The sequence below is a fragment of the Dunckerocampus dactyliophorus genome, chromosome 3, assembly GCF_027744805.1.
Source record: "Dunckerocampus dactyliophorus isolate RoL2022-P2 chromosome 3, RoL_Ddac_1.1, whole genome shotgun sequence".
Classification (NCBI taxonomy): domain Eukaryota; kingdom Metazoa; phylum Chordata; class Actinopteri; order Syngnathiformes; family Syngnathidae; genus Dunckerocampus; species Dunckerocampus dactyliophorus.
The window spans coordinates 7,425,875-7,496,985 of NC_072821.1; the positions used below are offsets into that span (position 1 = coordinate 7,425,875).

The 71,111-nt window shown below is 41.2% G+C and overlaps 5 protein-coding genes and 2 long non-coding RNA genes across 11 annotated transcripts in view; 4 read left to right on the forward strand and 3 right to left on the reverse strand.

Moving 5' to 3' along the window:
- Nucleotides 1–14,482, reverse strand: part of esrp2 (epithelial splicing regulatory protein 2) — a 21,503-nt gene extending 7,021 nt beyond the window's left edge. For 2 of the 3 annotated variants that reach the window (XM_054771587.1, XM_054771590.1), the window contains exons 1-12: nt 14,039–14,336; nt 13,576–13,704; nt 5,416–5,529; nt 4,880–4,994; nt 4,676–4,768; nt 4,110–4,164; nt 3,590–3,700; nt 2,995–3,127; nt 2,066–2,108; nt 854–1,155; nt 499–726; nt 224–422 (exon numbers count right to left, since the gene is read on the reverse strand). In XM_054771587.1, the coding sequence (XP_054627562.1) occupies nt 224–422; nt 499–726; nt 854–1,155; nt 2,066–2,108; nt 2,995–3,127; nt 3,590–3,700; nt 4,110–4,164; nt 4,676–4,768; nt 4,880–4,994; nt 5,416–5,529; nt 13,576–13,704; nt 14,039–14,170 (1,654 nt within the window). In that variant the 5' untranslated portion in view covers nt 14,171–14,336. The other variant, XM_054771588.1, reaches the window with a different exon arrangement.
- On the forward strand, nt 1,551–3,261 carry LOC129178910 (uncharacterized). Its single transcript, XR_008569865.1, has 3 exons — nt 1,551–1,684; nt 2,249–2,344; nt 2,414–3,261. It is a non-coding gene; the product is annotated as an uncharacterized LOC129178910 (long non-coding RNA).
- A 148-nt stretch (nt 14,483–14,630) lies between the features above and the next one.
- On the forward strand, nt 14,631–18,227 carry LOC129179001 (uncharacterized). Its single transcript, XR_008569874.1, has 3 exons — nt 14,631–14,710; nt 14,838–14,926; nt 18,151–18,227. It is a non-coding gene; the product is annotated as an uncharacterized LOC129179001 (long non-coding RNA).
- A 519-nt stretch (nt 18,228–18,746) lies between these two features.
- On the reverse strand, nt 18,747–20,584 carry si:dkey-148a17.6 (uncharacterized protein LOC108190685 homolog). The gene has a single exon (XM_054771027.1). The coding sequence runs from the start codon at nt 20,561–20,563 to the stop codon at nt 19,526–19,528; it is 1,038 nt and encodes a 345-aa protein (XP_054627002.1). The 5' UTR covers nt 20,564–20,584; the 3' UTR covers nt 18,747–19,525.
- A 2,422-nt stretch (nt 20,585–23,006) lies between these two features.
- LOC129178630 (E3 ubiquitin-protein ligase AMFR-like) lies at nt 23,007–32,881 on the forward strand. The gene is made up of 14 exons (XM_054771020.1): nt 23,007–23,175; nt 23,542–23,856; nt 23,942–24,034; nt 24,114–24,278; nt 25,018–25,170; nt 25,288–25,328; nt 25,676–25,808; nt 25,900–26,033; nt 26,142–26,252; nt 27,244–27,434; nt 27,514–27,617; nt 30,804–30,938; nt 31,041–31,231; nt 31,890–32,881. The coding sequence occupies exons 2-14, from the start codon at nt 23,602–23,604 to the stop codon at nt 32,056–32,058; spliced, it is 1,875 nt and encodes a 624-aa protein (XP_054626995.1). The 5' UTR covers nt 23,007–23,175; nt 23,542–23,601; the 3' UTR covers nt 32,059–32,881.
- A 153-nt stretch (nt 32,882–33,034) lies between these two features.
- Nucleotides 33,035–45,147, forward strand: gnpnat1 (glucosamine-phosphate N-acetyltransferase 1). The gene is made up of 6 exons (XM_054771024.1): nt 33,035–34,379; nt 36,462–36,632; nt 37,702–37,764; nt 37,849–37,976; nt 38,076–38,137; nt 39,398–45,147. The coding sequence occupies exons 2-6, from the start codon at nt 36,479–36,481 to the stop codon at nt 39,543–39,545; spliced, it is 555 nt and encodes a 184-aa protein (XP_054626999.1). The 5' UTR covers nt 33,035–34,379; nt 36,462–36,478; the 3' UTR covers nt 39,546–45,147.
- Nucleotides 39,606–50,598, reverse strand: styx (serine/threonine/tyrosine interacting protein). 3 transcript variants are annotated; one of them, XM_054771022.1, is made up of 12 exons: nt 50,580–50,598; nt 46,426–46,700; nt 46,110–46,142; nt 45,618–45,671; nt 45,432–45,529; nt 45,283–45,343; nt 45,147–45,183; nt 45,016–45,055; nt 44,521–44,571; nt 44,230–44,302; nt 42,302–42,392; nt 39,637–42,211 (listed from the first exon to the last, which is right to left on the reverse strand). In XM_054771022.1, exons 2-12 carry the CDS (start codon nt 46,483–46,485, stop codon nt 42,138–42,140), a joined length of 672 nt encoding a protein of 223 aa, XP_054626997.1. In that variant the 5' UTR covers nt 46,486–46,700; nt 50,580–50,598; the 3' UTR covers nt 39,637–42,137. The 3 variants fall into 3 exon arrangements, with proteins under 3 accessions (XP_054626998.1, XP_054626996.1, XP_054626997.1); XM_054771021.1 differs by lacking the exon at nt 50,580–50,598 and having other exon boundaries at nt 39,612–42,211; nt 46,426–46,506; XM_054771023.1 differs by lacking the exons at nt 46,110–46,142; nt 50,580–50,598 and having other exon boundaries at nt 39,606–42,211; nt 46,426–47,759.
- Nucleotides 50,599–71,111: the final 20,513 nt, after the last annotated feature.

Below are 71,111 nucleotides of genomic sequence, written 5' to 3' on the forward strand. Positions count from 1 at the left end.
CTTAAAATTTACATTTGAATACAAAAACGGCCTTGCAGATGTGCTACATTAAAAGTGAGATCTTTGACATCAGCACTCTCATCATTCAAATAATTGTAATAAAAAGCCATCACAAACGGAAAGAATATTGCACAAAATTAGCATCAACATTTTGTTTAATTTACCAATAATAATAATAATTTAAAAAAAAAAAAAAGAGGTTGAGTGAAATGAACGCACTTACAGGGGAGTTTGCAGGGAGGTGGTGAGAGGCCACTGCGGTTCAAGGTTCCTCCCATCAGCACGATGCTCATCTCCTCTGTGGAGCACTGGAACACCTCCACATATCGGTCCTTCATAGTCTTCTTGTGGCACTTCTGTGCGACCATGAAGGCCTTATCTGGTGACTTCATCTGGATGAACGCGTCTCCTGAGGGCCTACCCTGCATACGAAAACGAGGATTCAGCATTCCTTTAAAAGCCTCGGACCTTCGACCCTGAGGTCCATTGCTGTCTCACCTGCTGGTTGAGGACCATGTGGACTCCGTGGGGTTTGATGTCAGCTGTGTGCTCACCCATGAACTCCAGGATGTCCTCGATGCCTGCTGTGTACGGCAGGCCACGGAGGCGGACGCAGTCACGAGTGTTGCTGGCCGTCGGGAGGTAGGGCGCCGTGGCAAGGACGGGGACAATGGGCGACGGGGGCAGCGTGGATATCAGAGGGGTGGACAAGTAGCGGTTTAGCACCTGGCAAGCACAATGACAAGGAACAGATGATCATAAGATACTCAAGCACATACCTGGCAAGTTAGACCCACAACAACTCCTATAAATTATCTGATGATGTGGTCATGTTGACACTTTTCCAATTCACCTGCTGGACCTCAGCCGCAGTGCTGCGAAAAAGTTCAATGTAGCGCTTGCCCAGGATCTGCCTGTGCTTCTTCATGGCGTTCTGGGCGTACTCATCACAGGAGAAGAGCACAAATGCGTCACCGGTGGGCCGTCCATCGGGGTACTTGACAAACAGAAGCCCCTCTGCGCCGTCTGTAACTGGGCTCTCTGGGCCGAGAAAGTCCAGAACTTCTTGCGGCGTGGCGGTAAACGGCAGCCCCCGCATTCGGATGATCACCTGGTTCTCTTTGGACAGGAACTGGGTCACCTCATTAGACGTACCTTGTGTCAGAGAGGAAAGAAAACGGCAGCTGGACTCAGTAACGAGACACTAGAAACAGTGTTCCACTCCTGTCCTGAAGGGGGCAGTAAAGCACATTACAAAGCAGGTGAAAACTGGATCAGCTCCAAAATGTAGTGGGTCTTCCTTGGCCCAAGAATTGGGGGAAAATAAACAACAATAAAAAAAAAAAATGTAAATGGGTGCCCTTTAGGTCTAACCTAACCTTTGGATAGTTTTAAATTAGCTGCTTTCATTTTCCTTTGTTAAACTGTTTTGTCCGGCCTGCTTGAACCATTTACTGAAAGTCCAATGTGATGTCAAACTGCATCGATTTGATCTCATTCTGATTAAAGTCCACAGTCACACTGTTTTTCGTTTTCTATCTCTGTTGTGTGTTGGACCAGAGGCCCTTGTCCCTGGCTTTGTCTCTTCACACCCACAGTGTATCAGCACCGCTCGCTACTTTGCAGCGGGCGTCAGGCTGGCCCCCCCTTAGGGAAGCGAGGACTTTGAGGCCCAACTGAACAGGTGAGGTGTGAGCCAAGAGGACAAATTCTCTACCTCCCGAGGGTTGAGCTAGAGAGACGGAAAAGGCAGGTGAGGCTAGTGTGGGGCGGGAGGGGGATTAGCTTCTCACAAAGCATCTTTTATGAGTCCAAGATAAGCTGCTGGAGATCACTGGGATGAGGCAGGCACACAGGTAACAGGAGAGAGAGCACAAGAAGAAACCTTCCATTACAGACACTAAAAGAGTTGCTCTTTTAGAGATGTGTGGAAGGGCCTTGTGTTTCCAAATAGAAGAAGAAAAAAAAAAAGTCATGAAACAGAAGTCCGTTGCACCGAAACAGAAAGCTTTTCACAATGACTTCTCATGCACAGAGCAAGAAGGAGGAAAAATTGAAATCTGACCTCCAGCAATCTTGAGGAATTCCTCTCCAGTGGCTTTGTAGACCTGGGAAGACGAGAATAAGTGGGTTTAGCCTTAAACTTTTAAGACAATCATATCTACAGCCATCAGTGAGCTTTGCTCATAAATATTAACACCAGCATCCCACAAAGCAAGTAAGTAACCATCTCTTTGTTGTCTCGCAGAATCGTTACTACACCTCAAGCCCTGACCGGCAGACAAACAGAACTTCTACTCTGTTGAGGAATATGCCGCTGCAAAAAAAATCCTGACAATACCAAGTAAGAGCTAATCAGAGTTAAAGAACCCAAGACAGAGAATGACAGATGAACCTTGTCTCTGTGTTGCAGCATCCCCAGCCAACATGAGACCATGAACATGTCTTTGTCACCAGAGGGCCAAGCTGACCTGTCAGCAGCCTGTCAGGATTCTATGAGAGGGGCCCTACGCTGGTGGGACCACCACCAATACATAATTGTCAGACAGCTCTAAATGCTTGAATACAACCCACAGTGGAACCTCATCTTTGCGTTACGCCTTTGTGTGTACATTGTTTTTAAAGGACAGCTACAGTTGAAACCCCAATAGAATGGGACATGCAAAGACAAACATCAAAGTGTCTTATAAAGTTGCTAGGCCATGACAGGCCGATGGAACACCATCTCTGTACAGCTACTAGATGGTCTTCAATTTTACCTCAAGGCAAAGCTTCAGCTAAATCAGGCGTGGAGGAATCTATAAAGAAAAGATGCTGAAGTTTCACTTTTCACAGTGATCCAGCCCTGCGGCAAATTTTAGGCTTGTTTAGTTAGGAGCAATTTCACAGCTTTAGCTTGTTAAAAGGAATGACACAAGATGAGTGGGCCTTAGCTAGGAAGTCCCCCCCCTCCCAAAGTAAACAAAAACCCACACATCAAAGTTGCAAGCTGACCTCAATGTAGCGGCTGCCCATGTGGTGCTTGTGGCGCTCCAGTGCAAGGTCTCTATGCTCAGAGTTGATGAAGCGAACCAAGGCCTCGCCATTCCTCCTGCCCTGAGCGTTGAGGCACAAGGCCACGCCCCCCCTGAAACAAATGACGGCATCATCCTTAAAATTGTCAAAATCGAATTACCTAGAAGCTTCCAACTAAGAGATACACTCCTCTTTTGAAAATGACACACACAAAAAAAAAAGAATACAGTCAAACCTCAGTTTTCTTGCGCCCCATTTTTTGTCAGAAAATTTTCAATAAAATCTTGCCTCAGTTTTCTGACACTTTGGGTTTTCACACAACACTGCATTTTAACCTAGTCTGCGTGACCTGTTTTGTTTTCTGCTTGTAAGACTATAATTATTCTCTATAAAAAAAAAATTGTGTTGATATTTTTGGGTGTCTGGAACAGATGAATGGGATTTGCAGTCTTTCCTACGGGAAAAAAAGATTTCATACGTTTTGGTTTTCATCTCGCCTCTTGGAACAAATTAATGATGAAAACCGAGGTTCCACTGCACCTTGCTTTAAAAATATATGTAAAGTGCAACATACTTGGCAATATTGAGGCCTTTAAAGAAGCGAGCGATGTCTTGGTCTGAAGACTGCCACGGAAGTCCTCGTGCTCTGATGACCGTCTCGCTATCCACTGGCTCAGTCTTACTGCTGCATGAAAACAATGTATGGAAACTCAATTAATGCAATGCTATGCAAACACACAATTTGTTTCATTAACAGTCTCTTAGACATCTTAACTTAACTAAAAGCATGATTAAACCAACATAAAGTTCAGTGTTCTTATATGACACTTTAGCACAGGACTGTATATGCTTATACGTTGTGCCTGATAAAAAAAGATTGTCTTTTTTAATTATCAAGGCTGTCAAGTGACTTTGTAGCTGTGGAAAAACAAGACAGATTATAAGGATTTAAGTGCTTTTTTAAATGCAGGTGTCCTAGCATTTCAGCAGTAATTAACACTATAAACCCCTCTGAGTTATGAATTATACTTAAGCGTGTTGGCAGACTCGCCGATAGGCGTGGCAGAAACAAGATGTTTGGGTCTCATACGTACCATGTGCCAGAATCAAACTTGTACTTTACAGTCTCCACGCACGAAAAAATGTGATCTAAAAAAGGGAAAAACAAGTTGAATTGCACCATCAAATGTATTACTGTACTTCAAAATAATCTATTCTCTGAAAAGGTATGTCTATTCACATGTTCAGTTTTTTTTTGTTTTTGTTTTTTATTCAAATACAGTCAGAGTCTGCTTTACACAATCAAACATGCACAGAAAATAAAGCTCTATAATCAATATATTGCAACAAAACTTTGACAAACAAGCACACATTCTTGGTAGATTTTTTTCTGTAGATGTCCAGGCTGAGCTATTTCCACCAAAACAGGCAAGACAGGTTGTTGGCCACATGTGACACTTTCAAACCCAAACAATCAGGCTGTTACAGTGGTTTAACGGCTATTTAATTATAAGAGTAGACATTTTGACAATGCGCTCATAGGGCCGGTGTCTTTCGGAACATGGTTGCTTGTGGATCCCCAGAGGTATGCACCCCCCCCCATCACAAAACAGCACCATCATTCGGTCATTGTGAGGTGCTAAGACAGGTGGTTACTTACTGTAAGGCTCAGCCAGGATGCAGAGGATCAGCTGCACCATGCTCCTCACCTCCCTCACCCCTATCAGCTCTGACACTGCAGGTAGACCCACATCTGCATGCCCAGTTAAAGACAGTCTACCGTTTTGTGGGTTTTTATTTTAACCATAGACCTTAAGAATGCGTAAAATGAGCTTTCATTCCATTCACTCAAAAAAAAGGATACGTTCTAACATTGCGGAAAGCTCCAGCTTGTTTGCAGGCCCGGCACTGGGGCAGCATTTCTCAAACTCCTTTGTCAGATCCACAAAGGAGAAGAAACACTCGGGAAGGACGAGATTCTGAGAAGGAAGAGGCAAAAGCATTTGACGTGGTATTGCATCAACAGTTGATCATAAAAGGGAATAGAAGGAAGTAAAAGTAAAGGAACACAAATTTGAATAATGCATCAGAATTATAACAATATAAATATTCTTGAGGGCACAATACATTTGTTAAGAGGGTGTAAGTCTGCAGTATAGAGTAATAATAATACCAAAAAGTCATACACAGTATACATTTCCATTTTCAAGATATTCTGCATAATGTTTTGCATAACAGTTTATTTCACACTACAAGGAAGTGCGTGGTAGACACTCTTGGGGCATTCAGCAGTCAAAAGCATTTTTTGTCAAACAATAATCTTAATGTCTCTATTTTAATTCGAGATTTTGCATTGTTAATGTTTATACAGTATGAAAGCCAGTGAGCAACGCCATTTACCTTTTTAGAAGCCTCGGGGTGCAGGGCCTGTCGGATGACAAGGGGGCTGTTGACACACAGAGTGTAAGAGCTCCTCTCAAGACACTTTAATTCCGATGCCACAGATTGCTGGAACTGCACAGCAAAGCACAGAAGAAAATGTGTATTGTTAGGACTTTCACACATTGTGGCGAGTCACTGTGTCAAAACTGATCGTTATCATTTAAAAAAAGGGAACATTTGCATACAGCGCTAAGACGATTGTGCAGGTGTAGTGGAAGTCAAGTGTATCCTAGTGGGAATCGACTGACCATTTTTTGTTACACGACTGCTAAAGGGTTTGAATAGGGACAAAGCGGAAAGCGAGAATTAAATAGACGTAAAATTGAAGGGCAGACAAGTGAAGGTAGTGCCATGTTTGATGTTCGGATTGTGTGTGTACTTGTCTGACAGGTTTTAGTGTTTGTCGACTGGGAGGGGAAATATCACACTTCAAGACGCCGTACAAGTCCAACCAGCCTTGTTTAAGTGATGCCAACACCCATCTAAATCCTGAACACCAGCATCCCCCATGTATGATTATTCAAGCACATGCAATGAGCACCGCCCAGTGTGTTGTGTTTGTGTGTCAAAGCCCATCACTGAAATACCAACAAACAGGTGTGTCAACTGCATTTTTCTTTCTTTTTTTTTTTAACATAATTAGTGTGATGATCGTCAGTGCTTTTGACTTTTCACAGAAGCAATACCCTCATGATCCTTCAATGAGGTCCAATACAAAAGGACTACATAAAACAAATGTGCCTTTATAAAGTGCTCGATTTTGTCTACTAACTATTAATTCAGTGGTGATGCAGTGTTACATAATTTATTACATTTTGGTTCGTTTATTTGAAGCTAATGTATATGAACCAAAATCACTGCAAAAAAAACAACAAAAAAAACACTATAATGAATATTGTTAAAAGGTACAATACTATGCTGTTTTTCAACCATTTTAAATATGTCTCAGTTGTCCACAAAAGGTGTATTGGGAGGGTCTCACCTCTATGCTGGATTTTAGACAGTGATCTAAAAGTGGCGTTAGTAACCCTACTGGGAACACGCCGTTTTGTGTTAATGGGTTTGTTGACACCTGTCTCAAGAAAGCGCTATTGTGCACTTTATCCACTTCTGACACGGGTCAGAGGAGGAATCATGTCCATGAGGAAGGAGTTTTTTTTCCTTCATGATGTCATAAAAACCCTGAACTTCAAAAGTGAACATTTGAGCACCTCTTCTCTCCTAAGTGGAGCAAACATGTGTGGGGGGATAACACATCATACTGAAACAGGCTGTAGTGATGTCATTAAAAAGTTAATTCCACTTAAAGAGGGGACCATTAAATGAGTACCTCTGATAGTGTCAATCTATACTGAGGATGTTCATCGTAAAGGCACATTTTTTGATACAGTTTGTTGAACAATCAAAGTGCAACACCATCTTGTACTCATCCCACGGGGGATTTTAAAAAGATATGCCCGCCCCCGCAAATACATAAATTAGACTGTTAAACTGTCTGACAGAGGTAGAAGTTTGACATGGCCACAGGCTGTATATGAGTGATAATCACACTCAGCAAGTATTACAGGTGCGTGTTTGGACCCGTTTCACAGTGGAGAAAATGCAGGGCCATGAGGCAACGGCCAACAGCTGCTGACAAATGAGAGGGTGTTCCTAAATTCAAATGCAAATGGTTTTGGACAGCATCGTGAGATAAACATGTGGGTGGTGTCACACTTCAGGTGACAACAGGACTTCCTCGTAGCAGTGCAAGCCTTGCCCATTTACTAAAGTGGGTTGCAAGTCAAAAGTAAAGGTTATGGAGAAGGCTGTGACACACCCAACTCTTATTTGTTCAAACTGAGCAAATGTGTTTAAGTCTTGAACCAACTGCAGCGTGGGAGAATAGACAAGGTCACAGAGCCCTGCCTCCTTGAGAAGACTTATGCTGAAATCAGGCATGTATAATTTACAGTGGGCACAACCCACCAATAAACCAGACAAAGATTTTACCCCAACACCCTTTCCCTCTACTTCTGACTTTACCTTACAAGGTGTTTTCACAGATGAGGGGAGGGAAGTAGCCTTTGAACGTGGTCCTATCTGAACACATTCTCCCACTGGAGTGTTTGCATGTAGAGGTGAGGAAGGGTGGTGCTGGTGGCCACCACAAACTCCGATAAGAGGGTCATCAGGGAGTGTCAAGTAAGGAGCTAAGTGTTAGCGGCATCTCAAGAATAGCGCATGTTACCACCGCAGCTGAACTTTTGAATTGTACCAAACACTTTAGTCATGCAATTAGGCAGGTCACGAGAACACATTTTGCTAGACGATAATTGTCCTATAAATGTTTTCATAAATTATATGGCAAAACAATGAGTACATTGTATCAAAAACAATAAACTTTAATTTCTCAAGAGTATTTAACATTGCAATTGGAATGTTAAGAGCTTTTAAATATTAAACATCATAAACAAAAAAACAAAACTCAATGGACTGTGTCTTTTAGCAAAAATTGCACTTAAAAATGTCAATAACCCCCACCCAAAAAATAAATAGACCCCACTCGATTATGTAGTGTATGTAGTGTATTGTTAAACTAATGTAGGGAGGCATATTTGAGCTGGACAACATATCTGTGTTGGCAGAATAAAATGCAATGTTTCTGATGTCCTTCAACAATTGCTGTTTGTGACTTGTACGTTCTCACAGGCAATTCGTACTCTGTCAAACATTTCCTGAAATGTTGGCTTTTCAACCGTATTGAAAGGTTGCATTTCTTTTGCAATGTGGCGAGCTGTCTGTGAGCGAACACCATTTTTTGCTGTTTCGTTTTACATATACTTTGCCGATCAAATGCCTCAGTAAGTGTTGACTATTGGGACAAAGGCTCTGCTGCACCTCCAGATGGGCTGTGGCATTTGGTTTAGAAACCATACAGTAGATTGTGCCTTCATTTATATACCGGTAAGCGTTTGCTTGTTAACTTCCTAAATGCTAGCACTCTGAGTATCCACTCACCTGTAGCCCCGCCGCCACAAAGAGGCTGAATGAGAGGAGGGTTCACTCTCTGTTCATTCCACTACAGAACCAGTGCGCCCAGACACATGCAGAGTGAACCCTCTTGTCATCCAGCCTGTGTGGTACATAGGGACGATGAAAAACATGCATACAGTATATGCACGTCAATTTATTGAGGCGGAATAATTATCGACTTCTGTTTTTTTTTTCGTTCGATTAATCGATTATCGTGGCAGACCTACATGCAATCTATACAGTAGTGCTCAGCATCCTCATAAAAGCTGACATAAAAGCTGACAAATATGAGGGTTATTGTAGTGCACAGAACACAATCTCGTCAATCCCCCTGCCTGATATTTGTATTCTTAGGTCTCACCACTATTGTACAAATATTGTTTGGTGTGTGTGCATTCATACAGTAATCCCCCTTTTGTCGCAATTAATTGGTTCCAAACCAACCGTGATAAGTGAATTTCCGCAAAGTATAATTCCTTATTTATAAATGGAATATTTTCGTAGTTAGAAGGTCAAACTGTTTTTTTATGCTCCTAAATACGTTTTTTTTACCATGAAATAACACCCTAGATTCACCTTTACACTCATAATACCCAGTACAGTAGACAAAATAAGAGTAAAAGAAGCCATTCAAGACATAAGACTTGTGCTCGTGTATGGTACCACAAATGTGTTCCTGAAAGAAAGGTGGACAGCAGGTGAAATTGGAGGTTCAGAGTTGAGATTCAGCTTTGCATGGATAACGACCTCAAAAGCAGTCAGTGTTTTTAGTAAGAATTTTTATGAGATTATTGTGCCTGTTGTGATTCAAGCCTGCATAAAAGCCTGTCGTTCCGGTGGTCAATCTGATGGTTGCGTCTCACCGAGCATTACAGTAACATTACTGACACCTAGTGTAGAATAGACTAGTGGAGAATACTACATTTCACCAACATATTTGAATCTGTCCTTTGAATGCCATATATACATTTGAGTTAATTTAGCCATTTTAATGCTTGAAAATGCTTAATTTATAGGGCTGTCCTGATCAGTAACATTGATATTGATGATTGACAACAGCAACAGCAGCGTGTACTAGCGTGTTTAGCAAGGAGTAGGAGTGACCTCAGCCGTGTGACCGTGTTTTTCGTTAAAGTCCAAAAAGCGTATAAAGAGTGTACAATTTGTCGTGCACCAGTTTCTCATAGTGGCACAGATCTGGGGCAAGTCAAACACGACCAACCTCATTGCGCATTTGAAGAAAGATTTTCGCAAAACACCACAGCTTCCTCAAACATCCACCGCTGTTTGACACATTTGCAAAGCGTGAGAAACTCCCACAAAACCGCAAAAAGCCATTGGAAAAGAGCCAGTCCCTGTCGGTGGTGAGTAATGTCAGGTTTAAACGCTTTGTTGAGCATGTCAAGCCTAGCCACACTATGCCTTGTGTCGATAAAACGATACACCAGATGCATCAAGAAGGAAATGGGTCAGTTTTTCCTCATACCTGCTGCTGATTATTGTTCTTTGTTTGCGTAATATCACGTGATCAAGCCTTTTATAAAATTCGACGCTACTAAACAAGTATCAAAAGCACGTACGGCCTGTGCTGATATTGGATTAAGATCGGTATCTGCCAATATTCAAGGCTGCAATATTGGAATTGGATCGGAAGTGAAAAAGTTTATGGTGACACCCCATTAAATTTAGGCAAAAAAAAAACAAAAACAAAAAAAAACACAATTTGCTTAAATATGCATATTTTGGACTAATAACAGGCCATATTCAACCACAAAACAGCATGATTTATTCATATATTTTTGAAAAACTGTGTTCGAGTGAAGCCGCAAAACTCATTGGAGAGGGACGACTGTATCAGAATCGCCGTCTTCATAAAACTTTAAAAAAATGTAATATGCATTCATTGAATGCTTTTAAAGCAATACTGTCAAAGGTATGCTGTGTAAAAAGCATTAACCTTCAATATAGTGAAGAGTAAATAGATTACTTGTGATATGAATGTTTACCTTATAGTACAAGCCTTTTGCCCATATTGTGGTCTGAGCACAAATTAAGTTGTCAGAGACCAAATTCAACATGCAAACACAATTAATGCTAGAACATTTTGCTTTTGGAGATTATAAGACACATCCACCAGAGATGAACTGTTTGACAGTTTGCCTGAGCATCCCCACATTAAAATGTCGTAACACAGCACGTCTCACCTTTACAAGAAAAATAATAATCGGTCAGGGACACATGCTACAATATTTGCATGTTGTGGTATGTACAGTATACACAACAATCTTAGTGTTTGTACTGATTGAAAGTGAACGGGGTGATTCAGTTTGGCAACAACAACAAGGGGAGTGTATGACACGCCACACGTATCAACACAGGTTGAAACACGCTGTAAAGGCACCATCATCCGCCCACGTCACTGCAGGCGTGTTCCCTACAAGGACGCGATTATAGCGCTATACCCTTCAAGTCATGTCGCACAAACACGCCGCAAACGCATTATTTAGCACTGTCACTGCTACATATCACCACCTTGACTCTCATGTACTACAATTGTAGGTGTGTGCAGTAGTCTACAATCTGTTGACATAATTGTTAACTATTGGTCAGTTAACAACAGCTTATCAACAAATACCTCTATTGGCTGTCAGGACTGTCCGTCAAGCACTTACTTCAGCTTCAGACCGCTCATCCCCAATTAACTTGGTTTTGAAAACAAGCAAAGACAAGCAGCACCGTTACGCGTCACCTTGGATAATGAAGTTAATGTTTTCAGCAGACGACTGACAAAAAATATGTTTCCACAAAAGTATCTGCTTGGTGCAAAATCAGGAGGCTAAATTAGAAATGATGACTGAATTTGGGGTTTTTGTGAAAACATGTTTGATTTTGCTAGCCATTGTCATCAGCGGAGAGGAACAAAAATTGATTTAAAAAAAAATTCAACGTCCACTAACGAATATAACTATAGCTATAAAAAGGCAGATTTACATTTTAAAATGTTGCAAAAGATGTCATTTGCGGTGGCCGTTCTGAAATACTTTGCTATAAAACATTTTTCATTTTACCTGTAAAACGCAGGAAACATCAAATACACTACTGTCATCAGCAGGCAACAATGCGGTATGTACATCAGGAGACTAAATCACTGATGAGATTGTCAGGAAATGCAACAAATGTCAAATGTCAAATTGTTGAACCATTTAATTTAACATTGTATTGCATTCATCTAATTCACATAACAACAGCTCCAGTGTGGGTGGTGGACACTTTTTAAAAAGGCAGCTACATAGTTTTCCACAATCACCTCATTAATAAAGTGAATTAGAAGCTGAATAGAATTGACAAATTAGTGTTTCCTTTGGAAAACAGGGTAAAAGTAAGCTGCGAAGGGAAAGATAGCAAGAGAGTAATGGGTGATACAAAGGAATGAAAAGAACCAACTGATTGCTTGGGTTAATATTTGAAGGTTCAGCACACAAACTAACCTATGCTGGAGGCCTTAACCAGGCCTGTTTGGAAGGCACAACTCTACAAGTGAGCCCAAACGTTCATGAAACTTTAACTGTTCCACAGCAAGAATGCAGAGCGGTGCTCATATAAAAGGCTAAGACACTGTGATCATGAGAGGCTTTCACACTCAGTGAAGAACGCTCAGTGGAGGGGTGGGGAAAAGTGCACTCAGTGCAAACAAACACTCTTGCAAGGTTGCTTGAAAAACATGTTTGACAACATAAGCACCATTGGCTAAACACACATAGTGACAGGGGAGAAACACCAGCAAGTCGGAATCAAAATAGCTCCCCCCTTTTTTTTTTCTCTTTTTTTATAAACCCCCACTCTCTCCCCTCTCTCTGTCCTCCAGTGTAAAACAGAGGTGTGGTCACAGGTAAACAACACACCTTCCAGATGTCTGCAGCATGCATCAAGACAAGACCGGACCTGCGACGAGTCTTAATCTCTTACAACCTTGGGGCGAAGCTAGCTGCTGAACTTCTATGCACTGTCAGAACAGTTGAACAGCCAATACACCCCTCCCTTAATGAAAGGTCACTGAGGAGATTCGCATTTCTTGCATTACAGCTCAAGATCTGTGCCCAAAACATGGCTGAACAAGCTTCCCAAATCCCACGAGTGTGGAACCTCAAAAATTCTTAAACGTCAGCATATCGCATGAGGCCCTAGAACGGCTATGGTACAGTTGGTTGAACGCTAACATTCGCCAATCATGCTAGTTGTTGGTCGGGATCAAACGGTAACATTTGAGACGGTCATCGTACTGTATCAAAATACAATTCATTCGTAATGATCACATTTACCATGCTTATCATCTGAGAGTCCGGTGCGAAAACTATCCTATAAACTACAGTATATAGTTAGCTATCCGCCTACTTGCTAGCTGCTCGTCAGGTTAAGTGTTTACTTTTATATAGCATTTAATACTGGTACCCAGTTTAAACATGTATGGTAACACTTGTTGACGAAGTTAAAGGTAGAGTGTTTTGTTCTTTTTGTTCATTTAATGTATTTTTGTACTTGTGCTCATTTAAGACGATTGCATCTTCGACAGGGTTTGGTTTTTTTTTAAGTCCCCTTAAAGTGTCTTTTATTGTTTTAATGTATTATTACTACTTACTGTATAATACATTTTCCCCCAGCTTGATGATAAAGTTACAAAAGTATGTGTAGCGTATTGTGGGTTAACTTATTTTTACACATGCGTCACTTAAGAGACATCTGTGGGCAGGACTTTTAACTTCATTAAAGTTATTTGACAGTGGTTCACTTCTTTTTACACTTGTGCGACATTCATCACCGTGCACTACGCCTGCATCATTTATCATAAAAGCTAATTGAGTGTTTTAATGATGGCGCTACTTAATATTCACAGGTTGATTTATTTTTACACTTGTAGAAGTGCTGATAATGCTAAAGCACCACTTAAAACACTGCCTGGGCAGTTAATGTGGTTTTCATGATGGCAACCGTTTGACCCTGGATTATGTTGAGCCTTTAAAGTTGAAATATATGAATGACTGTATGCTGTTATGCTGCCAGATGCTGGTGATTGCAACCAATCTGCACCTCATTAAATGGACTCACCTGTTGGAGAACTTTATCCAGGGGCTCTGCATTGATGATGTCCTCCGAAGTGAGGCCTGTCTCCTCTTTGCACTGGTCTGTCAGCTCCAACGTGTCTGGCTTGACAAGACATCTGTGAAGTTTGCCCACCTGTATGGGACAAGGAATTAGCATTGCATGGTGCACAAGCTAATTAATAACGATTAAGCTACCTCGCCCATATACGAAAAAAAAACAGACATTCCGTGTAAATAACAGCGATAACGTGGTCGTTGACATGTCAAACCAAAAAGGTGTGTTTATTACCCAAATGACGGCGAAGGAAAACACCTATTAGCCGCACACCTGGCGAGGGGGTGAGCTAACGAGCTAGCATTAGCACACACCGTGTTGATTTGAAAATGTCAACACAACAGCAGCTCAGACGTTAAACCAAATTAATAAAAAAGACACACAAGAAACGGTACGAACGAACAATCCATACCTTTTTCTCACGTAGGTCCACAATTTGCCACACCAAGAGAATTATTTCCCTCTCATCCGAACCCAGTTTACCCCCATTTGCACCAGCTGTTGCCCCAAAGAACACCACCAGAGTATCACTGTGCGAAGCCATCAGGGACCACAAGGGTAAAAACTACAATTAAAGCAAAGATTCAAATAAAAATAACACTAGGGTTCACCTTTTTCCAAGTGATAAGAGGAGCGAACAATTGAAGAGAGAGAGAAAAAATGAAGGGGAGATTATTTTCAAAGGGAGCCACGAAGGAGTTTGCGACCAGTCACTCTACCTGTTGCTGTACTTGACAGAGTTCTATCCAGAGATACTGGTTAGACTGGTAAAGAAGGGTGGAAATCCGTCTTTCTTTCACACCAACTCCATAACAAGTCCTGCTGGAATTTTTTTTTTTTTTAAGTTACCTGTGTGACTCGGCCCCCTTTGCAAGTCTAGTCTCCGAAGGCTTCTTCCTATTGGCTGTTTTGCAAAGGTAAGGGCAGGACTATGAAGCGTATGCTATAATCTGATTGGCCAGTGGTGTTTGATCAGGAAGTAGTCTGACAAAGCGCAGCGGTAACTTCCATGAGGCATACACAAGGAATTCTGGCAGTTTACAAAAGTACTGAGAGGAAAACTGACACCCTCTGTCAAAGAAAAGTAATTATATTTATCATTTTGTTATTTATATAATATAAAAATTTTATTTAAACTATTCTCTTATTTATGTTTTATATGAATTATTTTATTATTGATACTGTTTATAATCCCATCTATTTTCTTTGAGGGCACAGGAGTGCTGGAGCCTATCCCACCTTGCTTCCTGCAAGAGGTGGGTTACACCCTGGAATGGTCGCCAGCCAATCACAGCCACATGTAAATGCTTTTTTTATTTTAAATGGTCTTGATCATTGTTTCACAGTTTTTTCCCTTTTATTCCAAATAATATAATCAAGCTGCCACTAAAACATCCAAAAACCCTGCATATCCATCTACTGTATAGGTGTAGCATTTTACTGCATTGTCATCCCAGAATTCCATGTTTTGTCACCTCTGACAAGCCCCATCTATTCTAGTATATTGGTAAATGTAAGACTTCTCTTTCTCTTTATTCAATCGCACCTCCTCCCCTTCTTTTTTGTCCCTGATGAACCGGTCTGAGTAGTTAAGACACACTTGGGGATTTAGATGAAATCCAAGAAGCTGAAAGCATATTCAATCACAGCAAGAGCGGGTAATTTATTGGATAGCGCGTTCGAACCTGTCGGATTTCTGCTTTGTACTGGTGGCTCTGCAAGCATTTACATCAATGTAAAACCAACTCTTTATTTGCAGTAATTCCCCTGTTTTGTTAACCGTTTCTATACGTTGTTTACATTGTTTCATGTAGAACATAAATGTAGAATAATGAATTGCAAGAAAAAAAAAACCTTCCTGTTAAGAGACCAACCTACAATTTTGTAAACTGTATACAGTAGTTCGTTCTCCCAAACTCACATTTAAAACGTTTCCAACTATAAAAAAAATGTGCAACCTTAGTGTGAATACATAATATGGACACGCAATATTGCCACTGTCACAAGATTATTGATTGAATTAATTTATTATTGCAGATGTGTTTTGCAGTGGTGTAGAACTGCACTGCATCACACTAAGACAGGTTTCCAAAGTGCGGCCCAATGGGCCATTTTCAGCCAGTCTTTTACTGGCCTTCTGCATGTTGTAAAAATAAAATTCATTCATTATGTCACGGAAAATTTCCTTTAGCGCTAGTGGACTGTCACTGCACCAGCACTGTCATATTTATTCTTCACAGAATAATTATGACAATAGGCAAAATAGTTGTTGAGTACGTTCTTCTCTCCAGTGGAAATTTTCCACAGTTCGGTGTCAGAAGTGGGATCCTTCATGGGTCCATGGTTGTAATGTGGAGATGTTGTGGAGGACGCTCTGGAACTACAGTAGTTTCCACTTCTGCCTTGGTAAAAAAAAAAAAAGTGTCTGAGATGAGACATGCTGCGGGATGGGATTTGGGACTCGGCAGCGATGTACGAATAGAAACAATTTCCATTTAACGGAGGTTTGGATTCGAGTCACGCGACCTGGGCTCCAGTCAGACTCGAGTCACAATTTTGATGACTTTGGAGTCGACTTGACAATATCATCGAAGACTTGCAACTTGACTTAGACTTTGACATCGGTGACTTTGGATTTGACTCAGACTTACGTCAGGACATTCAATCGATCGCAACTGGACTGTTCAGGTTGTCTTAGAAGACGTTTCGCCTCTCATCCGATCAGGCTTCATCAGTTCGTACTCAAAGACTAGGTGGGACACACACCAGTCCGACTAGATAGGACAGCTCTAGTCTAGTTCATGCTCAAAAACTTGGTGGGACACACACCAGTCCGACTAGATAGAACAGCTCTAGTCTAGTTCATGCTCAAAAACTTGGTGGGACACACACCAGTCCGACTAGATAGGACAGCTCTAGTCTAGTTCATGCTCAAAGACTAGGTGGGACACACATCAGTCCGACTAGATAGGACAGCTCTAGTCTAGTTCATGCTCAAAGACTTGGTGGGACACACACCAGTCAGACTATATAGGACAGCTCTAGTCTACTTCATGCTCAAAGACTTGGTGGGACACACACCAGTCAGACTATATAGGACAGCTGTGGTCTGACAACCTGGTGTAAGATCCAATCTATTTATCCTCTAAAGGAGGAGGCAGGTCCAGACAGGAATGGTTGGCTAATAGACTGGATCTTGCACCAGGCTCTCAGACTAGAGCTGCCTTATGTAGTCTGGCTGGTGTGTGTCCCACTTAGTCTTTGAGCATGAACTGATGAAGCCTGCGCGGATAAGAGACGAAGCGTCTTGTAAGACAACTGAACAGTCCAGCTCCCTAAGGATGACTTGGAAAAAATTTGAGCTTTTCAGTGAATGTGTTGAGTTAGTATTCAACTAATGTGATCGTTATTAAGTCCAGCAAGACAGTACATTTTCTATTTGAATGTGCCTCATTGAATACATCTGTTAACGTCCAACAATGAGGTTATGGATTACATTTCTGTGCACTGACTAAATCCTAAATGCTATGTCATCTTTTTCTGTGACTAAGTCTTGTCACAGTATCATATCTGTTGTTAATGATGATCGTGATTCCCTAAATGTACTGATAAACTACCAGGCTTAACGTACATTTTAAAGGCAGGATTATTCTCTTGTATTGGGCCTATGAGGCAATCTAATATTATGGCCTTTGATGACACCATATTGAAGCAAACTACATAATGTCAAGAGAAAGTCATCGCTGGGAAAAGTAGTAGTGACGCTGCCATCTACTGGATGTGTAGCTACAATGACCTTTGTGTTGTGTTGAGTGACTCTTTAGACCAGAGGTGTCCAAACTTTTTCAACCTAGGGCCATATACTGAAAAACGAAAGGATGCAAGGGTCGCTTAGATATTTTGTAAAGCAACACATGTAGCTATGCTAAGAAGTTATGTATATATATTTCAAGAAAAAACTGTATCTCAGCTTTGTGATATAATTATATAAGCAATTTTGTATTTTAAACTTTACAAATATTTCAACATTATTCTTAAATAATCTTTGAACATTTTCTTCTTATAATATTATGATTTTATTCCCACAATATGTTCACTTTATTCCCATAATATTAGGACTTTTCCCTCCAACCTTCTAAAAAAAATGACAACTTTATTTTGTTTTCTTTGTTTCTCATTCTCAACTTGTAAAAATAACATGTTTTTCTATAATATTTCAGCTCTATGCTACTAAAATGCCATTATTTTTCCTCATTACGAGTTTATTCTTGTAAAATTACGCCTTTTTGCTCGTTAGAATATGGCTTTTTTTCTTAATATTTTAACTTTACTCTTGTAAAATTGAAGCTGTTTTTTTCCTCAAAACATTGTAACTTTTTCCACAACCTAATTTTCCAAAAATTACAACGTAATAACATTACAATGTTACTCTCCCCCAAAATTATGTATTTTTCTTTGATTTTATTCTTGTAAAAATTACTGCTGATTTTTAAATTTTTTGCTGTTGCTGGTTTTGTTTTCCAGTCAAGGGTGTACCCCGCCTGTCGCCCGAAGTCAGCTGGGATAGGCTCCAGCATGCCCCCGCGACCCTAATGAGGATGAAGCGGTATAGAAAATGGATGGATGGATGGTTTTGTTTTAGTTTCCTTGTTAAGTTATATTTTGACAATGTGCTGCGGGCCTATAAAATAACAGTTGCAAATGGCCCTGAGGCCGCACTTTGGACACCCCTGCTTTAGATAGAAAAGTCTCTTGTGTAACCTTATGAGAGCCCTGAGGCTTTAGATGGTTCTGCATTTTGCGCCTCAGCAAAAGGAACTTGCATCTTTTCATTTTGCAATCTTAGCATGGATGGGAAGTAGGTTTGACTTTTGTCTCCTGTGAGACTTAAAGAAGAAGTTGTGGCTGTCAAAGACATGTTTGTAACATTTGTATTTTGTTTCATATTTGGTGGAAAAAAATGTTTGGAACCCAAACTTCACCAGTAAATATTTACAAAAAATGTGATATTCGTGCGTGTGACCAACAAAGATGCAGCAGGAAATGTTGGCCATTAAAGTATGCAACAAACTCAATAGTATAAAAGCATAAATTAATTTCATCAACTAAAACACTCTCATATTGAACTGTATTTCACAATACGGCTATACTAAATAAACTAGTCTAAACAGTACGCATTTGGTATAGAATTTTATTGTCACTTAAATATGTTATGTAAGTCTTTTCCCTCTTAATTACTAATTACACACCTCACATTATGTAGATCACACATAACATTAAGTTCAACTGATTAGCATTGTGATAAAAAGTAGCTATATTTCAAACAAATAAACTTAAAAATATTGACGTATATTTGCTGTACATGACCACACATACACCGTCCTTAAACGTTTTGATTGACACTGTCGGAGAGATATTATTTGAACAATATTGTGGTTGTAGTTTGCAGTGGTGTACCACTACACTACATTATACTGAGAGCTGCTTCAAATATTTTGGTAAGAGTACTTCCATGTTCGGAGTTTCAGACACAATAAACAAATAGTTATATAAAGTACAGTCACATACAGGGCAATATCTTTACGTTAGTAAATGCTCTGCTGCTTTTAGGGAGCTGCTGCTAAAAAACTTGTGTCAGATCTTCAATATGGACCTAGACATTTTATGTTCTCTTAGGGGAGGCTCACTGTGCCACACTTTGCCACACTCCTGCTCTCCTGTATATAACAGGAGAGGTCTACTGCAAAGGATACTGGTAAAAAAAAGTCCTGCATATGATAAAAGTGCTCTGCTGTTCTTTAGCATAACAAAATCCCAAGGTCTGATGTCATTCAGGGGCTAAATTTGGCCCACTGGCTGCCAATTGAAAAACCCTGCTGTACACCATCCTTTGACTTCGCTAGGTTATGTTATTTTCACAAAGGTCCACATGCTCCTTTGACCCACAATGAGAGCTGCTGGTTTGATTGTTCTGTCTCTTGGACACAATGGAGAATTCCCTGTTGCCCTCCCCTGGAGAGGTGCTGGAGATGTGTCGGAAGAGTTTACGAATGCCGGTGTCCCGCAAGGAGCTGCGGAAGGACCGAGCGGCAAACATGTAGAGGACAGGGTTCACAGTGCTGCCGATGAAGACCATGGCGCCGCTGACGAAAGCCATGCCGGTGCGCACATCCTCCAGACGATCGCCAATATGCGGGAAGGACGTGTCCATGGCGAGGATAACGAGTGAAAGTATGTTTGCTATGTGATAAGGTGTCCAGCAAAAGGCAAACACAACCACGACACTGGCGATGAGGACTGTAGATTTGCGTTTGGACTTGAAGGTCATTTGAGTGATGCGGGTGCATAGGCAGCCATAGCACACCACCAGGACAGAAAATGGCAACACATAGCCCACCAGGGTTTCCAGGAGCAAACACACCATCTCCTGGGTGGCTGAGTCGTACTGGTTGTACAAACAGTGCTCTTCACCAGAGTCCTGTTCCTTATCAACAACACGGGTCAAAAGGGTGGGCACGCTGAACAAGAAGGCCGTAGTCCACAGGACAAGCAGTATTTTACTTAGTGCTTTCTTTCTCTTCCAGCCTACTGAGGCAAAGGGATAGCACACTGCCACAAAGCGCTCCACGCTCATCAGGGTGATGAGGAAAACACTGCTATACATGCAGCCGTTGATCACAAACCCCATGGCTTTGCAGGAGGCCTCCCCAAAAACCCAGGAGTGGGCCATGGAGTAGATCCACAAGGGCAAGGTGATGAGCACCAGCAGGTCGGCAGCAGCCAGATGCAGGATGAGCACCACTGTGTGCGAACGCTGCTTGACGTGGCGCAGGATGGTCCAGATCACCAGCAGGTTCCCCGGGGTCCCAATCAGAAAGGACAGGCCCAGGATTATGCATGCCGCCACCGCTCCGCCGTCAAATCCCTCAGCGGCCATGTCATCTGAAAAAAGCTGGTTGGAATGGTAGTGCTGACAGCAAAGTCTGGGTGAAAAAGAAAAACAAAGTGCAGCAAGGCCTCACTTCCCCTTTTTCCCATTAAAGAACGATGCCAGTTCCGTAAAGAAGTGACTCTTCCTTTCACAGAGTTCAACATTTGCTTTAGAAATGACAAGAAATGTATTTATTCTTTGCATACTTATTTTAAAGTATGCTTATTGTTTCACAAATGCATGAATTGTTCAGATTTCAAAGCAATTATTGTCATACAAAATAATGGTTGTACATAATCTGTTCCAGTGTCAAACTGTGCCTTTTTTACCTGTACAGGCAATGTTTCAAGCAAGTTAAGTACTTTAATAATCCTGCTCCAGCAGCCTTGCCCAAACTATTTCAACCGCGGGATGCACACAACATCCATCCATCCATTTTCTATACCTTCTTCTTCCTCATTAGGGTCGCGGAGGTATGCTGGAGCCTATCCCAGCTGTCTTCACCCTGGACTGGTCGCCAGCCAATCGCAGGGCACATATAGACAAACAACCATTCACACTCACATTTATACCTATGGGCAATTTAGAGTCATTCATTTAACCTCACCTGCATGTTTTTGGAATGTGGGAGGAAGCCGGAGTACCCGGAGAAAACCCGCGCACGCATGGGGAGAACATGCACACTCCACGCAGAAATGCCCAGGGGAGAATCGAACCCAGGTCTTCCCGATCTCCAAGCTGTTACTGTGTTGGCCAGCGTGCTAACCACTAGACCACCGTGCGGCTTTGTGCAAGGCCCCTGCCGCACATATGTATATATACAGTATATGTACATGTATACATACTGTGTACTGTATATTTCTATACAGTATATATATACTGTATAGAAATATACAATATACAGTGGTGTGAAAAAGTGTTTGCCCCCTTCCTGATTTATTTATTTTTTGCATGTTTGTCACACTTACATGTTGAACTTTTTGGAAGGCGTGTGTCCCATTACATCTGGCGTAAAAGTCACACCGCATTTCAGAAAAAGAACATCATACCAACAGTAAAATATGGTGGTGGTAGTGTGATGGTCTGGGGCTGTTTTTCTGGTTCAGGACTTGGAAGACTTGCTGTGATAAATGAAACAATTAATTCTGCCATCTACAAAAAAATCCTGAAGGAGAATGTTCGGCCATCTGTTCGTGACCTCAAGCTGAAACCAACCTTGGTTCTTCAGCAGGACAATGATCCAAAATACACCAGCAAATCCACCTCTGAATGGCTGAAGAAAAACAAAATGAAGACTTTGGAGTGGCCTAGTCAAAGTCCTGACCCGAATCCTATTGAGATGCTGTGGCATGACCTTAAAATATAATATATATATATATATATATATATATACAGTATATACAGTATATATATCTCCCTCTTCTATGCCGCTTATCCTCACTAGGGTCGCGGGGGTATGCTGGAGCCTATCCCAGCTGACTTTAAGCAGAAGGCGGTGTACACCCTGGACTAGTCGCCAGTCAATCGCAGGGCACATTTAGACAAACAACCAATCACTCTCACATTAATACTTTTTTAGAGTCGCCATTTAACCAAACATGTATGTTTTTGGAATGTGGGAGGAAGCCAGACTCTCCATGTTACAGCAGCATGATAGGACAGAAAAAGTAATGACCAGGTAACATGGACAATTCTATATTGGACTTTATCTGCATTATATTATAGATGTGGAAAAAAATGACCAAAAAATATACATACATTAACCAATATATCAAACAAAGATACATGTTTATGCGTTGTATGCATGTTTGTTGTGTGCTTAAAAAGGATGTTTTGAGTGTAATGCACATTCGTGTAATACAAACGTTGAGGGAATCAACCAACAGAAACGTTGCGCTGCGGGTGCAGCTGTTACCGCCGCACAACATTGGTTTGGTTTTGATTGGTTGTTTTATGGTTGTTGGGAGAACGATGACAGCGCCAATAATAAAGTTCATGTTTTTGTTAATGCCCATGGTTTGATGCATTGTTAATGTAATTTGTAAGGCATTAATAAAGTTGATTGGAAAAAAAATAAAGTTCATGTTTAGGCTATAAATCATATCAAAAATGTCTCAACTCTTCCCAGTTTTAAATAAAGACTAACTACTAAACTACACAATACCACAAAATGACTGAATCTGATGATTGGGTTGCCTTACTTAAAAGGTATTTAGGTATCAAAGAGGTGTTTTTTTCCGTCAATCAACTTTATGTAAATCATGAAAACGAAAGTAATAATAGTATAGCAGGAAGCGAGCCAATCAAACGAACAAAACAATCCAGCGAAAAAAAAACGACGCATCTAAGACTATCTAACATATATCCACAACAAATAATTAAAAATATCACGTTTGAAGCTGTTTTGTGGACGAAATGATAAAGAGAGACGTAGATCTCTTATGATGACGTAGTTACAACGCGCACGAGACAGGGAGCCTCCCCCAGGCTTGGCCGCTGCTCGGCGAAATAAACATGACGTTGTTGGCAATTACGACGTTTTTAATGCAGTAGCCCCAAAGCTACATCATTTGATACATCGCGGAGGTTGGACACGGTATTGGACATTCTGGGAAGCTGTAAGTGAAAGTCGAATACGTACGCCGATGCCTAACTAGCGGCGAAGAGTAGCTAATGTTAGCCAACTTGTAAGCTAGTGGTAGCTAACGTTAGCCGGGCGAATAGCTAATATTTTAACTCTAATTATTTAGCGTTGGTCGTACGCTATTCTGTCATTTATCTTATGCAAAGATAACTAAATAACTGAGTTAAGTATGGTTAGGTTGTGAGTAATAAGCTAGTAGATAGACATGTCAGGCTAAGTCGTCTTGCTAGCTACCAGGTAAACATCTCACCTGGCTAACGTCATTTCCTACATTCCTGGTACATGTTTGTCAGAATGAGCCGAACCTGTCCCTGTCTGTAACCTGTCTCCTCTTTAACAGGGTTGGCTTAAACAGCAACAGTTTCACAAGTGGAGAACAACAAGTGAAGTTGGAGCTGAAATGCCTCTGCTATTTCTGGAGAGGTTCCCATGGCCCAGTCTGCAGACTTACACGGCATTGACCGTGGCTCTGCTGGCCGGCAGCATCTTCAGCGCCTACACAACCGTGACTGATCCTGGCTTTGGGTCTTTGGACGCAGACGAGACTCCAACCCCAACTGAAGTGGATCTAGAACACTTAAATAATGATATTAGTAACACAGAATTGGCCAGCACTGTCTTGTGGTATCTGGTCACTGACAGCCTCTTTGTATGGGTGAGCTTTTGTCCCCAAAAGACATTTTGATTGCTAATTTTGTGACTTAACACTGATTGCATTGTGCCTCTTTCTTTTCCTATAGGTGTTAGTCAACACATTCTGCTGCTCTTTAATGTTAATTGCTAAAATGATCCAGTATGTGGTGTTTGGTCCACTCAGAGTCAGTGAGAAACAGGTTAGTTTGGCCCATCTCTATTTATTTTGCTAACATCCATATTGATTTTCTAATGTCTTCCTCATTGTAACTCTCCCAGCACCTGAAAGACAAGTTCTGGAACTTCATTTTCTACAAGTTTATATTCATCTTTGGCGTGCTGAACGTACAGACAGTGGATGAGGTGGTCATGTGGTGCCTGTGGTTCGCCGCGCTGGTCTTTCTTCACCTCATGGTGCTGCTCTGCAAAGACCGATTTGAATATGTAAGTTTTTATCATTCACACGGTTTTTAGTGCAGTTGTGGACCGCCAGCCTGTGCTTCTGTTGACAAACATTGTGGACAGTCTACAAAACGTCAGGCTACAAGCACTGTCACACGAGCAACACATGATACTTTGTTTTCCGCCCCGATACAGGAGTGTCGCACTGTTGCGAGGTGAAAATGTATCGGTGACCTAAGAGGCTGCTACATTCTGTTGCTATTAATAGAAGCCAAGGAGAGTTAAGAGTCTCAGGCCTCAGAGGGACAACTTTTAAATAAAGATCCTTGATTAAAATACATTCAAGTGATCTTAAACAGTAGTTTTTTTATGACTTACAGCTTATGTGGGCTTGGTGCTATCATGTTAAGTGTGAAAGCCTGTCTGGGGAAATCTGTGGGAAAGGTTACTAATTGGTCTTTCTGTTCGACCAATGAGTGTCCAGCTGTGGCTTCCGTCAACCATGCTATCTGCTCAGCACGCTTGGAACCCTGACTGGTTGTTTTCTAGAGATATTATCTGGTTTAGCATTGGAAAACCATCAGTAGTGAAGCAAGTTACGAGGTGGAAAAGTTGCGTATGGCGATGTTTTCAGAACAGTCTACCTTCAGACAGCCTTGAAAGTAAACGGAAATTTGTAAAGAAAGACTACGTACCTGCTTGGCGGAAATGCCGTAGGTAGGGGTTCTTTTGGTAAGGCCAACTTTTAACAGTTGTATCTTTTTTTTATTTGTTGTTTCAGCTGTCGTTCTCGCCCTCCACTCCCATGAACAGTCACGTGCGAGTGATGTGCCTCCTGGTCTCCCTTCTGCTGGACTGCTGCGGTCTGGCTGTGGTCTGTGGCCTGTTGGGAGCAACCCATGGTATGCACACCCTCTCCTTCATGGCTGCAGAGGTAAGAGCCATAAGACATGCTTGGTTTGCGAGAATGCGTTTTGATGATTTGATAACGATTGCTTTTAAAAATCACTTCAATTACATCACATTTACCTGTCTCATTTTGTCTTGTCAGTGTCTGCTGGTGACAGTTCGCACAGGACACGTCATCATGCGGTAAGTCCCCTTAAAGCCTCTTTAATGCATGCATGTGCACAGCGATGCAGCATGGTGATATGGCCTCTGTAGATTTAGATCCAAGATCCTTCTTGTTTTAATAAGAGCCTCTTTATTACACAGAGGGCGTTTAAGTTTACACACGTCAGAGGCACTCAGAGAAATAATAATCAAGCATTACAACGCATGACAGTCTTTTTATAGACCTTATGTAGTTTCCTACGTGCTCTGCTGAAGCCACTGTACTGCCTGTGTTTTTTGATCACGCATACTGTTTAATCATCTGTATTTCCTACCTGAATAGACAGATCAGAATGTTCAAACATCCTCGGTGCGTTCCTGTGCAGGTATTCCATCCACCTGTGGGACCTGAACCATCCAGGGACCTGGGAGAGTAAAGGAACGTACGTTTACTACACAGACTTCACCATGGAGCTGGCTATGCTCTTTCTAGACCTCATGCATCATATCCATATGCTGGTGAGACAATGAATTGGCATGTCAGCAAAGTCTGTTTATACCCCTTCCTCCTCTAACGTTCCACCTTCTCTGTCAATATTTGTCATATCAGCTCTTCAGTAACATCTGGTTGTCCATGGCGAGCTTGGTCATCTTCATGCAGCTGCGTTATCTCTTCCACGAGGTCCAGCGCCGCATCCGCAGGCACAAGAACTACCTTCGAGTCATCAACAACATGGAGGCTAGGTGAAAGCAACTAAATGTAGCTGTATGACACGTTGACAGAAGTCTAGTTGTAGTTGTTGTTTTATTGTTAACATGCTTAATATTTTGCTATACTTTGTTACTCTGTAGATTTGCTGTTGCTACTGCAGAGGAGCTGGCAGCTAATGATGATGATTGTGCCATCTGCTGGGATGCCATGTTGACAGCACGCAAACTTCCTTGTGGTCACCTCTTCCACAAGTAAGTCATTCTTTAAAATGATGAAGTAATTCAGATATTCACTCTTCAGTACAAGTGGATACCTATCAGGTAGCAAACTTCAATGCAAATCAATTGTTTGCTGAATGAATCGAATAATTTTTTTAGGATACCATCCCTTGATTATTTACAAAACATATATTTTTCTGGTCACACTTAATTTCTTTCCGAATAAAAATGTTTTGGAGGCCGTTGAAGCACTTGCCAAAGCAACAAGTGGCCCTATACCTCTTAAACTGAGGACAGTTTAGTCAATCAGAAGCTGGAAGAAATACTTAATAATTTATTTCACAATATAGCCATGGAGATATGTTGAAAAAGGACAACAATGGCATGGTGAGTACTTCCTAAATCACACTAGTACAGTGCCTCTCCAATACTGGGGCTGTGGTGAGGTGTCGGGGGCATGAGAGGTAGGGGAGGTAAGTGGGGCAGGGGCTCCTTACGCTTCAACAGGTCTGCTCATTGCTTTATTTATGCTTGAACAATGGCGGTGCCAGCAACTCATACAGTGGTTTGTACAGATAAATAAATAGATATTATCAGGTTGTCAGTAATATTGAAAATGTGTGGGTGGGTGTGGGGGTTTAGCGTCAAAATATGCCGTGGCCATTTTGACAGAAAATGTGTACTGCATTCTATTGGAGTTTTTTTTTTAATCTTTTTGTTGTGGTGGTTTGGGTTTGACAGAGGAGAGGTCTCACTTTATCTAATGACTTTTGCACCACAAAGTCTTGGGTGGGGCATTAGTGTGACACCCCTGAACTAAATGGTAAACAACAATAAACAAAACAATGGAGCAGATTGTACATGAATATGAAGAAAACCTTTGTAAATTTTTCCTGATATTCATTTTGCATGAGGACTGAAGGCCAAAACTTTATGTGTTTAAAAAAGAAAAAAGAGGCAGATAAGAAAAAAGAAAGCAGCCTTTGTGTGTACATAGCCTTATGCACTGGGTGTGTGTTTGCAGCTCTTGCTTGCGCTCTTGGCTAGAGCAGGACACCTCGTGCCCCACGTGTCGCACATCCCTGAACATTAGCGGTGACGGTGACCAGCCGAGAGGTCAGCAGCAGGGAGCGGAAGACAACGGGGGTCCCACTGCAGCCGCTGCGGATCCAAGACCTCATATCAGTCAACACAACCACTTCTTCCACTTTGATGGTCTGGTCTATGCGCAGAAACCTACAGTTTAGCTATATGGTTAGCCATTTGCAATGAAAAGGCACTCTCTCAATCACAGGATCCCGTATTGCTAGCTGGCTGCCGAGTTTCTCAGTAGAAGTGATGCACACCACCAACATCTTAGGGATTGCTCAGGCTAACAACTCTCAGCTGACTGCAATGGTGAGTTAATTTCTTTGAACAAGCATTTACAGTTTTGTTTTTTTTAATGCATGTTCTTCTCATCAAATTAGATTATGTAGAAATTCACTGGTCCTTTGAGAATGTGCCCTGAGGAATATTCTTATTTCACAGGGACAGTGTACATTAATTAGCATTGCTGCAAATGCACCAGATTAAGCCAAATGGCTATTTTTCATCTTATCCCTTGACAGATGTTAAAAATTGTCTCCCTAAAAATTAAGGTTCCAATAGCAGCAACAGTGTATGAAGTATACAGGTTTCATGGTGTTGCTGATAGTGACTTTGTTGGTATTGCTGGGTTGCACGTGACGTCACATCTGGTTGTTGTCTGCCTCGCCTCAAAGAGAAGGGGGGGTGGGGGCAAATAAGCATATTTGTAATGAGAAGTTACGTAAAATACAAAAATACTACATACGTACGGCATTCTCGCATGTGGAATTCGTTCAAATATGTATTTTGGAAAATGCTATTGCTAAGGTAGTCCATCATAACAGAGAAAAAAGTTTAGGAAACAACCAAGAAACGCAAAGATGCCACCTTTAAGTCGAGTGGAGCCGAGCAGCAAGAAGCATTACACTAAAATCAAAGTTCAAACGTTGGAACGTGAAATGTAGCCACATGGACACATGGATGGTCCAGTGATGCTCCACGCAGGGCTTGAAAGTGTGGCTTGCTAGCTAGCTTATATCAGCCCAGAAATAGTGCGTAAAATCCAGCTGAAGCTTGGCTACGGAGTTCAGACTTCGCCAGACAGTGCAGTGAAACGATGAATGACATATACAAGAATGTATTCATGCAGACTAATTTGGTGTAAGAACGCAAACAGACATGTTTATTTTCATTATGTCTGACGCTGAGATAAGCTTTCACTGCTTTTCGATCGTCTTGTTTTCAGCTATTTTATGTCTTCATTAGGGATGTTCCCATTGATCGGCCACCGATTCTGTAAAAAAATCGGTGTATGCCAATTAATACCTTTCAAAGCCGATCACAAAAAACGATCGGTGTGCAGTCACTCCCTCACCAAACATACTTCGCTCGACTATTCTTGCATCTTTGTTTATATGCTTTGCCTGGCTGTCACTGGCTGTCCTTTGCATTGGTGGCAGTTACTGTACAACACGAGATAGGAAGGCACAGACCTCACAGAACATTGTTGGGGCAGTCCTACCCTCACTGCAAGACATTTAGAAATCTCGAGTCCTGCGAAGAACAAACAACCTCATCAAGGACAGCACACATCCACAACACTCATTATTCACACTCCTACTGTCAGGCAGACGCTACAGGAGTTTGAAGTCCAGGACCACAAGGCTGGCAAACAGCTTTTACCCACAGGCCATCAGGCTGCTCAACGAAGCACTCACACACTCATAGCACTTTATTTATTGGTATTAATGTCTCTTCTGTTCTTGTTGCTTAATTTATTGGTATTAATGTTTCTTTTGTTCTTATTCATTTTCTTGTGTTTTCCTTTTTTTGGGAGAATGAACAGAACAAGAATTTCATTGCATAGTATAACTACCTGTTTTACTGTGCATATGACAATAAAGGCTAGTTGAGCTAGCTAGCTAGCTTTATCCGCCTAGCTTCTGGTCTTCAGACTCCAAATGTGACTTTACCACAAAGACATTTTTTTAAAACAAACAAGCAATGCGGTTAGTTCGGAGCTTGTTTTTGTCAAGTGTATATCACATTCATGGGGTACCTTCTAGGGGTGGGAATCTCTGGCCACATCACGATTCGATGCGATTATTTTTTTTATGCGGAATGTTTTCAAATAATTTATTTTTATTTACTGTTTACTACTAAAACAAAGCATATTTGTAATGATCCACAATTAAAATAAACATGAAACATTAATTTACTTCCATTGTCTTAATAATTGGAAGGTTACATCTCCAAACATATTTCCCATTGTACAGAACCAGCAGGAAAAGTAAATTGCGGCAGTATAAAATTAAGACAAACTCCAGGTGAAAACGTGCTATGTGTTTTTTTAAATATTTGTTGTGCTCCCAAAATATTTTAAGCTTGTACAGCAAAGCTTGCATATTGTCTGGTTCTTGTCCAGCTCATTTTACCTTCAACTACGTGAAAGCCAAAGTGCTTCCCGACACTGGCAGCCATTTTGGGAGTGTCTCAGGTGCACAACCATAAACTGTATGGGCGGCACTGTTGTGTTTTTTGTTTTGTTCCGTCAGCATCGATTATTGACTTTTAGGAATCGATTTAATAATCGTCAATGTCCGCCTTGCGATGCACCTAACAATCGATTATTTCCGCCACCCCTGAAGTGTCACTGAACAACTTTACTCCTGTTGCCATTACACTAATTGTGTCTTGTCCTCCAAACACTATTTGTGTGTGGTTGTTGTAATGAACATAAAGACATAGGTGTCCAGCCTGGTGATACTATAACAGGGGTCTCCTATGTCACAGGCTGATTTTGAGTAGCTCACAAAGGGTCATAGAATATTTGCTTCAACTGTTTTTTTTTTATTATAACTGTTGAATTCAGACTTTATGCCTTTTTATATAATGACAAATGTGCACAAAATAGCATAAAGACGATGTCCACACTGTTTGAGCGGAGAACTCTTTGTGTAAATAAAGTAGTCTACAATTTAAATGTTGCCAGTTATAAAGAAAACAGGAATAGTTGACAGCTCTAATAGTCATGAAAGTTGGAGACCCCTGCAACCTGAATTTCTGTTTTGTTGAGCAGGACAGATTTCTGTATACAAAAGATATGTATTTGTATTATTTTATTCTATTAATTTTGTTATCCTGAGGTAGAAAAATAATGATTGAACAGTTTTCCCATGTATTCGTATTACTCCAAAACATGCATCAAATTAAATTCAGGTTTTTGTCAAATAGTACAAAAATAGCTTCACACAAATAAAGCCCCAAAAAATTAAATCCGCCCAAATTTTTATTTTTTAAGATGTACCTATTTGCCAGGATCCCTTGGAATTATCTAACGGTGCCCCTGACGAATAGCACTCATAAATAAATTTTAAAATGTACAGTTGATCCCCGTCTGCTCAGCGGAAGTGATGTGAACTGCTTTTAGGTCACGTGGTTGAAACCCAGCAATTGCTGCCTTTCACCTTCACTGCTGTGCTGTGATTCTGTTGTATGTCTGCATGTCACCATCAGGCCCATCAGATCCAGGAGATGTTTCCTCAGGTGCCCTCCTACCTGGTCATGCAAGACCTTCAGCTGACCCGCTCTGTGGAAGTCACCACTGACAACATCTTGGAGGGTCGTATCCAGGTGCCTTTCCCTGCACAGGTCTGTCACAATCACTACGTTACTGAATATTGCGCTTGTTTAATCAAATACTTGAAATAACGGAGTAAGGACATAACCCATACATTTGTTGTACTTGAACAGGCCACAGAGCGCAACCCATTGCAGGTGAATCATTCACTGGAAGAGCAGGCGGGGCCCAGTGGGGCTGCTGAGGAGGGCCCCAGCGAGGCTGACAACATGGAAGCCAGAGGTGGTCGCTTCTCCAAGTCTGCTGAGGAGAGGCAGAAGATGTTAAAGCAACGGAAAGAGGAGATGATCCAGCAAGCGCGCAGGTTGGTGCTTTCTGTCAGAAGGTAGAAGTGCAAGCTCTTAAAGTTTATTTACAGGACACTGGTCAGCTGCTTGGTTGTTCTTTCAAAGCCATTCTCCCATAGGAAATAAGGGAAATAGAAATGCTCACTGTCAAGATCTGACAAACTTTATTAACAGTACAAGCAATGCTTTCAGTATCATTTTAACATTTTTAACTGTTGTAAAAGTGTAAAAGAAGTTAACCACTGTAAAAAGAATAAAATATGTCACCTTTTGATGGCTCATTGGTACATACAGTACATGGATAGGTACAGTAGGTAAGATGTCTTTGCCGTGTACATTCCGTTCTTCTCATTAACATTGACTTGTTGAGTTAGCCGTATTGTCCTGAGCTTTGAGTACTGAATGACCAACCATGTGGCAAATTTGCATAGCTTACTGTTGGCTGAGCCATATTGTACTGAGTAGCCAGTACATAGACACTAAGGGACAGACGTTTGCACCACTTTCTTCGCCACCCTGTCGAATTGAGTTCCATTTATGATTCTATGGTCTGGAGATGCTCACTCAGCTGAAGTCTCGCGAGATTTGATTTGAACTGTAGTACTGGACTTTTTAGACGTTCCACTGTCATTTTTATCAAATGTTGCATCCATTCCTTTATGACCTTACTTGTAGGAGATATCTGAACAAGAGTCCAGAAGATCAGGATGAGGATGTTCCTGGACTGGAGGAGGAGGACGAGGATGAGGAGCGCTCTTTCCCAACTCTAGACTCTACAGTGCTAAGACGCAGAGCCATGGCGGCCGCTGCAGAAAGACGCATGCAACAGGACGCTGCACCCTGAAAACACAGCTAGAAACCTCAGCATCCACCACAAGGCATGACAGTGTTTATAAATCCTCCTTCATTTGTTGTCGGCGGTCGTCACATATTCAAACAATAATTAAAGAGAATTGCAAACACGGCCTTTGGGCTTGTTCGCCTTGCCTGAATAAGGCCAGACTATCAAGATGGGCCTCTGCATCGGTATCGCTATTCCAGCTAAACTCGTCAGAGCATTGAGTATCCTGTATGAGTGAGCCACTGCTCTTTGTGTATGTGCCACACATGAGCACCAGCTTGAGCAGAGAGTAAGCTATCGTGTGCTGGCTGACATGTAAAAGAGCATGTTCTGCTTTCAGAAGAACCTTTTCAAGAGGTGTTTGGGTTCTTATTTTCGTTTTTTAGGATTTCTATATTGTTTGGGTTCTTATTTTTGTTTTTAGGATTCCTATATTTGTGTTTGCTCTCCTGCTGCACTTCGGTTGGAGAAAAACACACTGCTGTATTAGTGTGTTATTTTATGGATTTCAACTGTGAACTACATGTAGACATACATTTTTTTGTCCTCCTTACCCTTTTGTAAGAGAATGTCACTTTAGTATTAATCAGCCTTTTAGTCAAACATGAATGTTTTTAATGCTGCAAACAAAAGTATTCAAACCCAAACGGGTTGATGTGTATGCAGTGCATAATTGAACCAGCAGGGGAGTATAGGCGTGTACATTTTTTTTTTCTAATTTTCTTTTAGAAGCAACCAAGGGGAAGTACTACATTTTGTAAACTATGTGATGGGTGTCTTTCATTCAGTTACTCTCTCTATGAATAAGAAAATATTTTACAATGAGTATTTGGTGTCCCACGTCTGTTTCTGCTAATTTAAAAGGTTGAGTGTGTATGGAAACGTTTTGCAAGGTCTGAGGGTTTGTGGGTTTTATTTTTGCATCCTTTGCTACACTAGGGATACCCATACCAGCAAGATGATCATCGTTGGCTCACTTAAAATTATACGCTAATCATTAACATAAATATCCTTTTTGATAATCGTTCATTTTTATGGCTCCTAAAAGTTGAGGCGATGGGATCTTCTCTTTGCTCGCTATTTGTGGGTGTTAAAAGACTGACAAGCGAATCGATGAATTCACTTCATTTTTGCAACATTATACATTTGTGTTATAACTTCATCAATGCTGAAAAGCCTTTTTTGGACTTATTGTTACCATTGCCTAAAGATCACTATGGTTCCCACGTGATGGATAATATACGTACATCTAGTTTTTGTATACATATTCAATAAAAGAAGAGCAGTTACAGCTTTATAGCAGAATATAACAGACTATTCATTGTGAAGAATATACAGTATATAAAATAAACCAAAAGGAGGAAAAAAATATCGATTAATACAAATTCCCCCCCCCCCACACACACACACACACACACACATATAATTAAAATATTAAGTGGCCTTGGGTCCCTTATTAATATTTTGTAAATGCGCTATAACACTTTTTAATATTTGATCCCAATATAAGACTTATTTTTCGCTTTGGGGTGGGGGAAGGCTGAAAAAGATGTCGCTATATTTGAGGTCCACCAACAGGTGGTGCCAAATGACTTGTTTCCAAGCTGGTCAGAGCTTTTTTTCCTGTCACACACACACATACACACACCAGTGACCTGGAGCGAGAACTACAACACCGGTTGGAAAGAAAGTGATACGGTGCAAATTTTAAGATTGTTATTTCAATTATATTTTAAAAATATTTTATAAAATATTAATAAAACTCTTAAATGTGATATATTTGGGTCAGTAGGTAATTATCTCACTACTATACCTACTATGCTACAGTGTACCGTGTATGTATGCTGTTGACTACAGCCAGTAGTATGTTGCGATCGGGTAAACTCGTAATTAGACAAGTGAACAGTACATTTATTTTCGTACTTAAAACAGTCTGAGCCCTTCGGCTGTCTGTGTTAAAATAATGACGGATGCGTCAAAAACGTAACGAAAAATGTTTTAATTAACAAAAGGAGCCAGAGATAACCGATGTCGACATGAAACTTTTTTTTTGTAAATATGACACACCGGCCATTTAAAGACATTGAATGACGTCATCTGGGAGCGCCCACTACTACTACCAGGAAGTGCGCCACGTCACAGCACAGACGCAAACAACACCCATGGTGGTGTGGATCAGGCTATTCAAAAACCATGCTTCATTCCGAATGTGAATCATGTTGCCCGACCTACTGGGGAACTTGTAAAAGACTTTGACTGTGACAGTACTTTAGTTCAGCCCGGGAATTAAACCCTGTCGTCTGTTCTGTGTGGTGTTTTTATCGGTAAGTACTTTTAGCTAGCCGGCTACCCTGTTGTCATTGGTAATAGTTCGGATAAAATGTAAAAGTTTTTTCGTCTAGACATGTGACACTTTTGCTCTTGTGTGACTGTTGTTTCAGTTGAATTTGGATATCATTTCTAGTCATCATTTAATAAAAAGAAACATTGAACTTTGGACAAGAAACCGCCTCCTCCAATTGGAATTTTAATTGATATAGTCAGTAATAAAAACAAAACCCATCCCTCCGGACGATTGTATTGTTGAGTACAGGTTTATCCAACTAGATATGCGGTGGGTACTTTTTAATTTTTTTTTTTTACTTCACCGAGTGGCTAATATAGTCATAAATTAAAACAACATAAGCAATGTTTGTGCTGGTCGCAGATCCACTATACAACAAGACCTACTGCGAAAAGGTTAGTCAAAGAGCCTACACTGTATATGATGACCGCTATGCTGTTTAAGGGCCCTATCGTAACAACACTACTCAAAGATCCTCTATGAGAGGCTCTCTCGGCTGTTTTTTAAGACCTGCAACTAAGCTTGCTAGTTGAATAGCCCCGCTTTAGTGTGCATTGAATGTCTGACAGGTGTAGATTACATTCAGTAGCCTTCCTAATCACAATCTTGAAAGGATGATTTACTATAGGTCTGATCATGTTGTATTGCTTTAGTCTTATCAGGCTGTGTCTAATGACTGACTGCCTATTGAGTGTCCTCGCTAGTAACATGGGGACTTGGAGGCAGTGACAACAGAACAATAAGGTGTGACCAGTGTGTCCTGTTGCTATGGAAACTTGCCCAAGGTTAATGTTTGTGCTGAATGAGTCCTTGTGGGGTGGGGCCTTATCCTGTTCTGCGACTTGGACCAGATCCTGTAAGGACAAACAGGATTTTATGACTTTCAGTACATTGTCTGGCACACTGGCTTGTAAACGAACGTCATTACATTACAAGTAACACTTGAAATGCTTTCGTTCATTACATAAGTGCTTGCTGAATACGTGCAATTAGAGCATCTACTTAAACAGCTAAATAAAATAGTGGGACATTAAAAGTCGAATGCTGTTGAGATTGTGGAATTAGACCCCATTTTTTGGGGGGATAAATACGACGCTAAAGTTGCACATGACTTCGGAGTTTGGACTGTGGAACATCAGCTTACCTCATGAAATCTCGACTGGTATCGACAGTGATTTTTGTTTGGCATCTTTTTCCTTCACATATTCCATACCTCTACATGTCGTCATTTGTTACCAGTGCTAACGGTAACATTGTTACTAAAGTGATATTTTTCCTCATTTTACAAGTTTATTCTCATAAAATTGCAAGTTTTTTCTCATTAGAAAATTGTTCTCTTAATATTTGGACATAACTCTGGTCAAATTTCTGCTGTTGATTTTTTTTTTAATTTTATAATTTTCCAAATATTTCAACTTTCTTCTCCTAATATCTAGACTTTATTCCCATCTTATAAATTTCCCCCAACCTAAGTTTCCAAAAATTACAACTTTATTCATTTTTTTTACTTTAAAAACCAAAAATACAACTTTTTTTCTTTAATATTTCAACTTTGTGCTACTGAAATGACATTTTTCCTCATACTATTACTTTATTGTTGTGAAATGATGGCTTTCTTTCCTTGCTAGATTACACCTCTTCTCTTAATATTTGGACTTTTGATTGATTTTACCATTTTTGCTGCTGCTGTTGTTGTTTTCCGTGTTAAATTACATTTTTTGACTGTGCTGCGGGCCGATAAAATCCCAGCCGCGGGCCGCAAATGGCCCCCGGGCTGCACTTTGGACACCCCTGGTTTATAAGCCTGGAACAAGTCATAAAAATGTATCTGAAAAGGTGTGTGAACTCTGAGTCAGGAGTGACCAGAGTACAGTATTTGTGTTTGACAAGTCAAGGTTCTGCATGACGTAAAACAAACACACCTGACATCCAACTAGCATCATTTTAGCACACTGGGTTGATGTTAAATCCTCCTCTGTCACTGTAGTACATGCAGCACACGCACATGTTGCGCATGAGTGTACAGTACAGTATACTTAGAACACGTTTGTGTGTCTCCCAGGACTGAGGCCGTGTGACATGCTGCTGGACGAGACTCCGCTGTTTGAGCCCTCTCTGCTTCAGGAGTTAGACTGGAGTGACAACAGCGTCTCTTTCTGCCCCCTCATCTCCCCCTCCAACCCAGGGGAAGGCCTGGTGCTGAGGCCCCTCTGCACCGCTGACTTCAACAGGGGTGAGTTGGTTGCTTCATGGAGAACCGTCTCCAAAATCTAACATAAAGTAGTGGGGTTTTTTTTTCTTTTTTGTGGTTGTTTTCCACTTAAGCACAGATGTAGCACAATTGATTTTTGAAAATACTTCCAAGTAATATTTGAAATGGTGTTTGCATTTCATTGTCATTGAAGTGCAAAAACGAGCCAAGCGCGTTAAGAATGAAATGTATGGCAGCTTTGTTGATGAGGTTTCTTTTTACGATAAGTCCAGTGATGCGCAGGCAGAAAACTGATGTCAGGTAGGCAACCCATGGCCTTGTTGTGGCTCCTTTCTATCATGACAAAACAAAATAAAAAGATTATTTATTTGGAATGATTAACTATATATTATTTTATTTGTTTTATTATATCCTGGAGTTTGAAGTGAAACTTTAATATTGAATTTAAAAAAATGTTTCTAGTAATTAAAATATGTGTCACATCCACATCTATGGTGGCTGCCTTTACCTGCAGGCGACTTCTTGAGCGTGCAGTCCTCATGGTAAGCTAACCATGACTACATCACAATAGCCTACGGTGCTGTGTCAAACAGATGAACTTTAAACAGGTGAGAACACCAGCATTTAAAAGGCTGGTCTTTTTCAGAAAAAAAAACCCCATTTATTTCAGACCCATCAAGAAACGTTCCGAAATTGATAGAATACTTTTGATAGTATATCGGCCCAAATGCGACTTCTTTTCGCATTTCAGTCTCTTCCTACTGCTTAGCGATTGCGGGAGCGACTACAAATATCGGCTACATTTTCACCGATATTGATTAATCGGTGGTACGTCATAATCGGCCTGCCTGTGATTCATACACGCTGCCACCCATTATCACCATCTGCTACCACACAGCATTGCTGTGAGACTACTGACTTTGTGGATTACTTTGAGTTTTTCTGGTATTTCCCATTTTGTAAAGTCCTCCTTAATATTTGGTTGGAGGAACAATCATCCAGGTTGGGCGCTGCATGCCGGCACCAGTTGCCCAGTGTGAGTGCCTCTTAGAAGATGCTCCAAGATGAGTCTCCTGTGTTTATCTTTCAGGGTTCTTTAAGGTTTTATCTCAGCTAACTGAGACGGGCGACGTCACAGCAGAGCAGTTCACAAGTAAGCCAAGACTTAAGTCTCCTGGTGAGAGGAGCCCTCATACAAGATTCTAAAATGAATACAAATGTGTTTGTTGGCTTGCAGAAAAGTTTGAGCACATGAAGAAAACCGGTGACTACTATGTGGTGGTGGTGGAGGACACACATCTTGGGCAAATAGTGGCCACAGCCACTTTGATCACTGAGCACAAATTCATTCATTCTTGTGCGAAGGTAGGTTGCAGCCCCCCAAATCCTGTATTGGGATAAGTCAAGGTAAAGGTGTGCATACTTGAGTACTCAGTACTCTTTTCTATGTGGGCTTGTTTGTAGAGAGGCCGAGTGGAGGAGGTGGTGGTCAGTGACGTTTGCAGAGGAAAACAACTTGGAAAACTGTGAGTAGAACTCTTTCAGCCCCCCCACCCCACCCCACCCCACCCCACCCCACCCCAGCCCGGCCCCAAAACAAAGACACTTTCTATTACCTTCCAGCCGATAGTTGTTGTTGTAGATGTTATTTCCTCAAATAGCGGCCTCCGCTCGAGTGAATAAAATGCCTCAATAAATCTGGGTGTGCACTTTAACAAATAAATGCCCCCGCGGCCCCCTCTAGGTGGCATTTTCTATGACTGACACCCCCATGTGTCACCATAGTAGATGTTCGTACCACAACACACACTGCGTACATGGCATCTGTAAAGCTGACATCTACGGTGTACTAAAGAACATGACAAAAACACACTAAACAAAAGAACATGTTGTGTTATTTCTTTATTGGTAGATGTTTGGTCCCCGTGGCTGGACGAGTTGGATTTATGTTATTTTACAGAAAGAAAATAAGGTTTAGCGCCTGGCAATAAATACCAACAAGTCAATCGAACCGAAGCCGAGCCTGGGTCCATTAAATAAGCAAGCTGGGCGCTCAGATTGGTTCAGCCGATGAATGGGCAGAGGAGCGAGAGACGTCACCTGCGCTGTTTTATCGTCAGGTTCCGCCCTGGCTGGGCAATCCGGACCTGCAAACAACTAAAAGGAGTCAGGTTGCAAACGAGAGGGCACAGCGTTTAACAGTAGAAAAGTCGTATAGTTTCGGTTTCTCGGGGCTCGCCACGTCAGTTTGGCTCAGTTTTTACGCCGGATGCCCTTCCTGATGCAGCCTTCCATTTTATCCGGGCTTGGGACCGACACGGCAGAGCTACATCGGATAGGTGTTGATGTAATGGCCAGGGATCGATCCCGTGCTGGCAGGTATGGAAATTGATACATTTCCAGGTCAGGAAAAGTGTGGAAACTAGAAACTCAAGTATGGAAAAATATTCATGTTTCCAAGAGTGTTAGCACTGTTGTGTTTCCTAAAAGATAAAATTATGAAAAACTAAAAAAAAAAGAAGAAATGGATCACTTTGTTTTTCTAAGGCACTTGCTGGGGCAGCTAAGATGTTTGTGTGAGAGCACACAGTAGGCGACAAATCCCGGAAAGCATTTGGGATGATGGCCAACCCTTTGCTCTTACCTTCCTCCAACTTTGTATGAGCTACATTACCTAGCTGTAATCTCTTATATGGTGACGTAATGGCGTTCTTATTAAGAATAATGAATAAGACAGAATAAACACATGATACTAGCGCTCTCCCCCCCCATCTCTCTCCTCTCAGGTTAGTCTCCACACTTACTCTGCTCAGCAAAAAACTCAACTGCTACAAAATCACACTGGAATGTGCATCCAAAAACGTGGCCTTCTACCAAAAATTTGGCTACGCGTCTTCAGACGAGACGTACATGCAGTGTCGCTTCTCCAACTGAGGACCTCAGCCGGTGTCAATCCCACTTGGATTTGGGTACCTGGTACCTGGACCGCGTCTACGCCGGCCAAGGAATCACTTTGTGGTTTGGATTGTGCATTGTCGAGTCGTTTGAGGAGCGTCGTCCTGACTTCAGAGCAGGCGTGAACTAAAAACACATGTCGAAGCCCCGACGCAGCCATTGTGGTAACCATGGCTACCTCCTGAATGCAAAGCTCTGAAGAAAAGGATAATCAGTTACTGTAAATGTTTTATTTTGTTACAGTGATGGCTGGCATGTGGTGACATAAAATATGAATTGAATTAGCCAGGCATCTGCAGTTAGCGTTGAATGTTCATGCTGATGTTCTTAAAGACAATAATTACAAATAATTTACCATCCAAAGCAAGGAACCAAAGAGGCTTTGAAGTATGATTACAACACTAACCAGTACTTCATTTTTTTTTTTTTTTGGGGGGGGGCTAAAAAAAAGAAATCAACAATGACACAAATAATCTTGCATATTTGTGATATTGGTATAAATCCTACATATGTTCAGTAAGTAAACACAAAGGTTCAGATGCTGTGTGACAGACTGGAAGGGTGTATGGAAGTGAACATTTTCTACTTGGACCGCTGCAATGATCGCTTCTTGTGATGGGACATGAGTGCAAAAATGATATTTGTAAATTCATATTTAATTTTTTTCCCCCCCTATCTGGGCAACACAGGGACATAGCCTATTTAATGTAATTTATTGCCACATATACTGTATACAATGCAGCAGTACAATAAAATATCTCATATCAGTCTGTTTATGTCACATTAGTGAGGGACTGTAGTAGACATTGTATCACACCTGACATATTCTACACTTTTAATGCATCCCAATATACAACTTCTAGTGTAAAATTGGTACGCTAAACACCGGGCCTGTCACGACAACAAATTTTGTCCTATAAATTGTCAATCCATTAACATTTTTTGAGACCATTTTTATTCATTAATTATATGGCAAAATAATGAGTACATCGTATCAAGAACAATCAACTTTTAATTTCTCAAGAGTATTTAACATTGTAATTGGAATGTCAAGAGCCTTTAAATAAATGAAACAAAAAAAGACCCCCCAAAAAAACTCGATGAAAATAAAATGGAGTCTTGTCTTTTCTAGCAAAAACTGCACTTAAATAAAAATCACAATAAGAAAAAAAACACTAAAAAACCACACACGCAGTTATGTAGTGTATTGTTAAACTAATGTAGGGAGTCATACCGTATTTGAGCTGGACCACATCTCTCTGGTGGCGGAGTAAAATGCGATCTTTGTGATGTTCTTCATCACGTCTTCTTTCACTGGGTTATACAGTTCAGGAATTGCTGTTTGCGACATGTACATGAATACGTTATCCCTGGCAATTCGTACTGTTAAACATTTCCCGAAATGTTGGCTTTTCAACCATATCGAAAGGTTGCATTTCTTTTGCAATGTATGTAGCGAGCGACACTGTCTGTGAGCATGCGCTATTTTGCGCTGTTTCGTTTTATATTTACTTTGCCGATCAAATGCCCCAGTAAGCGTTGACTGTCGGGACGAAGACTCTGCTGCACCGCTACACTGGAGCTGTGGCATTCGGCTTAGAAACCATGGCTTTTGAGCCTTCATTCATGTTAGCGTTTGCTTGCTAACTGCCAGCACTCTGTGCATCCACTCACTAGTAGCCCCGTCTCCACGTATTGGGGGACAAAGAGGCTGAATGATATGAGAGGAGGGCTCGCGATCTCTGTTCATTCCACTATAGAACCAATGCGCGCAGACATGCAGAGTGAACCCTCTTGTCATCCAGCCAGTGTAGAACAGAGAGGCACCGAAAACAAACAGGCATATATGCACATGTCAATTTAACGAGGCGGCAAAATTAGACTTAGTTCTTTTTTTAATCGTTTGATTAATCGATTATCCTGACAGGTCTACCAAACACTTAAGTGTTCCCAGCCTATTCCAGCTGACTTTTGGCAAGAGGCTGGGTACACCCTGGCCTGGTCACAAATGTCAACATGTTCCAAATGTCACTTGTGGATGAACAATTCCATCTAATATGTAACTATTTAAATATGAGGGATGTACAGCTTGAACAAACGACACCAACAGGAGTCAGTCCAACTTTTTATTATGCAATAACTTGTTAACTCTCCATTCTGTACGATCCAACATTAAGCCGGAAGTTAGTTTGTCCTAACACACCAAAATAAAGGCATTAACTATCCCTCACTCTCAGATCCTAAAGTTCATGCCACTTTCCCTTTTGCCCCCCCCCCCCCACTAATTCAAGTATCGAAAGTGCATTATTGCAATACTGTCCCGCTGCATATGCAAAATGCTTTAAATACTATAAAACTTGCAAAAGTCTCCCATCAGTGCATACACCTCAAGAAACAAAAAAGGTTATCAAATATGCTTGTCCCGGTCAGACCTCTATGTCTCAGACATGAGTGGTCCCTCCCCCCCTTTCCCCATTAGAAAAAAGATTCAAATATCTACATTTTTAATCCTATTAAAAATGTCAAAACAAAAGGAGTGCAATGCGCCACGTGGCTAAATGTAAGCAAGGCTCATCCATTGTGTGCTGTTGCGACCTGCATTGCTCCAAAGTCCTCGTCGTCTTCCAGGCTGCGCTTAAGGCTTCCTGTTCCAAGACATTTGGACAAGTGCATGTCATGAACACTGTTTTGTCAAATAAATCCACGTTACAGTGAATGGGGGATTGTGTACAAACCTGGCATGCCTGCTTGTAGGAAGGAGCGGCCCAGCTGCACGGGTGACATCATCTTAATGGTGAGTTTGGCGAGGTAGATCGCTTCATACTCCTACAAAACAAACAGATGACCACTGGCCTTGCCACACTTGCTAATTCCACCGTCAGGATACGTTACTTTTGTAGTCATTTAAGGTTTTTGGAAAGTGTTGACAGTTTGTGTGATTAACAGTACTTCAAATCTCACCATGGGCCAAAACCGGCAACAAAAACAGTGGAATCGGCTGAAGTCAGTCCTGCTTATGTCGCCAACGTGTTTGTCTAACAACTCAAGTCCTTGTCCACAGTGTTATTATTGTCAACATACAGGGTTGACTGCTTTCGACATTAAAAACTGGATGATTTTTATGAAAATGTTTCCATATGTGCCGACGTGAAGTATTGTCACTATCCCAGAATTGTCAAATCCCTGAATCACAGCTCAGAACCATACACAATACATTTGTCCCTCCTTTATCGTGGTTAATTGGTTCCAGACCTGACCGCGTTAAGTGAGTTCCCGCCAATAGAATTTAATATATATATATTTTAATAAAACACAGAAAACCTGTTTATGACTTTCTAAATACAATGTTTACCATTATTGGAGCCCTGTAGACAGGAAATAAAACCCCTACAGTCACCTTTACATTCCTATTATTCTTTGTTTACAAGTCATTGCTTAACAGTAATGCGCAGGCTACGGGATCACTGCAGGGACATAAGAGATGGCCGCCGCTTTACACATAGCATGCTGCCGAGCTAACTAGTTAGCCTCCAATTTCTTTAGAATAACTTATGAAAGGGTTTCAAACGGAGTGAGGAAGAAGGACAAAGTAGTAAGAAGCCAAAAACCTACCACTTCCACACGGAATGGGAGGAGAACACGCTGACTCCATGCAGTGTTAGGGTAATGTTATGTCATGTCTCATCAATGTAACATTCCTGATGCCAAATGACCAGAATACTACGTATAACTTGTCTTTCAATATGTTTGTATGTATGACAAACAATAGGCCATAGTCAACCATGAAACAGTGATCGTTTATTAATACATTTTTGAAAAAACGCAATAGAGTCAGGGAGCGATGTTCGAACCGTGACTGCTTTCTCTACATAAAATATGAGACCCAAAACGATCATTTTTCTGAAAATTGTTCCAAATGTGTTGACGTGTTAAGTATTGTCAATATCCCAGAATTGCCCAATCCCTGAATCACTGATCAGAACCATTAACGATAATCCTGTCGTGGCAGTATTATCTGAAAATAGAAGGTTTTATCAAAATTAAAATATGCACAAATAGAGAAAAACTATGTCAACAAACTGCTGTAGGCTCAAAAATCCTTTATCGCCAATTTTCCTCATGTCTCTGGCCAAAGTGAATGTAAATGTGCAAGCAATGGTGAGTTTCAGTTTCAGCTATGTTAACAACCGCCGATGCTGATGTCACTAAATGAGTCCAAGGGGTGTTGATAAGCAGATTCCTCTGTATAAGACATGTTTTGTCAAATGGTGAATGAAACTGCAATTTACCACTCAGTACAGCAACCACACCAATTGTCCTTTTGTTCACTTATGTATGAGAATGCATAAGAGAAATTTAGAAGACATCCAGCGGATACAATGTGGTTGTATGCTATTATTTCTATGCGCAAAGTACTCTGTGCAGCACTAATATCGCCAAGCCTCGGTAGGTTTATCCTTATAGCACACATAGAAACTTGAAAATGAATACATGGTATTTTAGGGACGAACGTAGCATCCGCATCTTTTGCCCTTGCTGCTCAGTACAATGTGTCCAGTGTCCACAATCATCACGTGAGTGCACACATTGTTTCAACACAGTGGCTACCACTCTTGCCAATTCATTCAATTCAAAGCCAACTTCTCAAAAGTTTTCAGCTCACCTGAAGCTGATGCACAAATCCCACATTGGGGTTAATGCAGAACCTCCTCTCCTGGATGTGGCTGAACGCATCCCTGGAGGGAACACAGATGTCAACAACTAACATATTTCACAGCTGTGCTACTTCCTTTTGGCAAAATTTGACATTTACATTAGTTCTAAAATTTCTAAGTCTGGTCTGAAATTGTGATTTGTCTCCACTCACCATGATGAGTATACGTTGGGGTGTGTGCCTTTAAGTAAGTACTGCATTTAAATAGCACTTGCATAAAAAATAAGCTTAAAAACTCACCTGTATTTCATTCCAAATGTCTCCATTAGGTATGCAATCACTAAGGCAGCACTGAAAGTGGAAAAGTACATTTTGTAGTAATTTTACCGATTATACTTATTATCAGAATTATATTACCAATTTTTAAAATTACCTAACTTGTGTTAGCAGAACACCCCCAGAATATTTAGTACAGTGGAACCTTTAGGGTTGAATCAATCAGTTTCGTGGATGCTAGCTGGATTTTAATCCAATTGTTCCCCTAGGAATCTATAGGAATTTACCACAGCTGACAAAGCTGCAATGGAGTAAGTGTTGTTTAAAGAAAAAAACAATGAAGAAAAAGCAAAAAAAATAAAAAGTTCATCCTTTGAAGTTGTACGAGTCATGCAGACCGTGTTTCGAGGCATGTTTTTCCACAAAATGATTGGTACCACTGCATACGAATTCAAACAATACATCACTTCATGCAGGTGAACTGTGTCAACAAAGTGAAGCAATACTGAAACAAAGTACCTTCTTGAGATCCCTGCATTACCATGAACCAGTACCTTCCCTAAAGGACAACATGTGTTATAAGATTAAAAAAAACAAAAAAACAACGGAAACACACTTTTGGTGCTGTGATATGAGTATGTTGACCTTACCTCCTGTTGCTAAACAGCCATCAATAAATTCTTTAGTCTGTTAGATGAAACGCAGAAGTGTAGGTTAATAATACGAGACAAATGCCGCCGCCTTTACATAGTGGAAAGACAGGAAATAAATAACTTTAGAACTCACTGTGGGGAAAAATCTGATGATATTTTCCACTGGATTGTCTGCAATATCTAACACAAGGTATCTGCAAAATGACAAAAGTCCAAAATGTCAGACAGGTGAGCAGTGACAAAACATGCACAATCTTTGTTTGCGCTTATAAATAATGTTACCTAAATGTATGAGGGAAATTAGGTTTGATAAAATTGGCTTCGATGTCTTGTCGGACACACACAATGTGCGTTATGCCTTGTCTCTCCAGAACCTGCAGCTGTGGCAACATAACACAAATTGTGTATATACTGTAGCTTATCCCACACACAAATTAACGTAAATATTATTATTATTATAATAAATACCTTGCTTTTCATTGCAGCAGAGTAAGGACCTAAAAACAGTCCTGGTAATATTTCCTATGAAACACACACACACAGTCACATACATATATCCTCACTGGACACTTCATTAGGTACACTAGTGCTGTATAAAAGTCTTCCATTACTGGCAAAACAACATAAATAACTTCAAGTATGTGTTCTTTACCACTTGCATCTACAAACACAATAACACACATACTGAAAATGACTGGCATCTCGTATTGGATGTCATAACATTGCGCAAATCTACCTTATACGTTATCGTGTGGGTATATTAAGCGCAATTTTAAAATCTACACTTATGTTTTAATGTTTATGCAGTGAATCCTATTGTTATAGCAATTTATTAATTACATTTATTAGTTACTATTTGTCAGTTGACTGCTATCTAATGTAAGAAAACGTAAACATGTCATTCGTTCCGAGCTAGCACACAACCACGTTGAACGCCTAAAGGGTTGCGATTTAACATACCTGCATTTCTCTTCTCATTGGATAAGCCCAGTCCTGTCAAGTAGAGATTTACATTGATAAAACTGAGGTTAATTATCAAGAACGTGCATCAATAACAGAGCTTTACTTCATGACGTGGCTAAAGATAGCTGGCTAATGGTGTTAGGCTAGGCTAGTTAGCGGCGTTAGCTCCGCCGACAAATACTGTTAATTTGACAGTACAGTCACTTTGACGTAAACAATAAGTGACACGATTTAGACATTGCTACAAAGTGTAACAGTACTTAGCGGCGGTTAGCCCCCAGGTACAGTGGAGCTGAGGCGTTCAAGAACCCACCAGAAGGTCCTCCTTAGCGGCAGGCAGAGACGGAAACTCAAGTTTAATCTCGTCGTCCATTCCGCTCAGGGTTCGGTCACTCGCCGGTCCCCCTCGTTGTGGCGACGAACTCTGCTATTATCTCTCGGCTGACTGGGTTAGCTCCTCAATCTATGTAGTAATTTGTTGCCAGCGTCTACATGCATGTCCGCCATGCTGTCTCCCAGTGACACAAGTGTCACGTGACCACACAGCCAACACCACCCGGCCTCTTTTTGGGGGGGGGTAGGGAGGGCCTAAATAGAAAGCAAAAGCAAGGCCGACATCTGGTGGGCAAAGTAGGAAATGCACAAATAAATCGCCATCACCATTTTTATGTTCCAGACCCGAGCGTAATTAGTACATTTCCGCGAAGTATGATTCAACATTAATAAATTCAATATTGTCATGGTTAGACTGAGCATACCTGTTTATGACGGTTAAATACGGTTTATACCCTTATTAGAGTCCTTAGACATGAAAAATAACACCCTAGAGTCATCTTTGCGCTCGTATTATTCTTAGTTCATGCCATGTCGGACTTTGCATCCACGACTGACTATGCAGTGCAAGTTAAGGCAATGTAAAGTATGGTGCTGTCTAATCAATGTAACATTACTGACGCCTAGTAACCAGTGAAATGCAAAATCACAGAACAACAGCCTCAAGAAGCGCTTCCCTGAGATCCATGATGAGGTCATACACCTTAAGGAGGAAAATAGAGCACTGTGTAATGATACCAAGGCACTGCAAAATGATATTACGGTACTAGAAGATGACAATGCTGGCTTGCACGCTGCTCTTAAGGAGGTTAAAAACCCTTTGGAGGAAAATATATCACTACGCAATGACATCAAGGTACAACAGGATGATATCAAGGTACTACTGGATGATAATGCTGCATTGCGCCGCACTCTTGAGGAAGAGAACGACGCAAAGGAAAAAAACTGAACAAATGAAAAATACAATTGATGAGATGCACCAGAATGCACGAATAAACGATGCGATCCTCACGGGGCTCCGAATTATACACAGGTCAAATGACACGGCAGTCCAGGACAGAGGACAACCAGATGAAATGGATGTTGCTTCAACGAAGCAACAAATTGCCAGCTTTCTACAATGAAAGGAGGTGGATGTAGATATCGACAGCATCGATACTTCCACCCCGCTGTATGGCAGAAACAACGCCACGCCCGTCATCATCGTTCACCGACAGGGAATTCAAAACTGCACTGCTGAAAAAGTGCTGTTGTTCCAACGTCAAGGACAAAGCAGACAGTGAGACTTCAATAGCCACTACATTTTTACATCGACGTTATTCTGATACTCTATATTTCTTATAGAGAAGCTTTAAAAATAACATTGTAGATTGCTAAGGTGCCTCGGAAGTAAGCTTTTCAGCACATTTGCGATCGGAACATAAAGGGGACAGATTGACGTAATTTAGTCGTCACTTTATCTGATCATCTTCAAGCGCAGTGACAACGTCCATTAACTTCCCATCATGACAACGAGGAAATTGCTTCTGAATGGCCTCAAATATTGCTTTTAGACTGAGCATGAATCATGTATCAGGGGATCCATGCTAGTTTGTCTGTAGAGCTGCAGTAGCCTGCAAAGCGCACTAGATAGGAGCAAGAGACCACCTTTGAATCACACATCAGCGTCCTGTGGAGCACAGCCTGCCACGTGGTGTCTGTGGGAGCAGCCATGTTGGATACTGATTGTTTACACCACTTTATTTACATGTTGGTGCTTGACAGGGTTTTTTTTGTAGCACCGCGAGCCTCCCCTCAGAGAACATAACATTTTTGAGCCACCCCTACTCCATGAAAAAATGATTTTTTGTTCACCCCAAATGTAGGAACCAAAAATCAATCCATTTGGCCTTTGAAATAACTGAAGTTAGCTTAGCAGGATTGAAAAAGTGTTTCCTCCCCTGAAATCTTCTTTGAATACTGCTGTCTTATGACTTCTACAAAGGAGTAGTGGCGCTACACTGAAAAAACCCCAACAACAATAGTATGACAACAGAGTCCAAATATGAAAAGGTGTCATATTACAAAACTGTTGTTGAACAATTCCTAGAATAAATCACATTTTTTCAAGAAAAAGCCATTCAAAAAAGTTATTAGACGACAAGAAAAAAATAGTAATTTACAAGAAAAAAGTCCTAATTTTACAGGAAAGGTAGAAAATCTACCAAAAAAGGTTGGAATTTTACAAGAATTAAGTTGTAATATTACACTGAAAAGTCCTGCAATACAGTTTATGCCAATTGCTAACACACATTCTGCAAAATTTGGCTCGCTGTGTCAAAACAGTACACACAAGCAAGATGAGACACAACACCTCACAGCTCCGTCAAAATGAAACTCTACAATCAAAACCTAACGATATCTTCTAAAAATGTCACTATAGCGACAAGATGATACACACGTGCACCATTTTAAAACACTTTCAAATAAACAGCGATGTGTTTTACACAAAACACTGAAGTCTAAATATTTGCATTCCTGTTATGTATGTTAGGTAGCGTGGCCAGAGCAGACTTGTCTACTTGCTGTACTTTTCCACTTGCTTGGCCTTGCGTCTTTATCTCATCGCACCCGTTGCTTTGCCGAGTTAAGTCTCTAATGTAGCAAACTGCGTGTAATGTTGTACAGCAACCTGTGTGTGTGTGTGTGAGTGAAGGAAGAAAAGCTCCGTGTGTCATGATTAAATCAGCGGGGCAGAGGTGCAAAGATTAGCATGTCGTATCACCTGAAGAAAAGCTGTGGGTTTGAACTTAGCGGCTCACTGTGAGGCGTTTGAGTGATCTCTCCACGCCTGCTTCGGTTTTGGGCTGCAGGTGGAGGGATCAAACACACACAGACACTTTGCAGTCAGAAATTGCAGCATTTTCCACCACAAGTCAAGATGTCTATCCATCTATATCTGTCTATCTGTTTATGCAAGCGATGCTCAATGTCAGTGTTAATGGACAGACATCGCATTGCATTTGTGTGCAAGTGAAAGGGCGCGTTAGAGGAAAATTGTATAAGACTCAAGCGTTCATTCCTTCTGATTAATACCTTAACCAAGCCGTCGGTGACTCAACCAGGCTATTCAGGACGCTTTTTTTTCTTCCTTCTGACAAGACCTGACTCATCGTAGGTCCTTAATGAGGCAGGATTGATGGCGTGCCTCATCACAACCAGCCAGGGGACAAACGCCCTCCAATAAACAGAGCGGTAAACACACAATTAAGGCCCACATATCATCATCACTCCATTATTACATCCTTCCAATTAAACATCAAGGACACCCTCCTCGTTTGTGTCGTTTTACGCCGGTAATTAGGACTTTAGAAATGATGGCCTTGTCCGGAGACTTAATAGAAATCGCCTTGATACGTCCGTTAGCCTGTTGCAATATAATTACTTGAACATTTGTGTTTGATGCTTTCTTTACGTAACACTTTCCCGATATGAGCGTTATAGAGGACAGTTTGCAAAACAGAGCACGCCATTTACATTACAGTGTCATGCTAACTACAAAAGCAACACCAATATCATCAGCCCACAATGTATTGAATAAGGTCTAAAGTATCGCGTGTAAGATGGTAGAAATGTCTGAAAAGAAGCATCCAGGTGGCACCAAACGACTTCCCCCCCAAGCGAGTTACAGCTTTTCTTCCTGTCACTTACACACACACACACACGCACACGCACACGCACGACCTGAAAACAGTCTCAAAGGTTGCTAACCAGTTAGCAAACAACACAGGAAAAGATATGATGCCAATTTTACGATAATGGGGTGAAGCAGAGTCATCAAACAATCTAGATATTTTTAACATTGGAAACTACCAGTTGTTATTTCACTAGTATTGATTAGAAAATGTAAATAAAAATCTTTGATTTTGTCTTAAAAAACATTTGTCCAAAAATAGGTCTTAAATTTATTTAATTGATTACGTAAATTTTTTGTGTATAATTAACGCATGCGCACCAGAGCAAGCACACCTCTGTTATGACGGCAGACGGATTCGTCATCAAAAGCACGGTTGAACACGTAGCACAATGAAGCACAGTGGAGCGTCCCCACACAGTCACACAGAGTCTGACGCGCTTTTCTAACATCATTCTGACCTGAACACATCAATAGCAGTACAATTCCAACACCATATGCTGTACGTGTCTCCAACTCACACACGTCTCTAGCCGGTTTATCTTGGGAACTACACTTCCTCAATATCGTTACAAGAACGCGAGATGCATTCAGGGACACTCCGAACATCACAAAAACACCTTAAAATGCGCGTGTGTGTTTGTAAATAATCAGGAAGATAAAGGAAAAACATTAAATATATATTCTTATCATTCACTTCGTAACTCTTAACGCTTATTTTGCTAGATTTAAGTGTGCTGGAAAGTACACTGAAAACAACTACATTTACTTTACGTGATGTCTTTGATAGGAACCCCTCATTGCTCATAATAGCACAGTTTAAAGTGTGATTCAAATGTTCTGCTACTATGAAAGAGACTAGTGTGAGACAAATAGATTTTTTTTAGACTTGTGTGGTATCTTTTAGCTTAATTGACATATTCAGTTCATTTGCAGCTGTTCATACATACAGAAGGACATTTATCATTTATCCTTCTGGTCATTAAATACAGTAAAAATTGGGATATTTCAGACATAGTTGATAATGGTGATTAATCATCATTAATTCATTTAAAAACTGTGATTAATCTGATTAACATTTTTAATCATTTCACACCCCTAGTTTATATTTATGTATATTTCCAAGTCAAATTCATCCTTTATCCTTGTTATCTTTAAACTTTTTTCTTTGTTTATAAACTTATGACTTTTCTGGTAAAAATATGTCTCCCCCCCATAAATTACACTTAAATTATTGTAAAATTCTATTTTTTCTTTTGTAAATCTTTTACTTTGCTTGTAAAAATGACTTTATTAATTCAATAATTTATGTTATAATGAATGTGATTGTGATGGTTTTCTTGTAATTTTGATAATACATCGCAATATTTTGATAGATTTGATAAATATTGGCAATGTTAAAGACAATTTTTGTAAAAATAGGAAGATTATATTGTAGGTTTACACAAAACTAGTGTGCCGGCTGCAAAAATAATTTATTTAATTGCTTACGGGTATAATGGCATCATTTTTGATAGATAGATAAATAGATAGATAGACAGACAGACAGAAAGATGTGACCACAGAACACAGAATTCCCTAAACGATGCCGTGAAACTGGAGTCATCCCCATTTTCATCCCCTTGGGGAGGTCAGAAATGAAAACGTGTAGAGCAGCTGCACTTGATGGGACCGCAGCTCTCCCCAATTTATTTAGATTGGCCTTGCTTTATGCACGCCTTGGGTGGAATTCCCACGGGCGAGCTATGCATTCCAGATAAGACTGGGGAATTAAAAAAAAAGTGAGATGCCTGCGAGCAAAAACTCGAAAATGAAAGTGTCACCAGGCCGCTGAGGTTTTCTTCCGTGCTGTGTTCTCTTGAAGGTTAACACTGATCATTTTGTGCTGATTGTATTCATCTCCTAAATGAGCTTCACATACTCCAGTGAAGCCTTTCCATAGCTAAGCAGGAATCTCCATGGAAACCAGATAAAAGGATCCAACAAGAGCGTCAATTAAGGCTTCCCTCAACAGCCGATTAGGTTTAATTGCTTGTTTTAAAACAGAGGCAATTAGCTGGGTGTTTAATTGAACATCCTGAACATTCTTACAGAGTAGCTACATCTGATTCATTATTGACGCCATGCCTGTGCAAAGGTGTCCACCTCATTATGATGCTCATCTGCAGCCTCACCATCACCCCGCTGTCAAGGCGGGGCATCGCACTGAGCCTCGCTGGATGGAGTTCAGACTGTCTGACTAATTATTATGAGGCCGCCATGGTTTCTCAGCAGGGTTTCTCATCAAGCATCACATTGTGGAAATGCAGTCAGATGAGCCACGAATGCTGAATGTTTACCAAAATAACATGTAAACAGGTCATCGTAAACACACTACTGGTTGCAATTCCAAACAAATACTTCCCTGAAATTTTAAAAGGGCCCTATCCTGCTCATTTCAGGTGCTTTTAAAATGATACTGGACCCCAGTGGGACACTATAGTAAGTTTCTTTTCATAAAATACTCCATACATCTTCAAGGAAAACTGCACTTGTTTTGGAGTTTTGCCCAATAACCACAATCCTTATGTGAGCCATGAACACACGTCTTCCCCTTTTCCGTGCGTTCTCAAGACAGCCAGCACGAGGCGGCTAACAATGCATGTAATGGGATTCACCTATTTTGACTATAAAGCCTTCTAAAAAAACCCCTCCAAAAAACGGCAACAATGTTCCATTTACATAAAGTGACCTGCATATTAACCAAGCTACAGTGTCCCTGTTATTGTAGGAGTTAACACTGAAGGACTCCTTTTCTAGCGCAGTGACATAGCGCCTCACTCACAACGCCGCTGGCCATTACTGAGAGGTAACGTTAGCTGCTGGAGCTGCTGCTGCTGCATCGCCTGTGAGTTTAGAAAAGTTAGTGGTAGGTTATAAATCATGCCTCCCACGTGTACAGTAGAAGGCTGTGTGCCACTAAGCTGAGAAGTTGGTCAACTTTGAGATTCCACACGCGACCAACTAAACATCCGGACAGTCTGAAGCAGTGAATACTGCCTCTCAACTTAGACCTGACGACATCGCTAGGAAAACTCAGCTGCTGTAGATGCTCGTTTGCTCTCAGCATTTTTTTCCCCGAGGACTATGCTGAATTTACCAGCTCAATGGGGAACACAAGTCTTGTGCTGCCCGGTCGGCATCCCAGTGAGAGCGGACATTGTAAGCGACTGTTTTATTATGGTCTTATTTTGTCCATAAGACATTTAGCACTAGTTGGATCAGCAATGTTATTCTCTGCCTGGGGGGGGAGTAAAAGTAAAAAGTATTTGTCAGCAGCGGCTCTCACAAAGTCTGCCATGATGAGTGATAGCACACGCTCTCTCTATTGTTGTTGACAAAAGTAGCGGCCGTTGCTGTGGACTCTGAAATCAATGTGCCCAGGAAGAAAGGTCCGGTAATGCTTAAAAGGACCGAAATATTGCAAATACTGTAAATTATCGTACATGATCACAGCATGTATATAAAACCATTAAACCTTGTTGGACTTTTCTGAGGTGTTTTAATACAGTAGAAGGCTTTAAAGGTGGAATAAGTTATTAGCTGCCTCGTTCTATCAGTTTTTCAATATTTAGAATGCACAGAAAAGAGAAAGACACGTGTTCATGTCTCACATAAGGATTGTGGATGATGGGCCAAATTCCCCAAAAAGTGCAGTTTTCCCTTGAGTTGCTTGCATCCCCACCACGCCTACTCCTGGTCAGGGGTCGCTCCATCCCCACACTTCCTGCCACAGATGCATACTGTAGAGACACGCCCCCTTAAACCGGTTACGCGCTAATGGTAATCAGCCGGTGTTGAAGTGTGTTTTTTTTCTATTAGATTTTGTGTATTCCTTTAACATCATTTTGCCTTGTTTTCTTTTTTTTTAATTAAAAGTGTATTGTTGTGATACAGTATTTGGTATTCCAATGTTTTCTCTGATAATTACAACTACTGTATATTCACATATTATTTTGACTTTTTCCTCCTAATATTCCAACTTTTTTGTCATTATACTACAACTCTATTCTTATACTCTTTTTACTTTTTTTTGGTCACAAATTATGATTATGTTCTTGTAATATTTTGAATTTTTTTCCCCATAATATTCCAACTTATTTATTGTAAAATTACACCGATTTGCTCCTATTTTTTATTTATTTCTTGGAATAATCCAACTTTTTTTCTTAAAATTACACCTATACTGTTGTCTTTTTTTTCTTAATATTACAACTTTTCTTGTAACATTTTGTTTTTATTCTTGTGATTTTGTGACTTTTTCGTCCGAGTTGGATTATTTTTCCTCTTCAGTGTCGCCGTTGTACTCCTTGTAAGAGGACAAACGCTCCAGTTAAGATGATATCACAGCATAATACTGTATGTTTTTACTATGTGTGTTGTCCACTGTATTGTCCTTGTCCCCTCCTCACCTGTACACTTGTGACCAGGCAGACACTTTATTATTGGATGCTAGCATCACAGGCCTTGAATACCCTCCCTTACCTCGCCCCTCTTCAATCCTCTGGAGGTCTTATTAACAGACACACACATACACACACACACACACACACACACACACACACACACACACACACACACACACACACACACACACATCGTCATGTTTTATTGCCGTATGATAAAACCTGGCCTTTGATCTCTCATTACAGGCCGGCTCTTTGGAAATGAGCCCTGCAACCTCAGGTTAATATCGCCTGTAATGGGGCAAAAAAGCTAAACGCGCACTCTGAATGCGTCAGGAGTCGGGTCCCTTTGCATGAATAAGCCATTAGCTCAATCTGAGTTTAGGCACAGTCTTTGTAGATTTAACATGGGAATGTGTGCTGTGGTTATCAAGCATTACAAGGCTTCCATGTGCTGATATGTTAATGCGCATGAATATGCACCGTCAGTAAGCGAGACCATGGCAGCATTATTCAAGTTATTCAAGTCACAGCCTCTTCTTTGTTTGTCCAAATGTCTTACATGAAAGATTTCAGTGTCAGTCTGTCTTTTAACTTCTCTAGGGGGAAACAAGAACCCTCTTCTAGCGCATACTCAGTCCCTGCAGGACACACGATGACAAGGGACCACTGGCTTGATAAAATACTGTTAGCTGTCTTCCATTTTTTCCCCCATCCTGTATGGATTTGGGACTTATATTTTTCTGGGTCATGTGTTAGTTCAATTCAACTGCAAATAATGTCGCGTTTCCACTGCACTTTACCGGCTTTACTCTGCTTGGCTCAGCCTGATTTCAAAATGCCACACCAGGAAAGTGCAAAATAACAAACAATGCAGGAGAATGAGTCTGCTCTACTTCTTTGTCTTACGTCTAGGCAAGGAGACTACTTTCGTCTTGGACAGCAATGAAATGAGGCACTGTATAATACTGCAATGTCCAAAAATAGTAACCGGTACTGCTTGTCAATGAAAAAGTGTCAATAGCAAGTAGAGCAGAGTAGGTACCATGTGGTGGTACCTGTTGATCGCCCTTTTTCTCGTAATATTACAATCTTTTTCTGGTAATATCACAAATACATTAACTTGGAACTTTTTATTGAAATATTCCAACTATTTTCTTGTAAATATTACAACTGCATTCTTGTAAAGCTTTCTTTCTCATAATGTAGGAATATTTTGTAATAGTTGGACTATTTTTTTTGTAAAATGACAATTATATTCCAGTAATAACTTTCATCATTTACTAAAAACAGTCGTCCCTCGCCATATCGTGGTTCGAATTTCGCGGCTTCACTCATTCAAAAATATATTAATCAATGAATGGGAAATACACTGAAAACAAGTACATTTACCTTAAATTACATGGTCTTTGAATGCAACCCCTCATTGTAACACGGTTTAAAGGGTGATTCAAATGTTCTGCTACTATGAAAGAGACTAGTGTTACCTATAGGCAAATAGATTTTTAGTCTTGTCTGGTATCTTTTAGCTCGATCGACATTCAGTTCATTTGGAGATGTTCATACATACAAATATATATCATCCTCTCCTGCCGTTTATCTTTCTGTTCATTAAATACAATAAAAATGGGCATATTTCAGACATAGTTGATAATGGTGATTAATCATGATTAATTCATGTAAAAACTGTGATTAAACAGATTATTTTTTTTAATCATTTGACACTCCTCAAAATAACAATTAATAATAATCCTAATAATAATAACTATAATAATACCACAGGCTGCTGTTGCGTACGTAATCCACTCCAGCTAAAACGCAACTCTGAACCCCCGACGTCACTTCCTGTCCTCCACACGTCTGTGGAACACATTTACTGCAACACACACAAGCCTTAATATGTCTTTAATGGCTTATTTCTTATTTCTGATTATGTCTAATATATTGGGTAACACAAGTGTAAAGTTGACTATGGGGGTGTTATTTCATGTCTAAAGGTCTCTAATAATGTTAAAAAACGTATTTAGAAGGTCGTAAACAGACTTTCTATACTCTAAAAATACACGATTTATAAGTAAGAAATCCAATCCTATGCGGAAATTCACTTATCACGGTTGGTTCTGGAACCAATAAACCGCGACAAGCGAGGCATTGCGAGGCTTCGTTTTGGCCCAGTCGGGTTTTCTACAACAAAATAGTACAACGTGAAATTACAAACTCACAACGGAGGAGAATGAGGGTCTCCTGTATTTACTTCTCAGAATGGAGACAAGTTTTAGCCAAGGGGAGACTGAAGGCAGCAAAACACAGGGCACTGCAGCAAAGTGGAGAACATGGAGTATAAGACAGCACCATCCACAGCCAACGGCAATAATAGTACCTGTTTGTGCCTGCTTGTCAATGAAAACACGAGAGTAGCGAGTAGAGCCGAGTCTGTACCAAGCGGTGGCACCCATTGTTCGCCCTTGTTGATGCACTCGTCGTCTGCCCTCGTTATCATCCACTTGCCTGCACAGCTGCTCCTCGTTTGCTAATTAGCTTTGCGGTGTAAAGGGGCCACCTTGGCTAACAGGCTCTAAGAGCTGAGAGCGCATCAAAGTCAACCTGTTGCAAGTGGCTGCAAATGTGTATTGCTAATAACAGCACACTGGTGAATTTAAATATGTTATCGTTACAGGAGCCTGACAAAGTTGTTCACTTTTAATTAATAACACTGACCAGCTTCGGTGACACAGAGACGTTTTCATTGAAGTTCACTGAACTCCTTTTGTTTGTTTTCTATTTAATACAAAGCGAATTGAATGTGCATTCATATCACAAACACCCCTTTGCCTTTCAAACAGCCAAGCAGGTGTGGCTGCATGTGGCAGTTCTTTTGAATTGGACGAACTTTTGGTTGGGAGCACGGTGGCCTCGTGGTTAGCACGTTGGCCTCACAGTCAAGAGATCATGGGTTCATACATCCTCGTTTGAACATCTCCGTGTGCAGTTCGCGTGTTCTCCCACATTCCAAAAAATATGGATGTTAGGTTAATTGGAGATGGGAGACTCTAAATTGTCCGTAGGTGTGATTGTGTGTGTGAGTGTGGTTGTTTGTCTGTGTGTGCCCTGCAATTGGCTGGCGGCCAGGCCAGAGTGTACCCCGCCTCTCACCGGAGACAGATAGGCTCCCGCATACCCTCGACCCTAGTGAGGACAAGTGGTATAGAAATGGATGGATGGAACTTTTGGTTGAGCCCTATGAACTCTGCCGAGCAACAATTGATTGTGACCTTGTGCTCGCGGTAATGCCACTCTTCTTCCGTGACGGAGCGCCACGGCCATCTTGTTTACGTATGTGTTCCACAAGGGAAGATGATGAAGCGTTTTGTGAGGCAAGATTTTTTTTGTGATGCAAATGTATTACTCTTTTGAACAATTGTTGTGAGAAGCCAAACTCTTTACTTAAATGGCCCCAGCAACTCAGCGAAACTACGTTTCCCGTCACGGATCTCCGAGCAGAACTGACGGGACCAACTGTGGGGGTAAGTCACTGTAGCTGTCGTACACTGCTGATGGGGATGTCATACAACTTCATGTCAAAAAATCCAAAGTATCCCTTTAAAGGGCCTGTATGCAGCCTGGAGGGCGCCAACATTTGAACCTGCTGCTCTTCCTGCTCTGAATATGCCGATGTAACGCGTACGCAAGCTAGTAATTGTTGTCAGCTAATGATAGCAATCGAAAGGATAAATTATATGTTAGCATGGTGAATACACAGACCCTTGCTAGCACACACATGTACCTGTACTTGATAAAATGAATATATTGACTTTTACCTTTCTATTCTTGTATGCTAACTATTGCATAACTATTATACTGGAAAATAAATAAATGGTCGGGTTTTAAGCGTCGCAGACATACAGCCGACTTCGCATTAGGGTGCTCGGAGGTATTCCCGAGCGGAAAAGCACCGATGGAGCTAGGATCGGCCAGTCGAGGACGCGTTTCCATGGTAACAACAAGCCAAATTCAGATCTCAAAGACCCCCCTTTCCTTGACCTGAGGGGGGCAGGGACAGTATACATCACAGAGGACTAAAACTCAAAGCAGACGTCGCCGGTCGCAGGCCGAATAGGGCAACCCCCCTCCCACATCACCTGAATCTCTCCCCCCGTCCTTTTAACCAGCATCATTGGTAAATGAATGTCACATACTCATATGCATCATCAGTGCGCACACAGATGCTCATTTGATGCTCAAAAAGTATTATTTAGTGCAGTCAGATTTGGGGAAAATGTCACATGAGCACTGACAAATAGATAAGTAAGCAGCCTGGATGCCTTCTGTCACGGTTTTTGTCGTAGTCAGCTGTGGTACGGCTGGTACATGTGACCATGTGGAGAGATATTTTTTTGAAACATCACTCATGTGGATGGAGACTTTTCTTGACATCGGAGTGGTCGGTTGGTGGTCTTATATTTTTTGGTTTGAAAAAATGTAATTTGGAGCGAGTTGCACACGGTCCCTTAAACACTGGTCCATGTAGCGTTCACATTTGAGTTCAAGTGAAATGGGTAAATGGGCCACTTGAAAATCCATCGAAATGGGAGTTGGGTCAAAGTAAATGAAAGCATTTTTTTCATATTATGTTATCTTAGCGGGCCGCACGGTGGTCTAGTGGTTAGCATGTTGGCCACACAGTAACAGTCTGGAGATCGGGGAGACCTGGGTTCGATTTTCCCTTGGGCATGTCTGTGTGGAGTTTGCATGTTCTCCCCGTGCGTGCTTGGGTTTTCTCCGGGTACTCCGGTTTCCTCCCACATTCCAAAAACATGCATGTTAGATGTTTGTCTATACGTGCCCTGCGGTATAGTACCTGTACCCCGCCTGTTGCCTGAAGTGAGCTGGGATAGGCTCCAGCATACCCCCGCGACCCTAATGAGGAGAAGCAGCAAAGAAAATGGATGGATGTTATTTTAGCAGAATGAATATTTTCCTGTGGAAACACAGCAGTGATTGTATTAAAGTGATGCAGTTGTTTGATATCAATGGACGACAGGCTGCCTGTTTCCGCCTCCCTCCATGCGAGTAGTCACGCACCAAATCATTAACACGCTTTGACACGCTGCTCCCGGCCAGCGATCGCCTCTCCACATCTGACTGACGGGTGGAGTGTCAGGGTCGTTTTTCCTCTCCTGTATCCCATGCTTTGCTGTTTTATTGTTGCCCAGCGAGCCCTCGCTCAGCGGCGTTGGCCTCTGCTCCTGTTTGCTTTCATAAACAACACACTGGAAGCTTCAAACACATAACCCAAGCTCCCTCTGCCCCACCCTCCTGCGCTCTTATGCCTTATCTCTTCCTCTGCAGCTATTGTTGCCGTTTTTGTTGTTTCGTCTTCCTAAAACCGTATGGTTCCGCAAAGTAAATCTGCTTCTGCCCAATATGCCTTTTCTATTAAAGCTTGTATTCCTCCGAAACAGCGTTTACTTTGTTATAAAGCAAATACATGTGCTTCCCCCCTGCATTTTCTGCAAATGCATATTTAGTAGTCCAGACTCTTCTTTTCTTCGGGGCTGACAGTGCCATATTTGTTTAAATGCAAGCCGTCTTCTTCTACTGCTGGTTCATTGTGGCGCCTCGCTGTTGCCCCCTGCAGAGTGGAGGAAATACTGCATGAATGAGCACTTTTCTCGTGAGACTGAATGGTTTCATTATTTGGGTGATGTTTGGCAGGCCAAATGAAAAGCTTTGGTGGGCCCGATGGGGCCCCTGCCTTAGGCTCTTTATAAATTATTTATGGAAACTATACTGTACTGTTACGACTGGCACAAGCCAGTTGGACCCCAATGCTGAGAGGACAAAAAACCATATGTAGATAAAAAGTTCTCCAACTGAGCGAGAAAAACATGCAGAACTAGAAAAGCAGTCAGAGAGCGCAGACCTCCGCCAAGCGCCGTAGTCCCCCCCCCATATTGTGATTTACACCATAAATATTCGCCCTACATTTATTTTATCTACATATTTAGATTCATTGACCATGAAAACATACCATTAGCAATTGGATTCATAATGATATCAATATTAGCTGAGTAGTCATTCACAAAATTTGTATTTTCCATAATGGCGGCCAACAAATCTGTTTGCACACTCCAGATTCCACAGTGTCTTGGCTATATATAATGGTGTTTGTTGCATCTTTATAGATTCATTTGTGGTCTTCCTATGATGAAAAATCCAAAAAGGTCCCCTATTGTTTCATATTCTGGATATATTCCATTATCTGGATCAGTCTTTGATATTTTGCAGAAACTGTTGGAGACTTGTCCTGTTTTGTTTTTTTCCCGAAGTGCTCTGACCATTTTTTGTGACGTTATATGCACAAATGCCGAAAATTGTCCGATCTTGCTGTCACGATTCTGTTTGGGCGAGTTGAGGCTGTCGAGTGCTTGACCCCCGGTATGCAGAGAAGAGGCGGTGGCGTGCAAATAAAGGTCTTTAATGCAGGAACTCACAAATGAACAGGAGCAAAAACAAGAGCGACAGAGGAAAAAGCTCTGTCAAAAAAAAAAAGAAGAGGGGAACAACAGGTAAGAGAACTCTCCGGTGAGGAGACGAGGTACAATGAGACAGCGCTGTACTCGAGGCGGTGCTGGGCTTTTAAACCACACTAATCTCAATTGCCTACAGCAAACCACCTGGGGTGAAGCGGCTGCAGATTCCTCCAAGCTGGAAGTGTAGTCCACCAAAATAAGAGCACAGGACAGGAAGGTCGCTCCTCTCCTGCGGAACATGACACTTGCAACGTTAAAGAATCCTTTGAAAGACTCCTGGGTCCAGACGGTAACCCGGATCACCCCCAAAATGTACTCAGTTCTTCCATATCCGAAAATTTCACCCAAATCCATGCAGAACTTTTCAAGTTATTTTGAACACACACAAACCAACAAAACAGATAAACGCCGGCAAAAACATAACCTCTCTGGCGGAGGTAAAAACCATACAAAGTACAACTGAAACAGCCGGTCTAAAACCACACTAAAACCAGGAACGAAAAGTGCTGCTGAAAACACTGAGCAGGAGAAAAAAATACTAAAATAATACAAGAAAAAAAAGTGCTGCAGGAAAAGCCAAGCAGAACGAGTACTCACAGAATACTAGAAGAGCAAATGACCAGAAAGTATGTAAACACGACAGGGCACAACACAACATAGTAGTTGAGCAGGGAGCAGGTGAAGTCCAAGGAAACAATCCGGCAACGAGTGAGTCTCACAGCATGGCTTATGAATTGTTCTCAGGTGTGCACAGGTGGCTCCGGCCCGGCAGGACCAGCCGTGTACTGTAAAAGACAGCAAACAGGTGGCAGCAGAGCAGGTAACGCGGAACATGACACTGCATTGTAGCACAGGGATGCCCAAAGAGCAGCCTGTGGCAGTTTATAGCCTGCGGCACATTCCAAAAATCCAATTAAACAACAAAACTAAAGAAAACAACAACAGAAATGGGAAAAAAGAGCATCAATATTACAAGAATGAGAAAAAAGTTGCCACCTTAAAGGAAAAAAAGTCTTAATTTACAAGAATAAAATACATATAATTGTTAGAAGTATAAAATCTAAATATTAAAGAAAAAATATTTAATTTTCTACAGTTGAAATATTATGAGAAACAAAACAAAAAGAATGAAGTTGCAAATTTTGGAAAATTAGATGTGGAAAAGTTATATTCAGAGAATAAAGCCATAATTTTACAAGAAAAAAGTTGTCATCTTACAGAAAAAAAAGTCCTAATCTTATAAGACATTTTTGAAAAAGTAAGAAAAAAGTATTATTTTTAAAAAGTCATAATACTATAAGAAACAAAACAAAGAATGACGTTGCAATTTTTTGGAAAATTAGGTTGGGAAAATGTTATATTACAAAAGTTTGAAGAAAAATGTAAATGTTGAAATATTTGGAAAATAAAGAAATGGAAAAACAGGCAATAAAGTGTAACATAAGGAGAAAAAATGTGTGTGTTTTTAATTCTATATGTCATCTTAGCACAGCTACATGGAAAATACAAAATATCAAAGTGGCCCCTTCATCCTTGGATTTTTCAGTATGCGGCCCTCGATGGATAAGTAGTTGTGAGATGAAGTTTGTAATTGTGTGAAGGCTTGTGTCGTGATGTGTTGCGTTGTATTCACTGCTGCTGCGTATTGTATTGTCTTCTATGTGAATTGAATACGAGCGTTTGTCATTGCTGTCATCGTATTGTGGAAACATGTTATGAGTTGTATCACAGATGCTGTCTTTCATGAGTACTGATATGTCAGGTGGCGACGATGAAGGACTACAGATGGAAATGAGCTGAATGCTAAATCTGCACCCATCAATTCTATATGGATAATGTAAAGCATCCATAAACTAATTCATGAAACGGGAATGAAAGCCCGCCCTCTGCTCTTACATGCACTCTTTCTTCCCCTGGTGCCACATTAAAAAGGTCAAGTTTGTGGATAACTTTCTGAAATGTACAACAATTCATCACTATTATACAGTGCATTAAAAGCAATATCATTGGAGCTGGGAGCTAATACTACTTTGCGACTAATAAAAGTCATCACACCACGCTCACGCTGGAGGCTTTAATTAGTCCTGCAGCCTCTGCACAATCAAAATGGAGAACCTGAGGACTTAATTAGACGTGTTGCCGTATTTACTGTCGCCCACTTGTCCAACGCCACCTGAGATTCACTTGATTGCAGTTCGACTGGAGAAATAAATGAGAGACGGAAGAGGCGTGTTGCTCCACTATGACTTCATGCTTTCTGTTAGGGCACGCTGCAGTCATACCCCCAACACTGATGGCAGTGCCGGGATATCTGAATCCGAATTAGTAGAATTTCATGCAAAGTATTACTACTACGGCTGCTTACTAGTCATACTTTTAATGGCACATAACCGACAGCTTTTGGTTACTTGAATGTGGCATTTACAGTGCAGTAAGTGGGTCATGTTTGTGGAGTGAACGTATGGTGATTAGCATGACGTAATGCACTGCAATTGCTGGGGAACTGTGGCATATTTTGGGGTTTCTTGAATCATTTGAATTTCTTTAACTAATGCAGCTTATGAAAATATGCACATCCCCTTTAACACTATATGTAAATATGTTTGAAAGATCCCCTATTGTGCAAAATTGACTTTTTAATGATGTTTTAACAGTAATATGTGTCCCTAGAGCTCGTTTATGAGCACTAAATGTGAAAAATGTTTGCACGTTTAAACACAGTTGCTCTGCCAGGGAAAAGTGTAAGACTCTTCCTCTGTTATACAGATTTTAATTGACTTGATTTTATCTTTACTGTTATGCAATTGTGGAGAAGCCGGGCCGGAGCAGAGGGGGATGGAAAAGAAGAGGAAAGAAAACAGAGGGGGGAGTACAGGAACAAGAGGGGGACAACACGGAGAGACACAAGAACAACAGCAGCAACAACAATTGCAACAACAGAAACAAACAGGATTACATCACAATATAACGGCCATAAAGACCGTAATGGAAATAACAAAATAATATAAAAACAGCCACAGTGATAACACTGAATCGAAAGAATCATACTGATTAGCGGTAATAGCAGTCATGAAAATATTAACCATAATAGTGAACAGATTGACAATAACTGCAATGCATGCAATTGTAATAACTATAATCTTTTTTTGCCGACATCACCATCACTGTAATAAAACCAACAACATGATAACGCCATGGATAAATCAGTGAGTCATGTGGGGAAGTACTTATGTACAGAGTGTGTTTATGTATGCGTGTACAGTTATCTCTGTAGGTGTGTATGTGTGCGTGTCTTCATGTGTATATATAGACTACGTGCATCAATGAGCGCGTATGTGTCAACATGTAATTGTCACTGACTGCTTCCCACCACCCAGCAAGCCCCAACTCACACAGCCAGGCCGAGCCCCCACCACCAGAGACCAGCTTCGCTACACATCTTAAAATAAAGCCTGGATCTGTGCCCACTCTCTGTCTCTCAGCTCCAGATGCCCAACTTGGTTCTGCTTGCTATTGATGCTTTTCTATTGTCAAAGAAATGTCCGCCAGGCACTTTTCGTAGTACCTGTTCAGCCGGGATTCCAAGGGAGCCGAGCTGATAACATATGGGTGACGTAAACCACATGCTAACATTAGCTTAGCCTGAAGGTGCAGCATTACGCTCCACAGTCTCCACTTTGCTGCAGCGGCACCCTTTTTTTTTAGCCTCTTTTTTCCCTCCATTGTTGTAGTTGTGTTTTGGTCGTTCTTGGCTGTACTATTTTGAAGTGTGTGACTGCATTTGTATCCGTGCGTCATTAGTGTACAATCAGAGTGTCGCTTCAGTGTCAGCAAAGGGACAATCAGCTGCTTTGTTATGTTTTCGGCACGACCCTGCTTTTTGTAATCAGAGAGTTGATTAAGCTCCAGGAGAGGACCCTCGTCATGGAGAGAGAGCGAGTGGAGACTAGTTGCCAAGCTGTTTGCTTTGCTTTTCAGCTGCCCACTCAAATGCTAATCATACATACATGCTAATGCAGTCTTGTGCTCACAGTCTCTTACTTGATCACCTTGTCACCCCTGATGCACTGCGGCATACAGATACTATAGTGCTTGATGAGGGACGCTATCAAAAAGGAGAGCACGCTATAATCAGTCAAATCCCCATTGTGCCTCTTCAAGGTCAGACGAAGATGACATAAATCCAAGGGGGTATACGGCGAAAGTGGCTCAACCAAACCAGGCTTTATGCTCAAGATGCAACTCGACAAAACCTAACATCCGCAATCAGACTTAATTGGTCTCGCGATGGCAGCTATCGACTGACTTTGTCAAGTCGGGTTTTCGGCTTTGTGCTAAGTGCTCGTTCACATGAAAGGCGCGTTTGACGTCCGATTATTCTACTTCCGCTGAAAAGCGAAGCGATCCCAGCCAGTGTATTTTACAAAAAAAAATGATTATGTAATTATTATGCTGCTTTACGAGGAGTGATGCAAATGGTTACTCTTTCAAATGCACATTGTTTTGAGAAGCCCAACTATTTACAAAGCGACCCCAGCAACCTACCGGAACTACGTTCTTCCTCACCAAAATCCGACCAGAAATCCTCAGAGAACAAAGTGGGGGGTAAGTCACTGTTGATGCACTACACTGCTGATGGGGATGTTATACAACTTCATGTCAAACATCCCAACTATCCCTTTAATATGTATTTATCAGATCATTTTAAATATTTAACTTAATGTGCTGAGTCTCATGAAAATATAGAGAATATATTAGGCACACTGAACAGGAAGTTGCATATAAAACACTGACGAGGAATCTGCGGCCGGTGGGTCATATTTGGCCAGAGCTTTTAATACCACCCTGTAATTCTCAAAAAACAAAGTCTCAGAGAAAATGGTATGAAAAGCTTAAAAGATTTAACCCAATAATAAACACCTAATATTTTTTTCATAACTATTACAACAAAAATGGCTTCTGATATAAATATATAAACAGACTCGAAATATAACCTTGACATAAATCACTAAAATCACATGTTGCAGTAGCCAAAAAAATCTTCCCTGCACTTTTAATTTGATAAGCGGATCTAAATATTAAATGGATAGCAGACCTGTCTTAACAAAACACGTGGTTGCTCAATCGTACTGTAGTTCAGTCGTTATTTCATGCACATTTGTCATTTTCCTTCCTTCCGTGCAGGAGTTGAAACTCACTTGAAGTCTTTTAGAAGGCAGAAAATGTGCCAGCGTGAGTGCAGGGGGGTGTTTACTGAAGTTGCTAAATTCCGAAAGCACCCCCCCATTCCCCTCATCCCCTTCAAGCTGCAGCCTGACATCCTCCACAATTAACGTGATGATAGGATCCACCTTAATGAGATGACTCGTTGGCAGCAACACATGCTAATGATAATTGTAATAACAGCAATCATTGCTCTGATGCTCCTCTTCCCTCTCATTTGCATTCTCCGCTTGCCTTCTCTTGTTGTGCTCACTGTATTTATTCCCGTCTCCTTAACAGTCTTCTATTCCTTTTCCTGTTCGTTTATTATGACTTCCCTCGACACAAACTGCCAGACAGGCAGGCGACAAATCAACATCTCTTTAACGTTAGCACCACTTAACTTCTATTGTGCTTATTCTGCAGCTTGTTTGGTGCTGGAGATGGATGCAGGGTGTGATAAAGCGATATGGCTTAGCAGTGTGCGCGCTGGCTGCGCCCGACAGCGACTTAAATCACCGTTATTGCGCCTCTCTCGCCCCGGTCTTTATGAAATACGGCTGTCAAGTTGCTGTAACTCAGGCGAATTTCCTTTGAGGGCAGACACTGTGCTCGGTCATGGAGGAAATCACAGTTCGTTAACTGCTTGTTAGTCGTAAATAAAACGCTAACGCAAGTAATGCGGTGTTAATTGCGCAACTTATGAGAGCCCGAGGAGGCCAAAGTTTGATCATTTTTGTACAACAGTCATGTTTTCACATCATGGAGATGAGACACTTCTTTAGTGAAATGGACTGCGTCAACGACAGGAAATGCTTCTTCACTTTTACCGCTTGTCAGTGGATGAATGGTGAGGGCGTGGTGTATGAGAATGGACAGACAGATGCAAACCGTTCATTCACGAACAGACATGATGGAGAAACAGTGACGTATCTGTCCATCCACATACACACTGAATGCAAATGCGTAATCCACAACATTAACGTCTGTCTGTCCATTCACATACAGAAATAGTGGACATACTTGTCTGTCCAGTCATATATAAACAGTGCAAATGTTTGTCAGCTGCTTCACAATAATGTTAACATCTGTTGGTCCATTCATAATATCACCATGTAAGCAGCTGTCGGTCCATTCACATACAGAAATAACGCAAAGATCTGTGTATTCATTTGAATGCATGCGTGCGTTAATATAATTACAGTATAAATACTGTATAACTGTTTTATGATTAACTGAGTGAATGATTACCAGTAGTTTATAGAAATAATGCTTTATTGAACAATTAGTAGATGGACAACTGTTTAAGTATGTCAAAGGTCAAACAGAAATAGTGCGAGCTCACACGTGGTGCACAATCAGCGAAGGCCAGCCGGGACCAGCAGCCAGATGTGGGAACAAAAACATTGTCAAAATAGGCCTCGAGACAGACTGGGAAGTATGTTGACGCTGTTTGTGCAAGAAAAGTGTCAACAAGTCAGCGAAAGCTCCGACTATCACCTGATGGGGTCACACAACACACCTCATGCAAATACAGGTATATGCCTTGTCCATTCACACACACACCTAATGCAAACCTGTCTGTCCATTCACATACAGTACATACACCGTAAACATCTCCGTTCATTCACATACACACCTAATGCAAACATCCATCCATCCATCCATCCATCCATCCATCCATTCATCCATCCATTTTCCTCCACTTATCCATGTCCAGGTCACAAAGGCAGCAATCTCAGTAGGGAAGTCCAGACTTCCCTTTCTCCGGCCACCTCTTCCAGTCCCACCGGGAAGACACCAAGGTGTTCCCAGGCCAGCTGTGAGACGTAATCCCTCCAGCGTGTCCTAGGTCTTCCCCAGGGTCTTCTCCCGGCTGGACATGCCCGGAACACCTCACCAGCAAGGTGTCTGAGAGGCATCCGGACTAGATGCCCGAGCCACCTCAACTGGCTCCTCTCGATGTGACGGAGCAGCGGCTCTACTCTGAGCCCCTCCCGGATGACCGAGCTCCTCACCCTAATGCAAACATATGCCTGCCCATTCACACACACAGACACACCTAATGCAAACATGTCTGTCCATTCACATACACATGTTGCAAACTCCTCTCTCCAGTCACATCATACTACATCTGTAGACACACCGGGTGGCTTCATTTTTATTAGGACTCATGCTCTTTCGGCTCTTGGCTCGTGACTGAACTGGTACTCTGCAGCCTTCCTCCAGGAGGCAGACAAAGACAAACAACTTCTTCTCTCAAGTAATGGAATCCTCAAGCCTCTCTCACCAGTCGTGACCCCTCACTCACTCTATCCTCTCTCTTCCAGTGGTCTGATAATGTCTCTCGCTCTCTCTTTTTCCTCAAGTCATCGACCACCGACTGCACCGAGTTGTCGTCCTCGCCGCTCTTGTCGCCCCACTTATCTCCTTCTCCCCTCCTCCCTTGAACCGCTCCATCACTGTCGGCCCGCCGCTCTACTTCACTGGACGGCGGCCATCAACAGTATACACACACACACACACACACACACACACACGCAAGAGCATGCACACCTTTTTCTTGTATTCACACACATGCACAAAGACCATTCCTTTCTTTCTCTCGCAGCCACTCGGCCTCTCTCCCGTTCACAACATGCCCATCACCGTGTCTCGCTGTCAATGTTGTGGAACGACTCAACTTGCTATGGGATGCCAAAACTCATCCATCACTGTGGGTGGAGACTTCAACATGTGGCGACACCACCTCCCCAGCGTGCTACAGTTGTGTATTTGTAGAAGTGCAATTTTTTGTGTATTTTCAATCATTTCTCGTTCATACATGGTGTCGGTGTTTTTTTTTAAAATTTTTATGAAGACTACATACCAGGAAAACTACACCACTCTGTTACAGTCACAACGATACAAAGCTACGGCTACATCAGTACATGCCAAAAGAACTTTTATTCTAAGTGCTTTTACAATATACACCAACACCAACATCTGTTTGAGCTCATGATCTCTTGATGGCAAAGGCAAAAAAGCTTTCTCTCTTTGTACGCGGTCGGATTGTTGAGCTGCATAAGCAAAGGCTCTAGCAGCGTGCCATTGCTGCTGAGGTTGGGCGTAGTAAAACAGTCATTTTAAAATTATTAACAATAAATAAATAAATTATAAAAATAAAATTATGGAACAAAAAAGTGGTAGACCCGAAAAAAATTCAGCGGCCCTGAATCCAGTTGGGCGTCCGTCAAGACAGGCTCAAATGAAGAAACTCCTTAAGCCCCAACAGTGCAAAATATAAATTCTTGCAATTTTTCAACAGGCCTTAAAATTTTCATCATGCGTGTACAATATGTGAACATGTTAAACACGGGAAGTGAACAGACTACATCTTCTTGTTCATTTCTAATGGAAAACGGCACCCTGTCAGCTCACATACATAATTCAAACTTGTTTACAATGTTTTAAAAGAGCGACAGATGTTCACGTCGTGTGTGTATGTGAATGGACTGACTGACTTATATGTATACTTGTGAATAGGCAGACGTTTGTTCACAATATGCCTGCACACTCCATCTCGGTTCGAACACTGCTCTGTCACTCTTTCGTTTTTTTCCAAAATTAATTAATTTAGGAATGATCACTGTTTTGTGGTTGTTTGCAGCTTACTATTTGTCCAAAAAAATGCATATTTAAGCAAATTTTAAGCATAAAGGTGAAACTGAACTGAACTGAAATGCAAATACAGTTTAAGGCAATGCAAGATGTTTATGAACTCTAGTCTATACAGGCCATTAGGTGTGAGTCTAGTAACTCACACCAGACTTGATCACCAGGCTCTTATTATTTTATAATTATTGATTGGCTACTGTTGATTGGCTACTGTGTGGCCGTACTCCAGCTAAAACTCAACTGAATCTCCTTTGTCACTTCCTGTCCACACGTCCGGAAGACATTTATTGAAACACACAAGCACAAGTTGTATTTATGTCATAAATGGCTTATTTTCTGCTATTTTGTCTACTATTTTGGGTAATATGAGTGACTAAGTGGTAAAGGTGACTATAGGGGTTTTATTTCATGTCTAGAGGGCTCTAATAATGGTAAAAATCATATTTACAAAGCCATAAACAGGATTTCTATGCTCTAACTACAGAAAAATTCAGTTGAATTGAATCCTACTTCAAAATTCACTTTTTGAAGTTGGGTCTGGAACCAACTAACCATGATAAATGATTACTGTATGTGAATGGAGAAAGAGACGCACAATGGGACAAACAAATATGGCTATTATGGCCTGTACGAGTGTAGCCTTGATTTGGGTAGTTGTGACTAAAACAGAGAGTATGTGTATGTTCATGTGCACATGGGTTAATAATGACTTTGCATAATGTTAATTAGTAATAGCGAGAGGTAAAAAAAAAGTGATAGAGGTAAAAAAGGATGCCACTGTACCACAAAGACCAAAGAGACCAAGCATCTTTGCTCTCAGTCCTCAGTCTCTAAGTGATCCAGACAGGCAGGATGTTTAAAACGCTATTAGAATTATTCCAAAATATCCCTGGAGAGAGGTTGCAATAGAAATGGAAAATGCATAATGCAACAGGATGTTTCTAATCACATTAACAGTGCAGCAGGAGCACATTGTTACGTCCAGAAAGGACGGCTACTCCTCATCCACTCATCCCTCGCTTCCCCTCAGTTTTTAATCTTGCTGAGTGATTTTCAAATGCTTGCTGTTTGGATGTCATATGGTATCTTGAGGTGAGGCCTTCACTCTTCCGGGACCTCGCCGTCTCCCCGGTGGAAGTAATGCACCGTAATACAT

Bases quoted from the DNA above. Each gene is read 5' to 3' on its own strand.
- gnpnat1 (XM_054771024.1), top strand. From the start codon at position 36,479: ATGCTGCTGGACGAGACTCCGCTGTTTGAGCCCTCTCTGCTTCAGGAG. The intron at 36,633-37,701 runs GTGAGTTGGTTG...TTTATCTTTCAG, and splicing joins CACCGCTGACTTCAACAGGG to GGTTCTTTAAGGTTTTATCT. The intron at 37,977-38,075 runs GTAGGTTGCAGC...GCTTGTTTGTAG, and splicing joins TCATTCATTCTTGTGCGAAG to AGAGGCCGAGTGGAGGAGGT.
- styx (XM_054771021.1), bottom strand. From the start codon at position 46,485: ATGGACGACGAGATTAAACTTGAGTTTCCGTCTCTGCCTGCCGCTAAG. The intron at 45,056-45,146 runs GTAAGGTCAACA...GTTGTCCTTTAG, and splicing joins TGGCTGTTTAGCAACAGGAG to GGAAGGTACTGGTTCATGGT. The intron at 42,393-44,229 runs GTGAGCTGAAAA...TTTGTTTTGTAG, and splicing joins GATTTGTGCATCAGCTTCAG to GAGTATGAAGCGATCTACCT.
- si:dkey-148a17.6 (XM_054771027.1), bottom strand. From the start codon at position 20,563: ATGGCCGCTGAGGGATTTGACGGCGGAGCGGTGGCGGCATGCATAATC.
- LOC129178630 (XM_054771020.1), top strand. From the start codon at position 23,602: ATGCCTCTGCTATTTCTGGAGAGGTTCCCATGGCCCAGTCTGCAGACT. The intron at 26,034-26,141 runs GTGAAAGCAACT...GTTACTCTGTAG, and splicing joins ATCAACAACATGGAGGCTAG to ATTTGCTGTTGCTACTGCAG. The intron at 31,232-31,889 runs GTTGGTGCTTTC...CCTTACTTGTAG, and splicing joins ATGATCCAGCAAGCGCGCAG to GAGATATCTGAACAAGAGTC.